General features: G+C 42.2%; 4 protein-coding genes across 4 annotated transcripts; 2 read left to right on the top strand and 2 right to left on the bottom strand.

Annotated features, from left to right (window-relative positions):
• Window positions 1-7,740: 7,740 nt before the first annotated feature.
• Window positions 7,741-19,378, bottom strand: LOC103711334 (outer envelope pore protein 24A, chloroplastic-like). Its single transcript, XM_039119617.1, has 2 exons — window positions 19,019-19,378; window positions 7,741-7,852 (listed from the first exon to the last, which is right to left on the bottom strand). The coding sequence occupies exons 1-2, from the start codon at window positions 19,355-19,357 to the stop codon at window positions 7,772-7,774; spliced, it is 420 nt and encodes a 139-aa protein (XP_038975545.1). The 5' UTR covers window positions 19,358-19,378; the 3' UTR covers window positions 7,741-7,771.
• A 7,842-nt stretch (window positions 19,379-27,220) lies between these two features.
• Window positions 27,221-34,656, top strand: LOC120106633. The gene is made up of 3 exons (XM_039119618.1): window positions 27,221-27,349; window positions 32,720-33,527; window positions 33,737-34,656. Exons 2-3 carry the CDS (start codon window positions 32,804-32,806, stop codon window positions 34,639-34,641), a joined length of 1,629 nt encoding a protein of 542 aa, XP_038975546.1. The 5' UTR covers window positions 27,221-27,349; window positions 32,720-32,803; the 3' UTR covers window positions 34,642-34,656.
• A 69-nt stretch (window positions 34,657-34,725) lies between these two features.
• Window positions 34,726-37,629, top strand: LOC120106635. The gene is made up of 5 exons (XM_039119631.1): window positions 34,726-35,264; window positions 35,338-35,465; window positions 35,596-35,921; window positions 36,804-36,902; window positions 37,001-37,629. The coding sequence occupies exons 1-5, from the start codon at window positions 34,726-34,728 to the stop codon at window positions 37,178-37,180; spliced, it is 1,272 nt and encodes a 423-aa protein (XP_038975559.1). The 3' UTR covers window positions 37,181-37,629.
• A 2,603-nt stretch (window positions 37,630-40,232) lies between these two features.
• Window positions 40,233-41,315, bottom strand: LOC120106636 (transcription repressor OFP7-like). The gene has a single exon (XM_039119632.1). The coding sequence runs from the start codon at window positions 41,313-41,315 to the stop codon at window positions 40,233-40,235; it is 1,083 nt and encodes a 360-aa protein (XP_038975560.1).
• Window positions 41,316-72,089: the final 30,774 nt, after the last annotated feature.

Consider the following 72,089-nt stretch of genomic DNA (forward strand, 5'->3'; position numbering starts at 1 on the left):
GTACAGGCGCTAACCGCGGCGGTTTAAGGCTTGTAGCAGACAGTGGCGCGACAAGAGTCGATCCGACTAGAATTCGGCCAGCCTAGCCACCCCTCTCAGTTGCTAATGCACGACATGCGCCTGGTCAGCCACCGCTCTCGAGGCCAAGACTTGGAGCTGTCCCCGTAGAGTTGGCACAACCAGCAGAGCATTCCTCGTTAGGAGAAAAAATGGCGTGCTCCAAGTCCCCTTTCCGACGAAGACTCTGCTCCAATCCTATCGCCACCTCGCCGCATGGAGCCTCTGTCCCGATGGGATGCTAACCTAGATCAAAAAATCGAAGAAATGGGCTGGCAGATTCAGGCCCTTAGGGGACTGGCTCTGAGGGTGAACAACGACCTCAACTTCTCCTTAGAACTCCCCCTTCATCAGGCAGATCATGGAGAAACCAATTCCACCTTAGTTCAAGATGCCCCAGGTAGAGTCGTATAACGGCACCTCAGATCCTTTGGACCACCTTAAAAGCTTCAAGACTCTCATGATGTTGCACGGAGCCACCGATGCTATGCTCTGCAAGGCATGCCCTGCAATCCTACTCAAAGTGGCTAGTTTTTGGTTCTCCAAGCTTCGGTTTGATTCCATTCACCTTTTCGAGCAACTCGCCCATCCCTTCGCGACCCACTTCGTCTCTAGCTGAAAACAGCGTCATGGCTCGGATGCGCTGCTTGACATCAAGCAGAAGAAGAAAGAGTCGCTCGAAGACTATGTTAGCCGCTTCAATGCGGCGACCATAGAGGTCCTCAACCTAGATCAGTCGGTTGCAATGTCAATGATAAAGAACGACCTATGGTTGTCGAGCTGTTCCTTCTTCCTCGAAAGGTGCTTCCCCACCGGCTTCATCAAAATATTGGTGCGAGCCAACAAGTATGCCAACGCAGAGGAAGCTATGGCCTTCTGTCGCGAGTTTGCTAGCGAAGACCCCCCATGAAGAAAAGAGGGGATGTGAGGAGCGAAGAGAGCAAAGGAGTGTCTCACCTTAATACAAGAGGGGCTCACGACGGCCTAAAAGCCTTCCTCAAAAGTTTGAGAAGTACACCCCTCTCACTACCCCGAGCACTCAAATTCTCATAAAAATCGAAGGACGAGTCTATCTGCACATACTGCATTCAATGAAAGGCCCGACGACCAAAAGAGGCCCGAAGAAGTATAGCCGCTTCTACCAAGATTGTGGCCACGACATCGAGGAGTTCACTCAGCTCAAGGACGAAATCAAAGCACTCATTCAATGCGGGTGGATGGACCGATATAGGTGCCCTCAGTGGGACCAAGAAGCATCCACTTTGGCCTCTAATCTGCCACCCCTAGAGATAATTGATAATTGCCCGACAACAGTCATCATCAATACCACCATAGGTGGGACTTTCGAGGCCCCAAGTGCCTCAAATAATCGAACTCTTCAAAAAGATGACTGCCGAGCAACCATGAATCTTGCACGTGGATGGCTCATCGGACCTGGGGGCAGTAGGGCCGGTCCCATACTCACTAGCACTGATGGAGTAATCACAGAAAAAGCTCTCTCATTCGAATTCCCTACCTTGAATAATGGAATTAAGTATGAGGAGCTCGTCACCGGACTCAAGTCTTCAAAGGAGCTCGGGATCCAGCGACTAGAGGTCTTCGGCGTGTGGGTTGGGGCACCTCAATGGCGACCCAGTCCCACAGGCTTGGAACTCCAAAATCCTTTGCACCTATTATCAGTAAGGTTAATTGTAGCTCGAACTTATCTCTAATAAAAAATCTTTTTTTCGTATTTCTATCTTCCAGATCAGACAACTGCGACTAACGTGTTTAGCCTGGGTCATGCAGGGGATGCCTGGGCCCCGACAAAGGAGACACCTCGGGGATGCTCGAGGCCTTCTTAAGGTTGGCCCCCAAGCTAAAGTCTTGGCATGCCACTCGACTTCTTCAGGTCATAAATGGCCCAAGCAGAAGCCCGCCCTTGTGTCGAAGGCTTGGCATGTTACTTGATTTTTTTAGGTCATAAATGACCCACACAGTGTGTCGGCCCCCGTGCTAAAGGCTTGGCATGCCACTCGACCTTTTTGGATCGTAAAGAGCCGAAGTAGAAGGACAGTCCTCGCGCCAAAGGCTTGGCATACCACTTGATCTCTTCAGGTCGCAAATGATTTAAGCAAAAGACCAACCCCCATGCTGAAGGCTTGGCATGCTACTCGATCTCTTCAGATGGTAAATAGCCAAGGTAGAAAACCGGCTCCCATGTCAAAAGCTTGGTTAGTCACTCGATCTCTTCAGATCGTAAATAGCTAAGGCAGAAGACCGGCCCCCGCACCGAAGGTTTGGCATGTCTCTCAACCTCTTTAGGTCGTAAATAGCCCAAGTAGAATATCAATCCCTGCATAAAAGGTTTGGCATGCCACTCGACTTTTTCATATTGCAAATAGCCCAAGCAAGAGACCGAGCCCCACCGAAGGCTTGGTGTACCAACTGACCTCCCTAAGTCAGAAGCAGCTCGTGTAGAAGATCGAGCCTACTCGAAATCCTTTTCGAATCTCAATCCAGGGATGCCTCTGGGATAGTAGTCCAGAGATGAAAGGAGACACTTCGGCCGACATGGGACCTCCTTCAACTGAGCTCACTCAAAATTCTATGGGAGCCAAACTCCGAGAAACGATCGAGGACCCCAAGACAAGCCGAAGCCCCCCAAAGGGAAGAGCTCGACATGATGACCTAAGCTCAAATCGAGAAGTGGACGACCACAGGTAAAGGCTGAAATTGGATACTAGTACATACATTAACCTAAGCAGAAACTAAAGTGAAAAGAGCTATAATGAAAGGTCGAAGCTTGTTGTGACGACCTAGATTTAAACAGGAAGCAAACAATAAGGACAAAATCGAAGCTAGATACTTTAAAAATTCTTCGTTTCCATTAATACTATGAATCTTTACACTGACCTTAGTACAGACTAAAAAAAAAGTACATCAAGCTCAACTAACCGAGCAAAGAAGCAAAAATGGTGTGGGAAAAGACATCATCCTTCACCCTCATCCCCATCAGCACCCTCACTGCGGCCTATGTCTCCACCTTTGCCATCAACAGGGTCGTCGCCTATGACATCCCTACCTTCACTGATGTCATCATCATCGTCATCGAGATGGGAGAAGCCCATCTCTAGAAAAAATTGCTGAGCCCGAGCTTGATATTCTTCGAAGCCCTTTCCGAAAGCATCGATCATGTTCTCCAAGGCCTTCTCTTTGAACTCCTCGGAGGCATGCTACTCCTTGATCGCCTCTGCGTCCTTTGTCTCGGCATGGAGAACTTGCTACCTGGCCTTGGTAGCCCGCCGCTCGGCCTTGTTAGCCCTCTCCTTGGCCTGGGCTAACCTTGCAAAATGCTCCATTGCCTTCCAATTGGTGGCTTTGAGGGCCTCTTTGAACACGCACAGTGGGCTTCCTTCATTTCTGCTTGGGCTTTTGTGGCCGAGGCATGAGCTTCCATCAACCTGATCTCATCTTCAGCCGACCTAGCCTTCACCTTGGTCACCTTGACCCACTCTTTGGCAGCTTTCCATTTCCCCTTGAGTGTCAAGCAATGCCTTGATAACCTCGCGGCCTATTTGTTATGTCTCACTGATCACAAGGGCATGCTAAAAAGGAGAACAAGAGTCAGTAACCAAAAGGAAATACTGCATGATAGTTTGCAAGTCAGAAACCTACTCGAATTACCATGGTGAAAGCCTCGTTGAAGAACTCAGTGATACTAATAGAGCGAATAGTCTCCAGGTCGGCTGAAAGCTACTTGGTCTCGACCAACTCCATCGCCACCATGGGGTTTGTTAGAGCCGAGTGCGACTCTCGAACAAACCAGCAAGGGTGTAAACCCTAGGATCACGACCCGAAATGGAAGGGAGCTCCTGGTGGATGGGCAAGTTCGGACTGAACCAAGCCAAGCCACGAACTTCGGGGGCCGAAGCCTCGGTGGCAACCACGGGAGCAGCCTTGGCAGCAGCGGCGGAAGAAGACTCCCCCCTCAACTTGGGGCACCCCGACCTCAGTAGCAGCTTCGGCGGCATCAACCGAAGATGACTCCCCTCTCGGCCTTTTCCTTTAGGGGACCCTTTCCTTCTGGAGAACCTCGACCTTCGCAGTAGTGGCCGACTCATCTTCATGTTCCTTCTCTAGAGAATCAATGCAAGATCGGTCTTTATAGCGGCGATAACTGCAAAACTAGGAGAAAGGTCAAAAAGGAATGCAACAAGGCAACAAGATAAAGGAAGAGTTCAGGAGAAGCTTACCCAGAGGATTGGTCGGGCTCAATCCTCGGACAACAACTCCTCTAGGGCAAAAATCTCAGATTGAGATTTTGGAAGCCTATCCAAGGACCTTTAATCATCAGTGGACAACCTCGGAGGCCTTTTCAAGTTGGTCCGAGGCCCTCCACACAGTCTCGAACCCCCATGGCCGCTTGGAGTGAATGAAGAAAACCTCTCCTTCCATCCGTGAATGGAAGAGAAAGTGCTTCGAATCAGCTGGCGATCTTTTCGAGGAGAAAAGTGCCACTAACTGTTGTTCTAAGGGTGCTTTCTCAAAGTGAAGCACTCCCGGAAGAGGAAAGTCAAGGCCTGGATGCCCTAGAGAAAATAAAGAGAGAGGAAGTCGACGAGGACCTACTAGAAATTCAGAAACAATTAGGTCGGAAAAAGGCTATAAGCCCTCATCAGCTTGACAAAAAAGGGTGGAGAGGTAGCCCCAGCTCGGCCCGTATATCTCCTCGTACAGGCCGAGCCGAGAAGGAGGGGGACGGGTAACCCGATCATTGGGATCGGTGAGCTCAAAGATGAACTTAGGAGGAACAATGTGCTAGGCTCGAACGAGATCCATCTTCTCTTTAATGACGACAACAACCTCACAATCCAGGTTCGATTGGACCCCAGACCCAGCCGAAGGTGACAACTGCCAAGTCTGGGGAGAATGGTCAACAACCAACCTCCCGCTGAGGCGTTAAGCTCACCATCGCTCATGGTGGGGAATAGAGAAGAAAATAAGGAAAAAGATGAAAAAGAGGACAAGGCAGTGAGGGAAAAGACAAGGAGAAGGGTCGAGTAGCCAAGGAGCGAAGATCCACCGAAAATGAAAGCGTCAGTTTAACTACTGGGGTAGATCATGCCATATGTCAACTCAAGACACGACACGGCGATTCGCCAGAATCGCTGCAATAATGATGCCTCAAAGAGAACCCCACAATGATGATGCCTTGAAATAACTAGGATACAATGGTGCTTTGAGATGACAAATCAGCACATTTATTGCCTGGGAAGAAAGTGTCGCCCTCGATCGAGGTGACAACTTGACTTTCGTTGCTCGAATTGAGATGCAACTCAACCTCAAAAGTGGGGGGCAAGTGTTGGAAGAAATATTGGACACCTCGACCTCGGGCCAGACCTACCCCTTTTACCTCGGACATAAATCAAGGAGAACAATCTTGGTCCTAGCTAAGCAACCAACGAACCAAAGTAAGCTGTCTCGGCCCCAACCGAGGAGCCAATCAGTCAAGGAGCCATCAGCCGAAAAAAACAATATGCATGTGTCGATAAGGACTGACAGTCCCAACAACCAACAACTCTGGCAACCTGTAATTATGGCACCGCCGCGGTCTACGACCCACCAACGCTGCTTACCGCCCACGTGGACTGATACCCATGCCTTGGCTATGCTACTGGCCATTACTTGGCCATCATTGTACGTCACGTCAGACCAAGTAACGACAAAGTAGGCTCTTCTATATAAAAGGGCAACCCGGAGGACCCAGGTACGCACGCAATATTACTCACAGGGACCACACTCAAGTAAAATTCTCTTTCTTCCACGTTGTTGTCTCATTATTTTGACTTAAGCATCGGAGGATCTCCTGTCGGAAACTCTCCGGCAAATAGACTTATTGCAAACTATCTTCAGAGAAACCTAGCACTTGATGCATCAACCGGCCTGCTCAGTCCGCCTCTAGCCGATATCAGGCTCGTCCGAGCTACACTCCCACCTCAGTACGGATTCGGCAGCAACAACATCAAGTTTTATAAATGTGGCCTTAGATTTATGTTTTTGACTTGAATCTTTAGAAGTTTAGTAGAAAATTGGAAGATGGTCCTCATTTCTAGGAGCTTAAACTGTGACAAAAATGATAGGGTCCAATTCATCTTTCGGGCATCAAATTCTTAGATGGTAGAGGCAAGGTTGGCGAATGGCAACTGCTTACAAATCTTGCTTAAATCTTTCATATTGCCTTGTCAATCTGGATTCTAGAATTGTAGCAGGATTTACTGCCAAGTGGATTTAAAGGGGGAAAGGATCCAGTTATCCATTTCATTGCTAACATTGAAAAGAAGGCACAATATCTCTGGTTTATACCTTAGATACCAAATAATTGGCAGAACAGACAAATAACATATAATTTATTTTGGTATTATAATTGAGACAAAAGCGTAATTCTTCCAATGAGTACCCCCAAAAAAAGAAATCCTCGTGCACACGTAATGCATTTTTTTGCTCAATAATCAATTGCGAAACATCTTCTTTTTTTTTTTTTGCTCATTAATCAGTTGCTCATTAAATTATATATAATTAAGAAGCATATAATAGCACTAAAGATATATTGTACTATGAAGGTGTCCTGAAACTATATCATGTTAGAGTGAATGAGAAAAATGTTACATCCCAGTCACCAAATCAGAGTTAAAAGTTTTGGAATAATGGATTCCAGCCACCTAGATGGGCTGCCATTTTATAATTGTCTGAAAAATTTATACAAAGTCCTTTCTTTTGATAATCATTTTACGTTAATCCCTGTTCTATTCAGAAGTCTGTATAAAACAGACATACTATGTATAGAAATAGTATGTCAAATGATATACTATGGTTGCGAGGCTTCTCGTTCTACACAATTACAACAATTAGGAGACTGGTGCCATGGTTAGTTAGCTACAGCCACCTTTACATAGGATTAAAATTATGCAGGTAAACCGTAAACCAGCTCGTTCGAGTTTTATTTGTCGAAATGAAATATGGTCGTCTTGTATGGTAGGATTAAGATTAATCCCGATGCCTCTTTTGTAAGGGCAGGTAAACCAGCTTAATTGAGCTTAATTTGTCCAGATGAAAAATGGTGGTGCCATCCATGCAACATCATCAGCAACAAATTCTAGTGGACTACTCGACTTAAACCCCACTCATAGAGGAGATTACTAGATTGGTCAATCAAGTTTAGCAACCAAGATCTCCTACATTCAGGGAGAAGGAAATCAAGCTACAAATCGATTACTGAAAGATGTGAGGACTGCAATGTGTGCATGTTGGAACTAAAGAAGTGCGTTTGTGCCCCACATTTCACCTGGAAATTGGCCCGGATTTCTCCTATTATGATTCTTGAAAAATAAGTACATATAGATCAAACATAAAATGGCAGCCAAACAAAGAACATGCTATCAAGTTCTCAAGTTTTTACATTTTGGGGCTGCACAAAGTTGGGTCATTAATTAACATGAAAATAATAGGTATTGTTAAATGCAGACATGAGAAATTAATCCATATTTCAAAATCTCAATCACAAAGGGATTTGCTTGAACAAGATATCAGTTTCATGCCAGAACATTAATTGTCAGTATTTGACAGAAAACAAATCGATTATTTGATAGAAATTTAAACCAATGGGAAACCAAAAATTATAAAATTACAATAATCTCTATCCTCGTATCAAAGAATTTTTTTAAAATTCTATAAATCATATCTCATAATTCCATGTACTCTCAGCTGTAAGTTTTGGAACAATATTTTTCTCCGCCACATTGATAGATGCAGAAACCTGGGAAAAGAAACACAAACCCATCATTCAATATAATAGGCATCATTATGCACTAGGAAAGATGATAACTATGATAACTATGCTTAAGACTATAAAATAAAGTAAAGAGCTAGCGTTACCAAAAAAATAAAGTAAACTAAAGAGTAGAGAGGACACCTCCAGATGATATATCTGAGTTGTAGGGTGGAGTTCATAATTAATTGAGCAATTAAGGCGTGTGTTTTACTACTAAAGACGTATGGTGGATGTGTAGCAAATGGAGTTTGCAGCAATCTGAGAGTAAGGAGCAACTACTTATATAAAGGATTAATAAATGAAAAGTTGTTAATGGTGACCTAGGGTGTCTGTTTTAAAGATTTAATTGTAATACAATCACATCACATCAAATCTAGTTTGTGCAATATAGCCACGCTTGGAAAAGCACAAAATGGAAAAATCGTTAGAGACTGGCATGCAAGAAAAGTTTGCATCCAAAAAAATATTCAGAGAAACATATTTGCCATTACTTTTGTGACTTAGCTGATGGTGGTTATTCACCACCTTTAAGCTTCGGTCTCATTTGGAGAGAAAAGTACCAAGCAGCTGAGCACAAACAGTTGTTGGTATGATCATCTTATTTTTAGAACTCATTTTTTGGTGGATAAATATTATGTAAAAATTGATTAAATTTTTTATTGACCAATTTATCCATATTATTATATTTTTCTAGGTGGATAAGTTATTTTTGTAGGGGTAATATTTACCCATAAAATGGAAGGAAAGAATTACCCATCTGGATGGGTAAGTCATTTTCCCATCACCGAATTAAATATTTTTTTAATATATTTCTAAAATACCCTTAACCCTGATATTATATTATATTATACCATATTATTATATAAAAACATATAACATAATATAATAAATATAATATATAATATTATGTAATATATTATAATATATATGATTGGAATATATTATATTATATTATATGAATAATATATTATAATATAATATATAATATCATATAATATATTATGTGATATATAATATATTATTATTATATAATCATGTAATAATATATATAAATTATTGTGTATTTATTATTATAAATATATAATATATATAGATTAAGGGCATTATGAAAAATATAGATAGATCTTAGCAACTTACCTCCGTACCTGCATTATGAATTATTTTTATATAAATGTTGTTTAGAAAATATTTACTCATAAAAATATATATTTTTAGATTAATTATTTCCCCCCAAAGAACAAGCTTTGAGGATAAGCAGATAGTGCATATGGCACTTTATTAAAGATATGCTCAAGAAAGTAAAGGAACACCTTGTCTATTTTAAAGCAAAAGCAAGCATCCTTCCATGTGCCTGATTAAGATGAGGCAGCTGATCCTATTTCGCCCCTCCACCCTACCCTCCATTCTAACAAGCTTTTCCACTTGCTTTACACTTCCATGTAGGTTTTTTTCCCACTTCATATCTTTTCATATCATTTAAGAAAAGTTTGAGGACCACTCTTGGTTCTTTCCCAGGGTTGTTTAGAACACATGGTTAAACATGATCTTACCTGGCCCTACGAAGTATTTTCAGCGCCAAGAAATTTTTTTTCTGATTGAAAACTGCCAAGAAATCTTGGAACGAGGATCATGGAAGGATGAAGAAATTATTCATTGGAAAATCATCTAGAATAAGAGAGAAATAGAAAATAAGAATTTATTTATTTATTTATCTTGAAGGTTTTTATTATTGGTCTAAATATTAGATGAACTAGGTCCATTGGACCAGTCCAATAGTCACTTGCCACATTACATCCTTATATAAACAATTCAAGATCAAATGAGGGGTGTCTGTTATCCACTGCACATACTCCGAGATTTGGATTGGTCCCTGGTCCACAGATCTACTCGAGGCCAAGGGCCTAAGAGGGTATATTTTTTAGTTGCACCAGGTTGACCACTAGTCTAACCACCAAGAAACACGTATAGAAGCACATATACCATGCTGTATTCTGACTTTTTCTATCCTTATGCATGTTGTTCTACGGTTGAACTAATCTACCAGCTCAGCGGTGGACCTCGTCCAACCAACAACCACTCCTTAAGAGGTCCAGTATGCCGCCTTTATGGCATCACCATCATTAAACCTCCTTTTTTTTTTTGGTCAAAACGGTATTTCATTCATATACCTCTAACGTGAATACAACCAGACATATCAAAGAAAAGTAAACAAAATAAGGCATGTGGAACGCCATCTAAACTAGACCAAAAGACCTCCCCAGTATGCCGGGCAACATAAGAGGCGACCCAATCTGCTGCACTGTTTGCCTCTCGGTAAACATGGGCAACCTGATAGGAGATCAGCTCCCGCACCAAACTCCGGGTGTCCCGTATCAGAGGGTGGCCATCACCATACATGTCCACACCTCGTATCCAGTCAATCACCGTAGAACAGTCACCCTCGAAAACGAGTCTCTCGGCCCCCAGTACTCGCCTTGCAAACCAAACACCCTCCCAAGCAGCCTGCAGCTCTGCTCCCACTGCCGAACCGCCGAGAGTGCTCCGTCCCCCAGCAGCATTAAAGGTGCCCCGGTGGTCCCTGATCACGAAACCCACGCCCCCAGAGGCGCCATCCTCCGCCATGCCACCATCAAAGTTCACCTTAAGATAACCAGGGGATGGGGGTACCCAAGAGAAGTAACTGAACTTGGACACTGAAGCAGCAGAGCAGGTACCCCAGATATCCCTGGTTCTCCCAAGTGGTGCCGACGTGGTCATCGTAGATATCTCCGCTGCCTGCCTCAGAGCTCTCTCCATCACAGCTCGTGGGGTCGACCGCCCACCCTCGAATAGACGGTCATTCCTGGCTAGCCATATGTGATAGGCTAGGTAAGCCACAATAGAACCTGTCTCAGCAACACTCGGCCTCCGAATAGACTCGCTCAGAAATCGGAGCATATCCTCCACCGACTCCCATGTAGGTGGGAGTAGCGCCGAGGCCAATCTCCAACACTGCACAGCTGTAGGACATCGCAGAAGTACATGGCCGACCGTCTCCTCAGCATCCAGACATACCTCGCATAGTGGACCCATCCTCATCCCCCGCCAGGCCAACACACTCCTGGTCGAAAGGCAGCCCCAGGCTACCTTCTAAAGAAAAAGCGCCACCCGGGGATGCACCCTCATCCTCCATATTCATCCACCATCAATCCGTCTCTCCGGCTCCCTCCTAGTCCACGCATGAATATCCCTGGCACGTACCCGCGATCGGCCTGTCGGTAACCAGACCAGTTTACCAGGCTCCGCCCGGGACGGAATCGGTAATGCCAGAATCCTCTCCACCAACTCCCCTCCTCCGGTACTAGCAGATCACAAACTCGACGTCCCAACAACCTGCTCGTATCCACCATGGCCGGTAGCCTGCTAATCGGTAGCTCAGTCACCCAGCTATCCTCAAGGACATCCACCGACATACCATCCCCGATAGCCCACCGGATAGCCGGAAGCACTAACAAAGCCCTAGCACTGATCTCCCTCCAGATAGGGGAGTGGAGCCGCCCCACCCTAATACCAACCATCGATGCCCCGTACTTAGCCCTCATCAGTGAGGACCATAACTGACTAGCTGCAAGCCGTAAAGCCGATGCCTCTCGTCGCGCCACCAATGACGGCACTCCCAAGCCGCCATGTCTGACCGGCTGACAAACCACCTCCCAAGCCACTAGATGTGCTCTGCCTTTGTCACCACGCCTCCCCCAGATAAAGTTCCTAATAAGCCGCTCAACTGATCTCAGTGAAGCTACGGGAAGGACAGCATGGGATACAAGATATATCGGAATAGCACTAAGGACTGACCGTGCCAATGTGACTCTGCCCATCATGGATAGTGAATGCAACTGCCACCCCTCCAGCCTGTGTCTGATGCTATGCTCAAGAGAGATGGTATCTCCACTACGCATACGTCACCCAAGTATCGGCACACCCAGATATGTCAAAGTGCCCTCCTGCTCACCCACTCCCAGAGTCTCCATGATTCCGACCTTTATCTGAACCTTAGTCTTCGGATTGAAAAGAACAGACGATTTGTTCAAGTTTATCCGTTGTCAAGAAGCCGAGCAATAGGCATAGAGGATCCTCCGAATCACATGGGCATTCTGCCTGGTCACCCTAGCCAATAGTAAGCAGTCATCAGCAAATAGTAGGTGGGAAATCGGCACAGCCCCCTGCACTGGCCTATAAACCTCCAAAGTTTGTGTACCCACTGCTGCTCGAAGAGCTCTGGATAAAGCATCTGCATATATAATGAAGAGCAAGGGAGACAACGGACACCTCTAGCGAAGTTCAACAGATGTATCAAAGAAGTGAGAAGGTGTGCCATTTACCAGAATGGAGAAAGAGGGCCCCATCACACAGCCCATGACCCACCTGATCCACAACTCATGGAAGCCAAAACTCTGTAAGGAATGTCGAAGAAACTCCCAGCACATCCTATCGTATGCCCTCTCCATATCAAGCTTGACCCCCATGAGGCAACGCCGCACAGGAGCCTTCACCAGATCAAACATGAACTCCTGGGCAATTAGGACATTATCTGATATGTTCCTCCCCCCTATGAAAGCACCCTGCTCTGGACAGATAATTCTGGGTAAGATCCCTCTCAGTCTAATTGCCAAGATCTTTGCCGTAATCTTATATAAGGTGGATGACAAAGTCCCAAGTGTTGCTTTTAAAGTCGTAAGAAGTCTCTATCACCGTATGTCGAAGCGCCTTATGCGCATGCATGTACCGCACCTTCCACTCCTTCGTCCCCAACACGTGGTTCACTGTCATCCACCGTCTCCCGATTTTGCCCCCGCATGCGCATGTATGTGAGATCTACGTGGATTTGCTGAAGGTCAAGTATTTAAAAAAAAGGTGGGAGGGCAAAATTGCTTGCTAATGTATGGGCAAAATTGCTTGCCACTATCATGATAACCTAAGATCTTGCGTGCGGCAACACTTTTATTTTTTTATCCTATATTTTTTAAAAATAAATCATAAAACTTGAGAACATGCAGGGCTGAAAATAGATCAATCATAAAATAGATACAGGCATATCCATATATGCATCTATTTTTTTAAGTAAACATTAGTATAAAAATAGATATTAAATAGATACTAGAATTAGTATTCATTTTTTTTTCTAAATAAATTTGTATATAGATTGGATACTAAGTGTTGGGGGGAAAAATGGATCACCCCACAAATACAATTAAAGCATCCAAATCCGACAGCAAGCCCGAGCTCATGCAGACCGAGCTCATGCAGGCTGCCGAGCTTAGAAGGCTGCCGAGCTAGATCTGACCACGGTTCGGTTCTAACCGAAAAACTGGACCGGAACCAAAATGGAAAGAACCGGACCGAAACCGGAACCGTGTCTCACGGTTCTTAACCGAACCGAAATCTTGAGGAATACAGTTCAGTTAAGGTTCCAGGTTTGATGGAACCGGAACCGGAACCGAAATCGGAACCGGCGGTTCGGTTTCGGTTCGAACCGAAAAAACGACTATTTTACCCCTCCTAACAACTAAAAAACGGCTAGTTTGAGGGGCATTTTGGAAAACGAAAATTATCCCCAACACTATGTTACCTCTCCAAATCAATTTTTTCACCACACCACTCAATCTTCCAATCTCTCTCTCTCAATTTTTCACTTCTCAATTATTCAATCTATTCCAATTCTCTACACATTCCATAACCTTCCCATACTTTCATTTTTTCCAATCCAATTATCAAAAATGTCTTCCTTCCGCTCAAATAAAGGCAAGGAAATATATGTTCCAAACTCAAATTCTTGGGATCCAAATTACCGACCCCCTCTCTATTGATGAGTAAATAATAAAATAAGGTACAAATTATCATTTTGTATTAATTACACAATCTATTTGCATTTAAAATTTTTTTCCAAATTAATTACATAATCTATTTGTTTTCAAAATTTTATAATCGGAACCGTCTATAACGCGAATCGGAACCATCTAGAACCGGAATCGGAACCGTCTAGAACCGGAACCGGAACCGACGGTTCTAGAACTGGAACCGAACTGACTATTTTCAGTTTCGGTTAAGGTTCTAGATTTTTGTGGAACCGGAACCGGCGGTTCCGGAACAGTGGTCAGGTCTATGCCGAGCTCAGAATGCCGAGCTCAAAAGGTCGAGACCAGAAGACCGAGCTCAGAAGGCCGAGACCAGAAGACCGAGCTTAGAAGGCCGAGATCGAGAGACCGAGCTTAGAATGCTGCCGAGCTTAGAAGGCCGGGCACAGAAGGGTGCCGAGCTCCATAAAAGGCTGCCGAGCTCAGAAGGCCGAGCACAGAAAGCTGTCGAGCTCAGAAGACTACCGAGCTCAGAAGACCGAGCACAAAAGGCCAACCTTAAAAGGCCGAGCCGACCTCAAAAGGCTGACCTCGTCGTCCACATGCTGCGGCCATGCCCTGCGGCTGCCTCACCGTACCATGCTTTGCTTGCCGGCCACGACATATCAATCAGGAACCATACACTGCTATGATTGTCAACGCCTCACCATTCCCAAGAATGGACTGCACTGCATGCCACAAGCAAGCTCTGGCTGTGCGCCATCTCCTTCCATGATGGAAACGGGCCATCCACGACAATTCATTAATTCACACGATCATGCCCAATCATGACGGTAACCCATTAATTCGTCCAGTCACATCACAGGTAACCTTGGCACTCCTCCTATAAAAAAGAGAACTTCTTCCTCTCAAAGGAGGACTTCAGATTTCTATTGACAGTCTATCTCCTTCTCCAAACTTAAGACCCCTCTGACTTAAGCATCAGAGGGCCGGCACCGAAAACCCCGGCCACCGGCTTCTTGCAGGTCCCCGAAGGACGCTGCCTGCCGATACACCACTAGCCAGAGCTCCTCCTCCTCAGCCAGTGGTCACCTCCGGGTCCAATTTCCAGCAACAGTTGGCGCTAGAGGAAGGGACCGAGTTGTGACCATAAAGCAAAGGAGTAAAGGAGCCTCTAACGCCTCCCGGCATCGCGCACCAAGTCCTGGACACTCAGTCCAGAACTCACCACCAAGGCCTCCGGCAGATCCAGTCCCCCAAGTCCAACCAGAGCAGTTCAACCTGCTTGTTCAACAAGTACAAGCACTCACTGCGGCCATTCAAGGCCTACAGCAAGTAGAAGACCAACCTCTACTCCCTTCTCATGAGCATGAGTCCTCAGGACGCCGCTCGCGACGTCATTTTTCTGTAGAGCGTCGCCACCACCGAAGCTCCCACCAAGCTTGACCTCCAAGCCGGGAGGGCTTGTCGTGCATCCATTATCCTGAGAGCTCACGCCGAAGCCTGACGCCTCAAACACAGGAGCACCCATCTGAGGCAGGATCTGCCCCATGCCGAGCTGCAACAGGAGTCCCACCCGAGCTCGGCAGAAAAGTCAAGGACTTGGAGCGGCAGATACAGATGCTTCGAGATCGAGGCCCGAAGCGAGACGCCGACCTTGATTTTACAACAAAGTCTCCATTTCCTCAATGGATCATGGATGAGTCAATCCTCCAGAGTTTCAAGATGCCATAGATTGAGCCATATGATAGCTCATCCGATCCTCTGGATCATTTGGAGAGCTACAAGGCCCTTATGACACTCCAAGGAGCCACAAACGCTCTACTCTACAAAGCCTTCCCAACGACTCTCCGCAAGACAGCTCGTTTTTGGTTCTCCGGACTAAAGCCTAGCTCGATTCTCTCCTTTGAACAGCTGGGCAGGCAGCTCGCCACCAATTTTGCTACTAGCCGGCGTCAGCGCCGGACCTCAGACTTCTTCTTCGCCATCAAGCAGAAATAGGGAGAATCCTTAAAAGACTACATCAATCGTTTTACCTCGGCCACATGGGAGGTTCGCGATCTTGACCAGTCAATCGCCATGTCGGCATTGAAGACTGGAGCTCGGTCCTACAAATTTCTCTTTCCCATCGAGAAGAGCTTCCCCACCGACTATCTTGAAATGTTGGCCCGAGCTCGCAAGTAGGCCAAGACTGAGGAAGCCATGGCCTCTCGGCGGGAGGCAGCCGAACAACCTGCCATGATGCAGAAGAAGCACTAGGAGGATCACTCTCAACCAAGCAGCAGATTCCCCTAGCATGAGAAAGAGCCTCCTTGGCCCAAGAGCCTAGCTTGCCCGGGGTCTCCTCTCCAAAAATTTCAGACATACGCTCCCCTCACATCTACCTGAGCAGAGATCCTCATGGAGATTGAGGGTCAGGGCTACCTCCGACCTCCATTGAGAATGCGACCGACAGAGTTGCGGAAACACTCAAAAAAGTACGGTCGCTTCCACCGAGATCGCGACCATGATATGGAGGATTGCTACGAGCTCCGTGATGAGATCGAGGCACTTGTCCGCCGAGGTTGGTTGAGTTGTTTTGTCCGTGATTATGCCTACAAGAGAGAGCCCAAGGAACAACACCCTGTGCCGCATGAGGAGCAGAATGACAACTGACCTCTCGCGGGCATCATCAATACCATCAGAGGGCGGGCGAGTAGAGGCACCTGAAGCTTCGAGCTCGGAAGAAGGATCTTCCTCAAAGCATCCGTGCACTGCGAAAGTCACATCTCCTTTTCCGATGAAGACCAAAAGGGTGTTGAGCCCTCTTTATGACGATGCTGTAGCTATTTCCCTCATCATTGCAAGGCTTTAAAAAGGATTTTAGTACATAATGAAAGCTCGACTGACGCCTTATTTTGGAATGCCTTCCAAAGGATGAGCGCTCCTCTGGCTAGATTCACAGGAGATTCCATCCCAAGAAAGTACTATGAAGTTAAACCTTCTCATGGCCCAGGTCAGCTCGGCCTACAACGCCACTCTTGGCCAACCAAGGCAACAACGAGATCGGGTCCAGCCTGGCAAAAGAAAATGCTCTTGGGTAGCCATGGATCCTGCATGATCATGGCTCCTCGACCTCGAGGGGCAGCAACGCGGCCCAGAGCTCAACGCGTGCCGCCTAACGGCCTCCAACGGCTCCTAGCCGGTGCTGAGCCAAGTCCTGAGGGACCTCGAAGCTTGGGAGCTGTCAATATGTCTCCAAAAAGTATCTCCATCTCCAACATCCCCCCCCCCCCCCCCCCCCCCCCCGTCTATGTTCTCGGGCTGATGTTTACCTCGGAGCTGGATTCTTCCATACTCGAGCTCATCCATGTGCTTGAGCTCTTTCGTACTCGAGCTCATCTAAGTGCTCGAGCTCTTCCATACTCGAGCTCATCTAAGTTTTCGACGACATTGCGATGCCACTTCGACGACATTTTGACGACATTCGACGCCACTTCGATGCCACTTCGATGACATTTCGACGCCACTTCGATGACATTTCGACGCCACTTCGATGCCACTTCGACGACATTTCGACGCCACTTTGACGACATTCGACACCACTTCGACGCCATTTCGATGCCACTTCGACGACATTCGACGCCACTTCGACGACATTTCGACGCTATTCGATGCCTCCTACAACGACACGCCCCGATCTGAGTGGGGGCACCCTGCTGAGTCGACCACAAGCCAAAGAAGGCCGCTGAAGTCGACCTCGGAGCAAAGTCACTTAGCTCGGGTTGGACAGCTCGGCTTAAGGCCGTTAGCTCCAACCGCACGAGAGGTACACCCTACTTAGCACATACATCTCCATAGATATTTGGCTATATTACAGGATGATCGATGACTGGACTACTTCCTTCGCTCGAGCCAAAAAGCAGCTCGAACTCGGAAGTCGGGGGTAGTGTTGGGGGGAAAAATGGATCACCCCATAAATACAATTAAAACACCCAAATCCGACAGTAAGCCCGAGCTCATGCAGACCAAGCTCAGAAGGCCGAGACCAGAAGACTGAGCTCAGGAGGCCGAGCTCAGAAGGCCGAGACCGGGAGACCGAGCTCAGAATGCTGCCGAGCTCAGAAGGCCGAGCACAGAAGGGTGCCGAGCTCCACAGAAGGCTGCCGAGCTCAGGAGGCCGAGCATAGAAGGCTGCCGAGCTCAGAAGGCTGCCGAGCTCAGAAAGCCGACCTTAAAAAGCTGAGCTGACCTCAGAAGGCCAACCTCGTCGTCCACATGCTGCTGCCATGCCCTGCGGCAGCCTCACCGCACCATGCTTTGCTTGCCGGCCACGTCACGACATATCAACCACGGACCATACCCTGCTACGATTGTCAACGCCTCACCATTCCCAAGAATGGACTGCACTGCGCGCCACAAGCAAGCTCTGGCTGTGCGCCATCTCCTCCCATGATGGGAACGGGCCATCCACGGCAACTCATTAATTCACACGATCACGTCCAATCATGACGGTAACCCATTAATTTGCCTAGTCACATCACAGATAACCCTGACACTCCTCATATAAAAAGGAAAATTTCTTCCTCTCAAAAGAGGACTTCAGATTTCTATTGACAGTTTATCTCCTTTTTCAAACTTAAGCCCCTTCTGACTAAAGCATCGGAGGGCCGGCGCCGAAACCCCGGCCACCGGCTTCTTGCAGGTCCCCGGAGGACGCTGCCCGCCGATACACCACCAGCCAGAGCTCCTCCTCCTCAGTCAGTGGTCGCCCCCGGGTCCAATTTCCAGCAACACTAAGCATATATATAATTATTTTGAATGGATATAGATATAAGTTAGATATTAGTTATATCTTTATTTTTTTTATCATAATTATTATTCAAAATAATCAAAATATTAGCAAAATTTAACGATGAAAACTTTTAGTTATATAATCACAAAAGATGGGGATGGAACTCACTATGCATAGTTATTAAACCCATATGGAGACCGACTTGGTCAAATCTCTAAGTTATTAGTACGTGCATGCTAGAATATAAAAAATAAAAAACTATTTAATTAAAAAATAAAATATAAAATTTTCAGCAAATACCATTGTTGCTCTTTATTGTAGCATAAATAATTATAATCATGAATTATCTATTTTTCAAGTGCTGGCATGAAAATTATATACAAGTATAAAAATATGTTGAAATTTTTTAATATTTTAAAAATTAATAATATATTTATGAAAATATCATAAGGAATAAGATAAATTTTATTAATTTGTCATTTTTATTAAAAAGAAAAAAATATATGCTTATATAAAATAAAATATTTTTATTTATTTATTTACCTTGAAGGTACCGGTAATTGGAGAGTTCCGGGCCCACTCGAGGCCTAGGGCTTGGGAGGAGGTCCCGTATGTCGCCTTAACGGCATCACCCCCTTCTAACCTCCTCGTCACGGCGAAGTACCAGGCGTTGCCTTTAAAGTCGTAGGAAGTCTCCGCCACCGTCCGCCGGAGTGCCCCGTGCGCGTACGTGTACCCCACCTTCCACTCCTTGGTCCCCAGCGCGTGGCTCACCGCCATCCTGTTCCTCGCGTCGAATGCCACCGCCCCGTCCACCACCGTCCGATTCTCTCCCCGGGCGTGCGTGTACGTGAGATCCACCGCCCTCCCCAGCACCTTCATCGAGTCCCTGAACTGGAACCTTGCGTCCTAGCATAAAGGGCAATGATTGACGGACGGCGTCGAAACAAGGACGGGAAAACGGTAAGGATAACGGTGAGGGGGGACTGGGTTACTTTTTGGGGTGTGTAGCCGATGGAGAAGGAGCCGGGCTTCTCGAGGGAGAAGGAGAAGGCGTAGGGCAAGTTGGGGCCACGGGCGACGGTGACGTCAGTGACGGTGGTCTGGAGCTTGACATCGCTGGCCTTGACGTCGACGGAGAGGGAGGCAGTGGCGGAGCTCTTGATGTTTTCGTACTTGCCTTTGAGAGTCGCCTTCATTGTTCCCGCTCCTGACTTTGCCGCCCCTCGCCTCTCTCTTCTCGAAAGAAATGCGACGGTGGAGAAGGCGAAGAGAGAGGAGGCCACAAGCGGCGTGTGCCAGGTTGATCATCTAGCGGGAGTTTTGCGGAAAGAGCCGGCAAAGAATTCTAAGAGAATCTGATTTTCTTTATCTTTTTTTCGTTTATTTTTTTATTTTCAACCTTTTTTTTTAGCTTTTCTTTTTTTTATTATTAAAAAACAACTTTAAGCTCCATGTGGCAAGGGATTAAAGGCATGTGGGGTCCATGTTTCGGTTTGAGTGGGTCGGCTACTAAACTTGCAAAGTAATTTATTATTCATGTCATGCCTGGTTGTCCATATTGTCTCGTGGGCACCAAGGGGCCTACTAAACCAATGTGAAACAAGCTTGGCCAAGATTTTTGGCTCAATATGTTGATCCAGGCTCAAATTTTAGACTACATTTGAAATCAAGCTAGGCTTGAGCTTCGTTTTTTTTATTATCTATTTTTTCACTCAATTTATTAGCCCGATATGGCACAGTCGGTATTGATGCAGTACCTTAGCCAAGGCCCATGTATTCCTCAGCCAATTACCATCTCTTATACATTAGATTCGTAATCTGAACGATAATATGGTAGGCAATCTCTTGTACTTTTTTTAACAATTTACATATTTTTCTGATGTTTGTTATTATTATCATCTTGTTCTTCTTTACATGAGATAGGTCTCAAGTTCGAATTTGGATAGTGAGTCATGGTTTTCTATTATATTCTAGAAAATCAATCCTCATCAAAATTGGGCTAAATGAATTTGACTAAGTTTAGGCAAATAAAAGTATTATTTAGCTTTTTTTCCTTATATTTTTGGTTTGTAGGCAAATAAAAGTATTAAAATGCATAGAATGGCGCAAAAAAAAAATAAAAGAAGATTTTGCAAGAAAATTATACTCTATTTTCATTTTACAAATTCAATATCATTATGATTTTTTGAGTATTCCATACATTTTTGATGTAGGGACAAAATTGTCCCCAGACCTTCCAAATCAGTTATGTAATTATTCCGTCAATTTGGTATATTTAAATCCTATCATTCACAAATTATATAAATCCTACTCCAAATTTGTATAAAAAGTGTTAGATATTTATACTAGTTTTTGGACATGGCAAGTTATGAAAATCTTTCTCCAAATGCATAAGAATGATATTGAAGATTTGATAAATTTAATAAATCATAAATATTTGTAATTAAGCAAGCAATACTACTTCTTATAACATTACATATAAATAAATATAGTATAAATCTATCATGTGAAGGCACTTATTCATTTGTTGAAGACTACCTGTCACCTAAAATAGACCAAACATAATTTTGTTTACATAAGTTTTAAATACATATTTCACTTTTAATTAATAATTAATTATGCAAATTTATCTACAAGATTATGAGTTTCATAAACACTTGCAAATATGCCCAGTTTATTGATAATTCTACCAATAAAAATTTGGTAAATTCTCTTAAGTTCAAAATATAGTGTGAAATCTCATATTATTTTCTCATTATTTTTGATATGTTATGAGAATTGTATTTCATAAATTTGTATATGTTCTATTAGAAATTTATGAATGAAGTAATAATAATTTGTATTTCATGTTAATTTAATCTATTATATTTATCATTTTAAAATTTGTGATCTTACTTTTCAAAAAAAAAATGCAAGTCTTACAAAAAAATCTATGCAGATTTAACATTATACCAATTGCACTCTATTGTCGCTCAAAATTCGACCTAACAGGTGAACGTGCCAATTTGCTTGGTTGAGCTAGAGGAGCATAGCATGGTGCTAGAGCTGTTCTGTAACCACAGAAAATGATCAGAGGGTCGCCGAAATGTGTTCGACGGGAGACCTACCAATGCTTAAGTCAGGCAAAGTTTTAAGAGGAAACAAAAGAGTTGGAAGAGTGATAGAAGTATTGGAGTATAGTATTCAGATTTTTCTCCAAACTTGGAGGGTCCCTGTGCCTACACTACATGAAAATTAGGCATTGTTGATGCTTTTTAATGTGTATACCGATGTGAAAAAGCATCGGTAGTTTTATTTCCAATGCTTTCTAAAGTGTCGCAAAAGCGTTGGCTATGCCACTGTCGAAAACTAACTTTATAACGTTTTTTTGAAGGTGTCGATAATTAGAAGAGTTATAAGCATCGCTAATCGTCGATGCTTTTTAAAAGCTTTGATGATGAAGCATGTTATATCAGTGACGTTTATTTGTGTCTCTAATTAACGACGCTAATAAGCATCACTAACATATATTTTAACGACGCTTTAAAGCATAGTAAGAGTTATTTTTTAAAAAAATATTTAAATTTTTTTAAAAATTCTATATACATTTATATATACTAAACACATACACAACAAAAGTCATATAATAACACATGTCATAATCAAACAGATCATTCAAAATATTCATATTGTCAAATATGATTACATTTACAATATGTTTCAAAAAAATATAATATATATATATATATAACTCCTAAATATGAAGTCTAAGAGCTATCAGGGTCGATGGCATCATTATCATCATCTTTACGAGTAGAGGAAATATTAGAAACCTACAAGAAAAGAATAGAAACTTTAGAAGTTAAGAATATGAAAATCATTAAGTTGAGCCCTCGAGGATTATATCTCTGTTTGATGTCTCTGCCTCATCTCCTCCATCTCTGTTTGATTGCTCTGTCTCATCTCCTCCATCGCTGCCTTTAGACTACAAACCTTTGTTGTGCTACTACTTTGTCTGATATCTTGAGTATATCTGCTCACTGTAGACAACTGAGTGGGGGTAACTCTAACACCATATTAGCTTCCGTTCATATTAGCATTCTCAAAATCAAATTTAATGAAATTCTGAACTCCATCCAAATATTTTTTGCTGGATCTCGACTTATTTATTCAACTTTTGTCCATTCTATTAGAATACTGATTGAATTACAACTTACCTAAAAAGATAAACAAAAAAATAATATTATATTCTATAAAAATTCATAAGAAAAAAAACTTAGCAACCGACATACACTATATAAACTTTGATTGCAGTAAGTATATAAACATATATACTTTTTTTCTGTATTGAAATACACAAGCTCACAGCAAACCTAGCCTTCCTTTACCAAATTCTACATCTAAATCCGCAATCACATTTTTTTTCAAGTCCAAGCCTTGGATCCCCCAAACTTCAGAGATCCCTCTTCCAAATATAAGACACAAAGGATACAATTAAGAAAGAATAGTGATATGTTTAACTCAAATGGCTGACAATCCACTCTTCAATAATGCCTACAATTTTAAGGACACGCAGGCTAGATTTTAAAAGAAGGCGAAAACAAAATAGAAGGAAATGAGGGTTCTTCCCCCAACCCATGTTTTTCCTCAACCCATTGATGACAAACAACTAAGGGTTCCCCATAGCATCCAAAATGAATAATAGCAGCTAATGCGATAGAACAATAGTAAATAGCCAGAAAGACAAAAAGGTGCAAGTGGACTAACCTGCTGTAGGATCGAGAATGAGGTGACGGAGGAGGGGCTGGCAGAGAGACTGGCGACAGAAGAGGAGGTCGAGCGAGAGGCGAAGGAGGAGTAGGTTGGGGGCCGAGACATGCTAGCGATGAAGGAGGAGGCTGGGTGAGAGGAAGGAGGAGGAGGCCAAGCGAGAGGCGATGGAGGAGGAGGCTGGGGGCTGGAAGAGGCTGGTGACGGTGGAGGAGGCCAGGCAAGAAAAAGGAGGAGGAGGTCGGGCAAGAGGAAGGAGGAGGAGGCCAAGAGAGGGAAAAAAGTTCCGACGATGCTTTAAAGCATCATCGATTTTACAATGTTTAAAAAAGCGTTGGAAAAAAAGTTTTAACGTGTCGACGCAAAGAAGCTTCGTCAGAAACCAATAACAAGACGACACATCTGTCTAGCAAAGTTGAGCCTGCCTAATCTTTTTCCAATGCTTCTTTCTAGCGTCGGCAATATTTCGTCTGCTTTCCTGATTATTCCTATAGTGCTAGTATCTTAGAAAAGAGGATATGAATCTATATGATTAGGATTGTATGATTTGCGGATGCGTAGTTGAGCTCTTTCCATATTCATTAATCGGGACAGTTAAAAAATTTCTTTTTAGGTACACCACGATCGGGCAGTTTTTTTATTTGCTGGTTGGTCATGATATTCCTTTTCGGGTGCATTAAGATTGCACTGAGCTCCAACCAATCATGTTGATTATTAGAAGATTTGATTGGGCATTGATTTTGCTGGATATGCAACATCATCTAGTTGGTGGGTTGAGCTGTCAAACGAGATTCTGGAGATGGTGAATCCAAGCTATATTACTTGTCCCACACTTTCGAGCCCGAGTTGTGCTTACTCGACTCAAGTAAAGAAAGTAGTCAAATTATTTGTCGGATAAGCCAACCAAGTTGAATTCAAGCTGCCTGATCAACCCTCAGCATTTTTGGAAACTGCATTTAATGATAGGTATGATTTCTATAGAGTGGGTTCCATTTTTGAAGCATCGTGCATACAGATGAGATTTTTGCCACTGCCATCATTCCTTCTCGCAGTTTTGAAAAGGATCGATCCATAGGATCCCACAACCCCAAATGTCGAGCTTACATTTTTATATAAAAAATAAATAAAATATGAAATATCATACTATTCATCAAATGATTATTTAATCACCTGAATACATAATGAATAAGGAAAATAAACTACTTATACTAAATGGTATTGCATGTTATAGCCTAGTGGTTGAGTATTTGTCTTTTAAAGAAAAGATCAATGGTTTCAATCAGTAATGCAATTTTGAGAGAATTTTTTTATAGGATACTCGTATTTGGATATGAAAATCTTTAAGATCTAAATTTGGATCTAAGTCCAGCAAGATTTATAAGAAATTTGAATTCGAATCCGTATCCAATCGAATATTAGCATTTTTATTTTTATTTGAATCCAATCCAAAATAAATACAAAAATGGATGTCGTCGAATTTTATCAGACCCGATTTGAGTGCTAAAAATGTTTGGTGCCATTATTTTTTTAATTTCTATTTTTAAACTTCATTTTTCATTATTTCTAGAAAGAAAGTAAAAAAAATTTAGTTTCATTATTTTCAAAAATATGAAACGAATGTCTTTTGTCACCACCATTGATACCACCTTCACTATCACTGCCATTACTCTCATACCACTATTGTCTTCTCCAGCATCGCTACTACTATCACCTTGACCATCTCTACTACCACCATTACGGCTATCATCGTTGCCATTATTTCTACCATCATTATTACCGCCATTGTTGTAATTATCTCTAACGTCGCTGCTACAAATGCTGTCATCAATACTGTCACAATTGCTATTGCCACTCCTCCACCTTTGCCATCATTATTGCTTGCCACACCACTGCCGCCATCATCACATTATTGGTGCCCCCACTGCCAATATTACCGCAACTATCACTATCATTATAGCCTCTATTGTCTCTGTCACTATGATCACTCCTTTAGCCACCATAATTATATTTATATTTTAAAAATAATTAACTATACTAATCATGTTTATATTCTTAAAATGTTAGATATAAGATATAAATAATTTTTTATTTCTAAAAATAATAAAAATGAAAGGCATACAAAATGACACCTAACTCTGCTTTTTTTTTTCCTCATGAAAGTATTGGATCCACTAGACTTGGCATATGTAAACCTGCACAAATTCTGAGAATACGATCTACACAAATTTGTGAAGGATAGAATTTAGAAATATATTTGACATGATGGCTAATTTGCACAATTGGTCATTAATAAACATATAGAAAAATAACTAATACTACAACTTGTTATAATATAATAACAAGTAGTGTATAAAAATAACATGCTAATAAACTATGTAATTTGTTGAAATTTTCTATTATATTAAATACAATCTAAAATCAATTATTTACAATTTTGTACAAATTTTACTCAAAACTTGTGTGCAACTCAGACTGATATGGGTTCTGCTGGTGGGCTAGTATTGAAAGGTCAAACAGGATTTTACCCCATTATAAGAATATCCTATGAAATCTTCAAAAAAAAAAGAAGATGATATTGAATCTGCAAAGTAAGGTGGTGTATTTTTTTGCAAATCTTTTTCCAACAAAAATTTTGATTAAGATTTTTCCAGCAAGGATTCTCTAATTTATGGAAGTGATTTTTGTGCTCATATTTTCAAGACTTTTTAGAAAATTCATCTTGCAGAAGGGGAAGCTATAAGTCAGGTTTTATAACTTCTCCGAAAAGCATTTCTAAACTTTTTCTTCTTTTACAAAAATAGCTCTTTTTAGGTAATGTTATCAAATACTTATTTTTCTAGAAAATAATTTTTTTACTTTAAAAATTATGAAAAAATATTCTTTAGCCTACACCAAGTACACCTTTGGTCCATTTTGGGTTTGACCCGTGTTTTCACCTGAAAATCGTAAACTGGACATGGATGTAGAATCAAACTCCAGCCACGTTGGAAAGTGAAATAAATCTCGCAAAGATGGATTTTAATTTTTACATGACAAAGCGTTAAACAAGCCCAATTCTGTCCACCAAAATGCAATTTAGAAAGACTAGCCTTAGCCCCACTTGGTTGTAAAGCAAACAAGCAATCTACGCATTCTTTGATTCAAATTAAAGCCAAATCTAGTCACATCTTTGTATCTTTGGATCATACAGGTGCAGGCTCAATCTAAAGATGCTACCTGACTCACTCATTAGTTATGTAGATTAAGATAATTTGGGCTGGACTTGGGCTCAAAAATCTGAACTTGACTTCAAGAAGGACTAAATTAAAGTTGACATCTAATCCAAGTCGAACGCCACCTGGCTTAACCCGACTAGCCTCGATCCTAACTTGACTTAATATCTCAACAAATAAATAGTTCATATTTATGTTTTATATAGATTGCTTATATGTCTATTTAATTATATTTTTAATCTTACTAAATTATGTATAAAATGCATCATTCAAGTTCATGAATAAGTTAAGGTATTAATCCAACAAAAATATTCTAAATCTTTTCTCCAAATTAAACTTCTATTCTACTAAATTAAATCCAATTAACATAAACTGACCTACCTCAATTTGACTAACTTAACTTGACTTGGCTAACACAATATAACTCAAATTTAGCTTAAAATAGGATTGGGTTGGCCTGGAGAAATGCCTAGTGGTTTCAGGCTGGGTTGAGTTAGCGCTGTGGGATTTGGAGTTGGGGTTGGGCTAGCATCCGTCTCCGACTTGACTCAACCCGTCCAAGTTGCAGCTCAATTGGATTGTGTTCTCATCTGACTCATTTGCAGGTGAAAACCCATCTTAATTGTTGCTCTTATCCACCGTCCGTTTGAACCATCACCATATCCCCTGTCCCCTCTGATTTCATTCAAAGCTCACTGATCCGACGGCTATGATGGGCCCCAGCAATAAAATAACGTCCGAAAATCCTAGGATGAGGTTGCTATTTCCCGCCAAGGCTTTCGCGCTCGTTTATTTAATTATTTGTCCCTTCCCGTCATTTACCCCCAGTTCTCTCTCTGTAGTCTTCAGCTAGGGTTTCTGCTCGCAAGCCGCCTTCGCAATCTTCTATTTGGTTGATACTTCTATTGAGGTCAGTTTCCGGCAGATCGATGGCATTTGGATCTCGTTTTCAGTTCAATCGATTCGCTTCTGCAAATTAGGGCATCTGTTTCTGATCCTTTTTGGTTGGGTTTAGGTTCGTGCGGATCATTGTCAGATGATCTACCTAGATCTACGATTCAATCCAAGCCAGGGTTTTTGTAGCTAAAGCACCTAGAGTTAATTTTTTCTTTTATTGCTCTGATTTCTTTTCTCCTCGTGAATCAATTTGTCTCGTACTATGTGAGATACGTTGCTGGATTTCTTTTGTTTAAGCTCACCTTTATTTTTTCGATTTCTTCTGATCTTGTATCAACAATGGTTGTTTTTTTTGCCTTATGCTACAAGTGATCATGTTTCATTTATGCATGTGACTATTGTTAATTTGTCATGTTGTTCATTTTGAGGGATGTCCCAAGATGAACCTGATATCATGATCATCATGCTGTAAGCTTTTGTAGATCCAGTAAGTTCTATATTTGAATCTGTTTGAGAAACAATTTCAATGATTCAAGAGCAATGTCAAAATCAGTCCAAGATTTGTGCGTCCTTGCAAGTGTCATCACAAACGTTGAATAGTATTGAAGGAAAATTTAAAGCTTCCAACTTATGCTTTTTTTTTTTTTCTTTTTCTTTCTGGTTCTAAGGTTCATTGTAATATTGGGTTTATGGTTGAGGAATTTATAGTTCCTCCCAACTCATGGCATGTTACTTGTGATCCCCTAATGTGAAGATATTATGATTTAGAATTTTCTCTCTGGTTTTTGTTACACTGTTTCTAACTTTCGTATCATAAATTCTTTGAATAAAAGATGGATGCGTGGCCTAGACTAGGTATCTCTTTCTTCAGATGTTCGACAAGATAATCATTCCTCTTTCACCTTGAAACATGAAACTAGTGTAACTGTAATGCCAGAAGCCTCTAAAAAGGTGGAAGTCTTCCTTGCCATAGCAAGTTCATGGATGTTTGGCTTTGCATCTTGGTAGTACAATGTTAGGATTTATATAGGCTTCGTGTGGTTCGAAATTATGGCACTATTTTTTTGGAACAAAGAATGTATTACAAAGAAGAGCTTGGCCAGATTGTCAAGGCAAGACCCTGCTAGACTTGTGTTGTTAGCACATGTACCTCAGGCTTGCATATTCACCTTGTGGTTTGGCATCCGTAACACATGATTCGATGTTGACTGGCATGATGGTGTGAGTGTGCCCTGCATATTTTCTTGTGAATTTGGCCAATTCCTATCCAGAAAAAAATTACCTGTTGGTGATTAATATTATGATGACATGCATTTCTTAGTATGTGATTGTCAAGTTGGTGTTTAGGCAAAAGGGTGTCTAGGAGGATCAGCTATTTAAATTGGGAAGCTGTTGTCAGGCATCAATTCTTCCTGTTTTTTAGATATTAATAAAACCTTTCTTGCATCAACATAAATTAAAGGAATTTAAATTTCTTATAGGTTTTCCTAATCTATTTTCATCTTCCTCTTGTTTACATGCTATAATTTTTCCTTGTGAGAATAGGAAGACCTGACCTTTCTTCATGCTAACAAATAAAGGCATTTAGATTTCTTATAAGTGCTTTCAAGCAACTTTCTTCTTCCTATTATCTTCATTCTTCTGAGCTTTCCTAGCGAGAAACTATTAAGGTGGTTGGCTTGCGAGCATAGCAAACTAATTTAGCTACAGCAAGACTTGGAGAGCAAATCCACTAATCTGAACCTGGAACTCACTGACATGACCGGCTCTGCTAATTGAATAGATAGAATATCATTTTTTTGTTCGACTGCTACTGTCCCAACATTCCTCTTGTATCATTACTTTTTCGGCACCACACATATAGTTGAAAATTGAAACTATATGGTAATGCAAACTTTTTTATAGTTGAAACTTGAAACTTTATAGTAGTGCAAACATTTTATATCATAATTTCAAACAAGACCTATCTGTTGTATCTAGCATGTATGAGAAGTTGACAAGAATCTTATTAGCAAGTCAGGTCCTATAAAATATGGTTATAAATTAGTAAATGAATATATGCAGTGACTAGTTCTGGGTTTAGGTTTATTAAGGGATGCAGATTACATATGGAAGGATATGCACAACTTGGATACCAAGAGTGATGATGACTTGATCAAGGAAAAGATCTCTTGCTTTTGCTTTGTACATTGATTCTTGTGTCTTGTGAACTTTCAAGACACTAGCATAAATATATGTCCATGAAACTTTTCAGTAGAATATGACAAGAGCACATTTAGTGAATATACATTACAATCATTTGAAACAACCTTGGATGCCATTACAATCTTGAAAGTGATTTTTTACTAACTAATTTATTCTGACATTTATGAAATGAAATGACTGAAGGGAGTGCAAAGATGGAATATTTATTCCAGCATAACAAAGTCGAAGGTGTTTTTATATGTGCAAATTAGAACTTCTGGCTGTGCATATATGTAACACTTAAGTAGCTTCTTAAATGAGTCCTACTGGTATCACGAGGATAACGAAATTAACAATGAAACAACTGCCAGTATATGCAGCTGACTCCAAATATACTGCTGAAATGAAGTCATGTCGTAATTGTTGAATCAAATGTCTTGCTCTTCAATAGAAAGTTCTCTATTACTTGGAAACTTGGTGCAGATTTCTCACATATTGTCAATCCTAAATTTGAAATTTCTGGATTAGTGAAGAATCATTTTGTTAACCACAGGTTGGTTACCTTATCCATATTACTTGAAGTAGGTTATACTTTGCTCAGGCTAGCATATTATAATGCAAAGCAGTATTTGGAAGGCCTAGGACCACGGTGCTCTTTTCCTTATCTATGCCTGAAAATGTAGTTCTTAGGTCCTCTGTAGTTTTCTTTATGGATAGTGATGATTTTATGTATTAGCGTTTTAACCTGTTGCTATAACTCTGGGCTTACTTCAGCCCACAACCTAGAACCTATGATCCAACCCTAGCACTGCTCCCTCTTGGGGAGAAAGACCTTTCAACCTCTTTGTATGTCCATGAACATACCAAAATTTTATATTCTGTAAATCAACTAATCTGCCTCTGACTAATTGATGCCAGTATATTAGAGGTATTATAAAATAACTGCCATTATTGAAGTGCTTAAATCTGCTGGGCCATTAATTTCTTGTGCAGAGGGTAGAATGAATAGGTAATGAGGTAGGTTTAGTAGGTATTGTTCTAGTGCTTTTAAGAGACTGATGAATGCATAAAAAAGCTGTCACAGGACTTCATGTCATAGGCTTTTCAGGTGTCACAGGGCTAACCAGTTTAACCGATGTGATGAACAATTCTTTTGGCTTTTTGAGGCACCGATTCAAATCAATATCAAAAGTGTTATAATGACCTTTCTGTCATGGAATGGGGATTTTCGGTGGTTTAAACAATTGGCTATGATGCCAAATGACTCAAGCCGGTTAATCCTTTCTTACCAGCAAGCCGGTTAATCCTTTTTTACCAGCAAGCTAGTTCTCTATTGTCAAATCATTGTCTTGATGACTAAATGGCATATATAATAAGATAAAAATAGTTATGAAGCTATATCTGTTTGGTTTCTCACAATATATTATGCCATTTATGCTACAATTTGGTGTATCTTCTGATAAAAGGATTAGAAGTAAAGAATTATGGACTCATTAAGGTGGATGGATGACACTGATTCTAATTGAGGATCCAAGATGTTAGGTTCTTTAGGTGGTAATAAATTGCTTGAATATGTGGTAGAACTGATTATGGAAATGTGTCTTCTAAGCACAATTTTATGATGAAATTGCCCCTGAACAGCAGTACCAAAGAATTTTTTGTGATGAACAAGCTCAAGGCCAATAAGTTGAGCAATCATGAAAGCTTAGGGATCACTAAATTACCTCGACAAGCCTCCCCATGATAAGCAACCACTAGCCTCATAACATGCATTTAGGTTGCTAAGTCTGACAGAGGTTCTATGTCCAGAGATGCTTGCCTGTACCAATGTAGTCCAAACTCCTAGCCTTCAATACAGCACTCTTGAACGAAATGATATATGATGATTTTGAATAATAAATTTAGAAAATCTGTATTCGTGTGGGAGATTGTTGAAACCTCTATATTCCGTCTCTATTTTGGTTGCATGTGGCTAGCCAAATCCTTTTCATTTTCAACACATTATGCAAAATATTTGAGTTTCACACAGACTGTAATTGTTTGGAAGGAATATCGTCTACACCAAAAGACTTAGTCCTGCATTCCCTATTTGTTCTTCACGATTTATATTTCTTTTGTTCCTTTTGCTTAATCCATGTCTATTTCCTTTTATTCTGTTACAGTTGCATGAGGCATTCTCAATCAGTTGAAATTTTTTTAGGCTATTGCAGAGGCTGGAACTCTTAATGATAGCTTAAACTTTTCTTTGATCAGCACACTATCTTTTGTCTTTGTAGAACGTTTTGAGTTTTTCTGTACTGTTTTTGAAAAGTTGGAGCAGCTTTCATTGCCCTCTTCTTCTCATTTTATTGGAATTTCTTGGTGGTAGTAGCTAACCACTGTCAAGTTTGAGTCTGTCTTCCTTGGACTGCACTCTTAAGAGTAGATAGGGCGGTTGTGTCATGGGAGAACGGTGTTGTCTTCTTTTTGCACCAATTACAGGGTGAATCTATCTGCAGTCTGTATTGTTAGATGCCTTAGAATTCAAAACAGATATATTTAATCCTCTCTCTCTCTCTCTCATAATTATGTTGCTGTCATAAGTTGCATGCTATATTGACAATGCTTGACACATCATCAAAATATCAATACCACTAGGAATGAAGTATCGTATTTGCATCCAATGGAGAAGTAGTGAACCACAAAGTGTATGCAGCAGCAGATGAATAGGAAAAAAATGTTATTTTTGTTTTTATTCGTACTCTATTAGGTTTGGCATGCAGGTTAGTTTTTCAATCCTTGTTTCCTGATTTTTGGCATATGCTGTCTGGAGTTCAATTCATGCTTTCCAAAATGAGAAAGGGGAGATAACCTGGGAATGGATGCACTGCTTTCTGTCATTTAGCAGATTTAGGCAGGTTTTATTGAAATTTTGTTGCATCTCAGCAATCTGAGTTTGAAAATCTACTCTTGATTATTTTAGTTATACCAAATCTTCTAACTATGATGTCTCAGCATTTCTTCTGCGAATTTATGATGCCTTTGTATTGTACTGGTTGTTATGCATAATCTGTCATGACTTTTGATGTTTTGACTGATCTTAGCAAATAGGTGAACCCAAAAACCTTATCTGATTTTGGAGTGGATGGTAAACTCATATTAAATATGCAGTTCATGAGCACCATTAATAACCTGTCGCTCTGTTTTCCATATGCTGCAGGACTGATCTTCAAAATGAGAAGCATCTCGTGAAAAGGAAGGGGAATATAAACTCAGTCTTTCTAAGCTGGTCTATTCAGGCTCCATGGGGGGCTCAAAGCTGAAAGATCATAATGTTACCCCCCCTAGGAGACAATCATTAAGGCTCAGGGGAATCAGTGCTATTTATGAAACAGGTCTCAATATTGTTAACTTAAATTCAAAACATCAGCGGCAAAATAGTGGAGACTATTCTACTGTTGCCAATCAAATAAAAGTTGAGATGCTTGAGTCTGAAGAAGATAGCCATACTTCTTCCAAATCAAATGAACGTGTTAATAATCCTGCTGACAGCAGATATCCTGGGAACCATAGTTATGAAGAAACTAATACTGGTGGTGGAGACCAAAGCCTTAATGCTTTGACTTTGAAGGACTTGCGAGCAAGCTGCAGAGCTAAGAAGCGGAAGGTCATGAAATCTGGTGCTTCTGCAGCAGTTGATCTTAAAAGCTGCTCATATTTTGATCCATCTCAAAACTGGAAGGATGATTATGTGAAACCGAAAGAAGAGGAGCTTGACCTTGAGGAACCCCTTATAACCTTGAAGTTGAAGGTCGCAAAAGGATCTACTGAAGATAGAAAGCAAAAGAAGCGTACACATCTATTTCCAGTCTCTTTGGTCCCTATGGAAGCGGTGACTGCAAAGACCTGTTCTCTATCTTCTAATGACATGCAAAGTTCAATGCCTGTCACAGAAATGAAGGCATCAATAACAAATAGGCCTTCGAAAGACAGTGCTTCAGATCTACATGACATAAAAAGTGAGGCAGGTAAGATTTAAGAAACAATTCTTGTGATTACCAGTATGATTATGGTTCTGATTGTCCTGTTCTGGACTTTATTGCTAAATTTGATGTTATATACAATCAGTGTCTTGACTGCCTGATAGGGCTGAGGAAGGTAGCTGGGACTTGAATTACTTCTGTATTTCTCTTTTGTTTTTTTGGATATTCTTATGATGTTGCTGTTTCTCTTGCAGAGACTGTTGAAGAAAAGTTTAGAGGGAGTGTCAAGAAAAATTTTGTCGAAGCAAACAATTCTCTCCTGTCATTAACAACTTATGCTGGTGGTCCAGAATTGGTTTATGATGTCAAAACTGAGATCGTGAAAACTTGTTCCTTGGATGGACAAAATGCAGTAAATATAGATACTAATTCTACTTTGGACATCATTAATACTTGTAATTTTCTAGACAATTCATCAGCTGAGCTGCTTCCGAAGGTTGGTGAGAAATTAAATAATAGTTTCCCATCATCAGCACCTGATTTAGGGAGGACTCTACATGTTGATAGACCTGAATTGGCTGATACTCTCAAAAATGAGATCTTGGAAAATGCATCTCCACAGCATGAGAACACAATTTATATTGCTGCTTCTTCTACCGTGGATTTCATTGCAAAATTCAATTATTTTGAAGAGTCATCTGCTGAAATATTTGGAGGAGTTGAAGATGTCTTGGAGAATCAAGGATCAAATCCTACCGGTAGAACATCTACATCTTGTTGCCTTAACGAGGTGTCTACTGAACATATGGAACCTGATGAGTACTTTCTTCCACAAATTGGTGCAAAACATGCTGCTGAAATCGGGAAGATAAACCTTTCAGAAATGTCCAATCAGAAACTTTGTCCTTCCTCAGTTTCTGTACACAAGGCAGTTCCCTCTGATCCCTGTAGCTCTGCCTCAGTCTCTGCGACTGTATATCCTGTCTCTGATATCTGTGTTAGCACAGAAAACCACTGCATTTTGCTGGAAGAGGTTACATGTATGAGTATATCGAACCAAATGCAATGTCCAGCTAGCAGTAATAGCTACAGAACCATGGATTTTAAACTTGCAGAAGCTTGTGCTTCTGTCTTGGGACATGAGGATGCTCAAATTTAACTCACGATTTACCTGTACAAGAAATGCCAATATGTTGTTACATAGAAGATGTGACCAATGATCCTAGTCTCCTGTCCAAGGAACATGATTTGGGTGGAGTCTTTAATACTGGTACAGAAGGTGAATGCCTTAGTAATTCAGCTCATCATACAGTCGCTGCGGAATGAACGAAAAAAAAGTAATGAGAGAACTAGAACTGATATAGAAGAGTTCTCCACTACAGAAGCATATAAGTTTTACTCCGCAGAGTCTTCCTATACATGCTGTGGTGCCGATTCACATGCTCTTGTTAAACTCTCACATAAGATGCAGGAGTTGTCTTCCCAAGTGAAAGGCCATACAGAGGAAGCAACATCTGATTCTGTTGAAATATCTGGTTTGATTGACCCCGAGAAACTCACTGGCGCACCTGATTTGGGGTCTTCTAAAAGTTCCCTGCCATGTTCCAGTAGTCTCATTGGCTTGCATTATGCTGATAGTTTATCAAAGGCTGCAGAAAAATGTTCATCTTTTGGAGTGGAAGAAAAGTTGCATGCCGCTAAAGATGAGCCAGTTGAAATCTCCCAGTTAATTGATGAAAAGGGACAGGACATGGAAAAAGAAGACAAACATGATCAGGGGATGTTAGTAGATAATCCTCCAAAAAAGCTATTATCAAAACGAAGGTTTGAATTATACTAATAATTTATTTCTTAGATGGTCCATATCTGATGCTGTGGACTTAATTTCCAGTACTACTTTGCAGGCCATTTCTCCGACTTCTCAAGAAAAGCTGTGTCAGGCTTTGAATGACATCGATTTATGTGATGCCAGCCAACTCTGTAGTAAGTAAACCATTTGTATATGTTTGTATTTATTTTTACACCTATAGGTTGTAACTAAAAAAATTTCAGAGTTAGAAGAGGCTTTGATTTGAGACATGGACTAAAATGAAGACATCGTCATTGGTATTAGGTCACAAGGAAGCTGAAACATTGCTGGCACCTGAGCGAATGAGGACGAAACCAAAGAACCACAATATTGGCTCCCTTCTTTCAGTTAACGAAGGAATTCTTAGGTCGCCGGATGCTTCTTGGAAGACACCTTGCTCTTGCATGAAGAGTTCATCATTTCTCCAACAAGCTGAGAAGGCCATTGAATTCTCACAACGACAGATGCATGATATAGAAAACATTGCAATGAAACTTCTGAAGGGGTTGAAGTCCATGAAAAACATTGTGGAAGAAACTCTTTCTTTGGAATCATGTTCTTCTCTACCTTCAAAATTTACTGTTGATGAGGTAAAAATTATGGTTCGGAACCCAATAGGCCCCAAATAGCTTTGCAAAATAACAATATTGATTTCACTTGGACATCTGCATTTATGTCTAATACCACACAAACTTATGCATGTCTAGCAGAACCCAGTTCTGATGCTTCAGTAGGAGCAAAAGTGAAACTTGAAACGTGGATAAGTTCCTGAGTTCCCATGATTCCTGCCTAAGGATAAACAATCTGAAGACCTGTTTCAATCATTCTCTTCAAATTGAACCCACCCATTAGACTTCATGGTTTTTGACCCTTTATTCTTCTTCCTGGAATACTTCTTTGTTTGGTGTTCTTTGAAAATTATAATGTTACATTTTGAAATTTGCCACTTTTTTTTTGTTATAGTTGAGTTTGAATGTAAAATTTCAGTGGTAACTACCTTGTTTTTAGTCTGCTCCTACCACCTCAATATTGCTAAGTCCGACCCATTCATAGTACATGATTGCATGGACATTGCTTGATGTGTCTTGCCATTTGAAATTGTTAGCTGATATTGCACGATTGTGTTATTCAACTATCAATTCCTTTGTTCAAATTGCTTCATTTAACCCTTAATCTTTATCCTTTTTGAGAGTCCTAGTTCTAGGCCTGTTAACTGAGTTGTTGGATCCAATGCCCAATATGTTTGCATCTATCTCTCTGCGTGTGGTGTAACTTTATATTTGCATTGCTACCAGATTTCCTTACCTCTACAAACCTCATTCTGGCATTTTCTATGCATCATTACCATGGGAGATAATCTTTTCAAGTATTTAAAATCTTTCACAACTTTCTTTCTTGCAAAACTTATTTGTTGGGTTATTCCTGTCTCTTTAGTCTTGTTCGGTTGTTTAAGAAGATTGTTTTATTCACAGATCAGAGCTGCTGCTGATAATGCATCAGAACTTGAAAGGACCACAAGGAGGTGGTTATCTATGATGACAAAGGATTGCAATCGTTTTTGTAAAATAATGGTTGGTTTTCTTTCCTATTTTGCTTGAAATGTTTACTGATCTGCCGTTTTTAAGGGCTAGCTTATGATCTGATCCCAGTCATGTTTTATTGATGACAGAGATTAGCTGAGAACAAAGAAGCGACTCCACCTAAAGGTGTTTCTAAGAAACAGAAGAAGATAACTTTTGCTGATGAAGCTGGTGGTGTGCTCTGTCAGGTGAGAGTTTTCAAACAACAGCCAGCTCCTGTTGCTGTACCTGAAAGTGATAAAGCTGATGTCAGCCATGTACCGTTATAAAATAGCAACAGGCTGCTATGGGCAACGGGTACAACCATCTGAAACACTGGCGATTTTTGTTGGCATTCTTTCGATGCTCATGGCCCTCCTGTGGCTGACAACAGTGACTGCTCGGTGCTGACAAACACTATTGCTTCCATGATGGATGCTTGTATGTTCTAATCAGTTGCCGAAGGCCATGTCGGTGGATGATTTTTCGTCCTTTATCCTTGTGAAGTCTTCCTCTTAAGTTTTGATCTTGGATTGAACTGCAATGGATGCTGGAAGCTGTTTCTTGACTGACAGTTGTTCCCTGCTGAAGTAAAAGTTATCCAAGATGAGTGGTGTTGTGGGAATTTAAGAAACTATCTCCATGGTGAGCTATATGTTTATGCAATAGAAGGCTTGCCAAAGTAAACGTGTCAGTGAAGGATTTGAGATTTTGTTTGCTTGTATCTTAACAGCGTTGGTCCGCCTTAGTTTTTGTTAACTTATGATGAAATTAATTCTATAGCTTTATATTTATTCCGTTATTTTAATATTGTTAGCAAAGTTGTAACTAGAATGCTAATACATGGTCTAGAATATCTGTTCTATATTAAATGTTACAGGTCAGGGGTGAAATCCATGGCAATCTGGCCAAACACTGAACAGTATAATCATCATTTAGGCATATTTGTCTGCTAGCAATTAGGTATGATGTTTACTTGTTAATCTGTTTGCAATAAATTGAGAATATTTTAGTAAATCTAACACTACTAAAGCCAAAAGAAAATGAAGTGGCAATTCCAAAGCTTGCACTATGTGAGTATAATGTATTTATACTAATTTATCATAAAATTAGATTTAGTTTTATATAATTGATTGGTCTAATAAAATGAGGGCCAACCATGAAGGCAAATCAGTCTTGATCTCACATGGTGAACCCACTTGCCCACAAACATCCCCCGGGGTGATCTACCGAAATTCTAAATCTCACATGGTGAACCAGCTTCTCGTGGACCATTGCGAATAACCAGATGGCATTGGAAAAAAGGGAAACCGAATCATCATGTACAATGAACAGTGGGCCATCATTGAGTCTCCCAAAGCAAAAACATCTAAACTGAGACTCCACTTGGTGGTCCGAGAATACCGCTCCAATGCAGAAAGCCTAATCTGCATGCGTACGCATGGATTTTCTATTATCATGATCTGGACATGAAGGTCCCCACTCCTTGAGAAATTCTACCTGCACCCCATGCACCTCATGGCCATGCACCTCAATTTCTTAGTATGGGCTCCATTCATTATGCACTCGCCTCAATGGCTAACCAATAGCCAAAAACTAAGATAATTGGCATGGTACACCGCTACGTGGTGCAAACAATCATATAATTTTTGTTTTGTAAGACAGAAGCAAAGCTCATAAGTGATAACAATAAATCCCAAAATGCTGCTTGGAAAGGAATTTTGGTACCTACGATGTTCAAGCGTTCGGTTTATTAGTTAAACGGTTTAAGTGCCCAGGAACTAATTAAATGATCTGTTCATTACTATGCCCTGCTGCAGCTTCATATTGCACGTAGATCAATTAACTACATTCCCATTTGACTCTGAACCTTGCACGTACCAAGGGCAGCAGAACGTTCTTTGAGCTACTGACTAATCAAACAGTGAGTAGCAAGATAATAGCAGATTTGCATTGTGTTAGGAAACGGATGTGGTGTTGAAGTGTTGAGGTGTTGAAGGCGGCGATAATGAGGAAAGGAAAGGTGGCAGAGACAAACTTAGTCAGCCTGACCAGAATGTTGGGGCAAGGCCGGCGCCTTACGTCTTCGGTGAACTACAATGCTTTTGGACTCGTAAAATTTTATGGAAAAAACAAAAAAAAAGCATAATCCGAAATCTTAGAGTTTGTACCATGTATCAAATATCATGTCCCAACTCGAATTTCGGTTGCACAATATCTGCAGAATACGTCTGCAAGAGTGATTAAGACCCCTAAAATGTTAAAGGTCACTCCCCAAAACATGGATCATTGTCTCAGGCAGTAAATAAAGTTAGGAGAAACACCACCTCAAATTTGCCATTTATCTACAGACCACAAAAGTTTAAAAATGCCAATTAGCCCAACCGTCTATTTCTATTATAAAGTATGATATTATAAAATATTATCATACTAAGATATCTCATAACTAAAATTTTATAAAATCTCAAAATTGCCCTACCCACTAACTTGGGCCAGGAAACTTGTTTTGGCAAAGGAGAGTGGTGTGTTTTGAGATATATATAGAAGGATAATGGCACAAGATGGTGCACCTTGAGATACATGTAGGAAGATGAATGATAGAAAATATAATGCTTTGAAATCTATGTAGAATAATAGATAATTGAGAATGGAGCGTTTTGGGATATTTGTAGATAGATGAATGATAGAGAATGGAGCGCTTAAAGATCTGTGGAAATAGATAAATAATAGAAATAAAGTGATTTGAGATATATGTATGTAGACGAATGATATAGAATGAAATGTTTTAAAATTTATACATATAGATGAATGATAAATGATAAAGCACTTTAAAATTTATTTAGATAGATGAATGATAATTGATAGAAAATATAATGCTTTGAGAATTGTAGAGATAGATGGGTGATAAAAGATAGAGCACTTGAAAGCCACGACTCGACTTTTCCGAATCAATAATATTTTTAGCCTTTTGCTCACTTTGTTAACAATATCAAAATCTAGATAGACAGCTAGATTATATATCAATAAAAATAAAATTTTATCATTAATTTAAATTTTTTAAGTTTTTGAGATCTCAATATAATTAGCTTGAAGTAGAAAGGATGTTCCTACAATTTTTTTTTAAATTTTTTATCTTCCATTCAAGAAGACTGTAGGTTTTTTAAAACTTTTCATCATCCATTCAGAAGGAAAATACATTCAAAGTATTCACAATTCCACCACCGCCACCCCATGAAAACACGACACGGATCCACGCAAAGAAACCTAACCCATCACCCACAAGCACTAAAATCAAAATATATAATTTATAATCTGAAACTATAGTAAGGGTTTACTGTAATACTACTTATAACTAATTTTAGGAAAAGTTGGGGCCGCGGCGGCCGGAGTGGCGGTGGCGGGGAAGAGCGCGTCCCAGATATCCGAGAAGGCCGCCACGATGGCCCCGTGGTGGCGCCGCGAGTTGAGAGATAGGAAGCAGTGCAGCAGCTGCTCCAGGTCCCCAGCCTCGTACATCTCCTTCTCCACCACCATCTCCGCCATCGACCGCCGGAAGTCCGCCCGCGGGTCCTCCGACCGCTTCACCACCGCGAAGCTCTCCCTCACCTTCCCCTCGGCCATCGCCGCCGCCCCGCACGGCACCAGCCTCCGCAGCACCGCAGCTGCCGCCCCCTCCGGCGACGGTAAGCACTTCACCACCTCCCCATTCCGCCGCCTCGTCATTCTTCTCCGCCGAAGCACGTTATCTGACGAGTTGTCCGTCGACGAGACCAAAGTCTCCGTCTCGTCGTCGTCGTCGTCCTCGTCCTCCTTGTCGAAATTATCGCCGCCCTCCCGCTCGTCGTTCTCCTCGTCCCCATCGCTGCTGAACCACCCGCTGTCCGCCGATGAGGTGCTCACCCGCGCTCGGTATCGCGACGATCTTCTCGCCTCCGCTCGCCGCCGCAGGCGGCGCCGCTCCACCTCCCTCCGCCTCGCACGCGCCATCGCCACCGGCGGGAAGATGTCCCCGCCGTCGTCGGAATCGATCTTCCGGCGGGGGGAGGAAGCAAAATCATCGCCGTTGCCGCCGCCGGCGGCATAGGCGACGACGTGCCACTTCTCGTCCTTCCGCCAGAGGTACGCCGGGGTTCCTCGGGCGAGTGCGAGGTCGTCGGCCTCGTCGCCGGCGGCAGATAAGTGGCCGCCGCGGCGGGAGGGGCGGCAGCCGCACGCGGCGGAGACGACGGGCGGGTGTCGGCGGAGGAACGCCGGGGCAGCGGGAGACGGCGGCGGAGGGAAGTCGATGTCGAGCGCCTTGTGGTTAACGGGGGAGAGACGGAAGGAGGGGGTGGTAGTATCGGTGACGCCGGCGTCATCCTTAGTGCGGCAGCTCTGGAAGGACGTGATGACGCGGGAAAGACGAAGGCGGAAGCGTTTGGCCATCGGTTTCAGGGGAGAAGGAGTGGAGTTAGGAATAATGAGAGAGCGATGCGGGAGAAAGAAAAGGCGGGTGTGGGAATTGGAGAAGAATGGGGGTTTAATTCTATAATATATAGTGGAAAGGGAGAGCTGGCGAAGGGACGAAGGGATGACGCTTGCAAGCAAAAGCCGGCAAGGGGCAGGTGGGGGGTGGCAGCGATGGGGACTGGGACGAGGTCGCTTCATGCGTTTCCTCTTCAAATGATTTCGTACAAAACACACCAAAACATTGACGGTGAGCTGTTTCTCATCTCCTTGCTTGCTTTTGTTAATGAATAATATTTTTTGCTTCAATCTAGGTTGCAGCCTTGTAGTTCTGGTCTACCCACTATTTTAACCTCTTACTAGTTTGGCTTACAAGTTATAAAAAAAGAAAAAAATAATTTCTTTTGAAAATAAAATTTTTATGTTTCATGAAAAAAAATTATATAAGATAAAAAAAGTCTAACTTTCCCAAGCCAAAAATTAAAGTATTTTTTTTCAAAAATATTTTTAAGCTTTTATATAGAATTAGATAAGGTATATAAAAAAGGTAATTTTACTTGCTGAACGTAACATTTTAGACGTGGTCATGACTTTTATTAACTATTCCCCTGCCGTTTCACATGTGCAAAGCCCTTGGACTTATCGGTTTCCCAGGCAAGGAACTGTACCTGAAACTATCGAGGTTTGAGGCCGTACCTTTGACGTCTTCTATGTGGAAAAATCCACGGCACAAAAAGTGCAAGTAGAGAGAGGAGTAATGAAATAAAAAAATATCAGCAGATCAACTGAGCTTTGGAAAACACAAGGATAAGAAACTCGTCCAATGATTCACAGCGCAGTAGATTAGTACCTTAGTTTGGAACACGCGCCAGTCGACGAGATCTTTTGTACGGTGTCCCGTGTTATACCCGGCCACAGCAAAATGCCGCTTCTCCTTTCGAGCCAAGGGCTACACAACAGGGGTCTGAAACATCACGAGGCAGGCCCTGTCGTGCGACCGGGCCCCACGCGGCGATGTGGCCACGTCATCACGCCACGTGTGAATAATCCACTCGCTAGGCGACAATTCTGCGGACTCCCCCATGTCGTCTTCTTCGCCCTCTAGTCTGCAAGTCCCTGCGGAGCACCCACCGCCCTGTACCTCGTCGGTGGCAACACGATCCTCTCCGTCTGATCTCCATCATATGGTCAGGGTCGTGCTCCTTTATTACGGAGACCGGACCCACCGCGTCGACCGATCTCGTCTTGATTGGACGGCTATGATTGAGACTGGCAACCACGAGATCCCGTACCGGAGCTAGTACAGTAGCTCTTTTAGAGCACGCATGCGAATTTCTACGCTGATCGATAAGATACCGTCCGATTTGTTTGCCGGTGAAATTTAGCGGACGGATGTGAATCCGCATAGGGGGATTTCTGTGAGGGTGATCGGAGGATGCAATTCTGGGTCTTGTTCTCTTCTTTTAAGGAGGATTTATAAAAGATTTCTTTTATCCTTGTTAAAGGGGAGCCCGTATGAAGCGGGCGTGGCTCTGTTGTCCCATATTAGGCGTCCAACTTAACGCCGTGACGGGCCGTTACAGACCTGTAAAAATTTCTTTTTGATTAAAAAGATCTAACAATCTTGCTACTTCATCAAAAAAAGATCTAACAATCTTGTTGGGTAGTTCTATATACACCCCCCCTATTGCTCAGGACACCCCCCAAAAACCAAAAAAAAAATACCCAAACTAACCTTTAGTGTAATTACCATATTACCCTTGAAATTTTCTCAGTACACCCCCCTTCCTCCTCCTCCGTTTCGTTTTGAAAAGAAAAAAAAAACCCCCCCTCAAACCCCCCTTAAACCCTTCGATCCATTTACATCGTTTAGGCGATCTTTGAAGGAGATTTAAGCCCCATTCGAAGCATGGACAAGCAACTAGTGATTTGGGACGAAGAATCGGCCGCAAAGGTACGTGTTCCACCTTGTTTCGAAATTTTTTTTTTTCCGGTTCGTGCTCCGTTTGGCACTGGATCGCCGAACAAAAGGCTTCTGTTCGGCTGAACAGTGCCCGAACAGAAGCCTTCTGTTCGGCTGAACAGTGCCGGACAGAAGCCTTCTGTTCGGCAACCCTCAACCGAACAGATCTGTTCGGCTGCACAGTGCCGAACAGAAGGCTTCTGTCCGGCACTGTTCAGCCGAACAGAAGCCTTTTGTTCGGCGATTCAGTGCCGAACGGAGCACGAACCGTGAAAAAAAAAATTTCGGGAGAAGCCGGCGAGGTGGTTCCGGAAGAAGCCGGCGAGGTGGTCGGAGATCGGGAGAATGCCGGCGACGAGAGGGAGAAGGGGAACGGGGGGGTTTTGGGCGTTGGCGAGGTGTTTTGGAGGGGAAGAGCGGGGTGGGGAGGGGGGGTTTGGGGGGTGTAGAGAGCAATTTAGGTGAGGGGGTGGGGGGTAATTTAGGAATTTTTAATTTTTTAGGGGTGTCCTTAGCAAATGGGGGGGTGTAGAGAGTATTTAATTTTTTTTTTAATTTTTGGGGGGTGTCCTGAGCAATAGGGGGGGTGTATATAGAACCACCCAATCTTGTTCGACATGTCTCGAGTTCACAAGCTTAAGAAAGATAAGAAAAAAAAAAACTGTCATACTTTTGTTCTAAAGAAAAAAAAAATCTTTCAGCAGCCATACTTATTTCGTTTACACCACATAATTAGTTAGATGCTGTGCGGAGTTGGAGCTCCCCGGTTCGAGTTTGAATCGACTTACTATATATATATATATATATATATATATATATATATATATATATATATATATATATATATATATATATATATATATATATATATATATATATTCTTTATAGTTTAAAAAAAGAGAGAGCAATTGAATATTCGAATGTGAGTGAATTAGAGGCTTTATGCAAAAATGTTATACTTTATAATATTTATTTGTTTATAGTAAAATTTTTGTATCATTTTTGCTCGTAGATGTAGGTTAATAGCTCGAACCATATAAATATTTTATGGCCTTGTTCTTTTTTTTTTTCCTTCTCTTTTTGTTATTCCTCCTACCTACCGCAACAAATATAATATAGATAAAATATATTATTGTAACAAGATAGGCATTTTTTTTTATAGGTACAACATATGTGTTCATAGTTATAAGTTAGCAAATACTAGTTAAGATTGTTATGACAGTTGTTGTTTTTTTATCCTTTTTTTTTGCTATTTGAAGTTGTTGTTGGAAATCTTTCTTCTAAAATATTATAAATATCTTATGTAGTATTTTATTATTTTATATTTAATATTTAACCAATGGCTTTCAGCAAATATTGGAAATAAAATACGTTTTAGTATTATCAGTTCGAGGCACATTATAGAAGTTTTCTTTAGAGTAGAATTCGCTCTGCCCAAATACAAAATGTTGATGGTGGTCTGCCGCCAAAATACAACAAATGTTTTGTGTTCTCTATGAAGTGCACTATAATGAAGAAGAAATAGGGTCGAACATGAACTAGCTAAATCCAAATGCGTCGAAAATCAGCAAATTTGATTGAAGAAATCTCTCTCAATTCTCTTTTATGTGGACAAAAATTCTCTTCTCAAATGCTTAGTGGGTGCACTTAAGTTCATTCATTTAGTGCTTTCAATTCTTTTCTCTAATTTGGTGTTATTTAGATGGAAGAGGATGTTGTTCTGATGGATGGGAAGCATGATCACTTTTCTATTTATAGATGTAAAAGGATGATTATGATTAGATGCATCCCTTCATATAATCCATCCATTTATAATTATGTCCTTAAGAATCATCATCACATCGAATGTAACTTTTTGTGAGAATGCATTTTTTCATTTACGAAAGTTTACCAAAGAGCTTGTTTGTGAAGAGAAAGCATTTTGTGAGAAGAGAAAGCATCTCAACACTTCTTTTTAAGATATCACATGATAAACTATTAAAGATGTATTATAGAATTTTAAGAGAAGAGAGAGAAATAAAGATAAAAACTAAATTTTATATATTTAGAAAATCAAATTATTTGGCATTCTAAGGTTATGTTTAATTAAATATCTAATAGAGGATTATTCAAAAATAATAAAATTTTGAATTAATTGTTTTATTAATAAACCAACCATTATAATAATTGTTGTGTGTAAGAAATAAAATACCATCATTTGGAGTTCCTGGGACACTTTTATTTTCGCAATAGCCTAATTTGACTTTGAAAAATGACTTGATATTTTTAAAGCGACTCGGACGATTTTCGTCTCTTCAGAGCCTTCATCTTTGAGCTTTTTCAAGGTGAACTTCAATGGTACTGTGCATTGGGATGGGAGGTGAGAAGGTGCTGGATCTGTGATTAGAGACTCTGTGGGCGGTCGGCTCTATGACACTTCTATTTTTGGAACTGAGCTTAGATTTGCTTGGGAAGGGATTACCCATGCATGGGTCAACTTGGGGGCAGAGTGTATCCACCCGGAATGAGATCGACAATTGTGATTGGGTGGATCCAGGGCCATGCTAGGATAGGCGATGAGCACTTGTTGTTGCAGGATATCCGCAATCTTTTAAGAGAATATATGGCCTCTCGGGTGACCCATGCCTCCCGGATTAGATTGCCCCGTATATTTCGCAGCACTCTGATGGTTGGATCTATGATAGCTACGTGTCCGTTCCACCGTCTTTTTGTCAATTTTTTTTTGATTTTTTTGGATGTAGTTATGTTGGAACAATATGTTGTATCTGGCTTAAAAAAGAAGAAAAAAAAAAGACTCGACACTTGCTCCCTAGGAATGGTCGGACTCATGATTAAAGACATCGAGCACATCATCACAACCTGCTTGCACACAGCTTGTGAGGCCAATATGAAAAATGTTGGGAGTAGAAAAATTTTGTTTCTTTTTATTTTTCTTGCAGTTATAAGACAATGTCAAATAAATTTTACTTTGAAATTATTTTTACCTGATCAACTCCATGACTGACTGCTAATCGGAGCTGGAAATTATCAGAAAGGAGGAGCCTACAACCAATAAGGTCATGAATTTCTGACTTAGATTAGCTGGCTTTAGCCAATATATACACTATAGGAACTTCTAGCATTGCCGACACTTTTTAATCCATTTGCTGATGCAAAAAAAATGTGGTATGAAATATCCCGATATTTTCTAAAGCATGGCAAAAGTGTTGGAAGTGCAGTTGGGGAAAAAAAATTTCCGATGCTTTTGGTTTGCATCATGAGTTACAAAGAACGACGCTTTTAAGCATTGCTAATCGACGATGCTTTTAAGCATTGCTAATCGACGACGCTTTTAGAAAGCATCGGGAATAAGTTTATTTACGTCACTAATTAATGACACAAATTAGTGTTGCTAGTATTCAACCGACGATGCTTATTTGTGTTGTTTGTTTATCTTTTAAAGACACTTTTAAGCTTTGTTATATTTAAAATATGATGATGCTTCATAGCATTGTAAGTATAAACTATTTTTTTTAAAAAATATTTATTTTTTAAAAAAATCTGTATACAATATTATACACCAAATACATACATAATAGAAGTCATATAATAATACATGTATCATATATAAAAATAGCAAATATTTATATTGTCAAATATGATTCATTATTACAACTCAATGTGCTTCGGAAATTACAAAAGTACACACATAAAACTCTTAAAAAAAATCTAAGAGCTATCAAGGGTTCACGACATCATCATCATCTCTTCAACTGGTGAAAGTATCATGAACCTATAAAAATTTTAGAAGTTGAGAATACGAAAATTATAAAGTATTATAAATTATTAAGCTCATACAAAAATATCCATGATAATTATGTAAAATATTCAAATGGATATAGTTATTTATCTGAGGAGGGACAAACCTCTACAATAAGGATGCAATCTAGTCTTGCTGAGCTCTCAAAGATTGTATTTCTGCCTAATGGCTCTACCTCATCTCCTCTATCTTTGCCTCCAGCCTATAAACCTTTGCTGTGTTACTATGCTGCCTAGCATCCAATGTATATCTGCTTATTACAGACGACTGAGTGAGGATAACTCTAATGCTACAACTTCTTACTTGACCATAACACTCAGATCCCATCAATTTGGTGAACACCTAAATTTTGACGCGACTGGTCTTTCTGGATGATAATGTGTCTCCGACACGCTCAGTGGTAAGAGATGTAACCATCTCCTATATTTAAAGAAAAAAGTCTTATATTAATGTTTGAAAAAATGACAGTATAAATCGTTGCACAAATTGATTATCAGTAGATACGGCTATCTTTCTCGACTCCTCTCGAATAAAGCTACCATTTCGGTGAGTATAAGCTATCCTGTAAAACTCCATGTCACCAAGCTCCTTACCATGCTCTTCCATCTATAACAAGAAGTATATGTTATATGATACATCATCCATGATATATGATATATGATATATGATATGATATATAATATATGATATATGATAGAAGATATACGGTTCCTGATACACATTCTGAAAATGCATCCTTTAATAATTGAAGCAACATGTAAAAGATTTGCTAGACCACCTATTCAAATATTTCAAATGGAATAAATGTACAAGAAAAAAAATCTTCGCAAAATTCTTACAAATTGGATATAGTTCTTGATCACAATCTTTTACAAAGTTATGATACTGAGCTGTCTTATCATTAAATTTTCAATACCATGTCCAAAGGTATTTTTCAGTAAGCTCATTATATTATCTTCTCCTACAAGATTTTTTTGTACGTTACTGATCCAAAACTAGCGGTGTGTTCTATATAGGAGGGTTGATTACATGGAGTAGGCAATATGGAGTCTCTATGAAATACCTACTCAGTATAATCCTTTAGAAAATCATTCCACACCAAATATTCTTCAACGATTTTTGGAGCGAGAGAAGAACAATTAACATATTTTCGACATGGACATAAAATCTTTATATTTATATTAGCTTTCTCAATAGCAAATTTAATAAAATCTGAACTCCATCTAAATATTCTTTGCTGGATTTCGACTTATTTATCCAACTTTTATTCATTCTATTAGAACACTAATTGAACTGCAACTTATCTAAAAAAGATAAACAAAATTAAATATTTAATATTACAAATTTAAACACATTATGTTAGAGTACAAAACAAGTATTTCTTTATTGAACATATTCTATTAGAGTACAAATTTGAACTCATACATTTTATTAGGTAACATGTCAATTCTTACATTGCATCAAATCTATCAAGAATCAAGGCACCTGTACCCTGTAACAAATATACTCATGGTGTTTCCCCAATAAAAAATCTTAGACATAAGAAAGTATCTTGATCAAAAATAAATTCATCGTTGCCTTATACAGAAATTTTAAGAACCAGCTGCATTTACTCTATGAAACAGGACTGTGGTGGTCTTTCCAAACCAGCGGCTAACTTTCAAGCCAAATGCTGACAAAAAGCTATGGGCAGAGCCAAATCTGCCAACTACTGAGCAACGCTCTAATTCAGCCTGAATGCTCAAAACCAGCTTTCTCTTTCAACGAAAAGCTATGGGCAGAACCAAACCTGGCCTGAAATTAATTTTGAGCTTGACATTTGAAATTAGACCTGATTCGTCTATTATTGATGGAATTTAATCAGGCTTAATATCGAGTTCATAGGCATGTTTTATTTGACTTAATCTGGAATCTAGAAAAATTAATTTGAGCTTGCTTCAAGCTTGACTTAGGCTGAATTCACACTTGCATTGGAGTTTAATCTGATTTCATCAATGTACAATATATTAATCAAACTTGATCATGAATCATAGATTTGAAAAGAATAACTGAAAATGAGCTCAAGATAGGCTCCCTCCATCCCTTTTGCCTCAAAAAAAACAAAAAGGAAGAAAAAAAAAATCTAAGACCATAGGATGGAGTGGCAGTCCGATAAGATAAACTTATGCTTTTTCATCCCAACTGCCCCAAAGATCACCATTGAATCTACTCCAAAGCATTTTTTCTTTCCAGCACAGCATCTACTCTGAAGGTTGATTACTTATATAATTTATCGACCTAATTGCAAGCCTTATGAACTCAGATTGAAAATAATTTGAGCTTACGGACTACGTTTGAGCCTAATTTTGTAGATCAATTGATAACCCTACTAGGGATTTTAGTTTTACTTTTAAAAGGACAGAGAGCTGCCATGACCCAAGATCAGTCGATAACCGGGATGTATAAAATTCTTGCAATTTCAGGTCCAGTGGATGTGATGCTAAACTGATGCTCCACCACTAAAACTCAAAACCAATGATTCAGTTCTAGAGATTGCACAGAAAGGGCGGCATAAATCTCATAGTTCATGGGGCAAGAGAAAACTCTAAAAATTAATTGAAGGGATATACCAAGAAGGTTATCGTTGAGGATCCTTCGACGGCTTCCGGCGGTAGGCACCGAGATGGAGGGGCTTCTCAGAGGCGGTGATGGGTCGGGACCAGGCGGCTGGCTGAGAGGTAGGTGAAGGCCGTGGGAGGGATTCAAGAAGGAAGTCTGAGGTATGCGGGTCGGGTGGAGTATGTGGAGTGGAGTTGGAGGAGAAAGTTGATGGAGGAGGAGGCCGGTGGAGAGGCGGAGGAGGAGAGAAAATCAGCTGAGGCAACGGAGCAGGAGGAGGAGCTCGATCGGTGGTAGGGGTGAGAGAAAAGAGCCGGGCTAGCATCGGTAAATTTGGTACAGTTTATCTTTTAACAATGCTTCTTTCTAGCATTGGTAAATTTCCATCAGATTTCACACTCATTCTTGTTGTGGCAATATAACCACAACTATCTAGCAGGGTTGCAAAACAGTAGTAGAATTGGCTACTTCTTGTAATGAGCCAAGTTGAGGAGACAAAAGAAGATGGTAGTTCAATAGCATAGAAAAGAATAATTATTTTGTAAAGATGTGTACTAGAGAAATATTCTCCGGGCTCCAACATAAGATGCTGATTATCGAATACCCGTCAGAGTTGGGCAACGGGCCGTGCCGGGCCGGCCCGGCCCAGGCCCCCCGGGCCAAAACTCTAAACGGGCCGTGCCTGGCACGGCCCGTGAGGCACGGAAGGCAAGCCCGGCCCGGCCCCCGGCCCCTCTATTGGTGGGCCGGGCCGGGCACGGCACGGCACGGGCCGTGCCAGGCACGGCCCGTAACGGGCGGTAACGGGCCGTGCCAGGCACGGCCCGCAACGTCTCTAAACGGGCCGTGCCTGGCACGGCCCGTAACGGCTCCAGACGGGCCGTGCCTGGCACGGCCCGTCTGGAGAGGGGGGAAGAAAATAGCCGTTTCCAACGGCTATTTTCGGGAAAAAGACGGTTTTGCCCCTCCCAACAGTCCTATAACGGCTGAATTGAGGGGTATTTTGGGAAAAAAATTTTTTTGGGCTTCTATAAATAGCCCATTCCTCCCTCATTCTCACCACACCAAACCTCTCATTCTCTCCTTCTCTACTGCTATTATTTCTCTCTTCTAAAGTGCTCTTCTAGCAATTTAATTTTTAGTTTGTTCAAGTGCTACACAAGAGGAGGTTCCTGTTGAGAAGAGAAGGTCGCTTCTGTTGAGAGCACAAGAGGAAGCTCGGAATCTCGGCGCTGCCTCTGCCCTCCGACCCTCTACTCAATTCCTCCTTGCGGTTAGTTTTTATTTTTTGAATTAATCATAGATATGTCATCTTTTGAGGAAAGTCAGTTTGGCATTCCTGTTTCTGAGGGGAAAGAAACTAATCCCCAACCCCCTGTTCCTAGTTCCTCTAGAACTGGTGAACCGAGTGAAGGTCAAACCTCTTCTCGTAAGAGGACTAGTACTGTATGGAATGAATTTGATAGAGTTATGGTTGAGGGAGTCTGGAAAGCTAAATGTAAAAAATGTGCCAAACTTTATAGTTGTAGTAGTAGTGGGGGAACAGGGCATTTAAAAAGACATCAAGAGAGTCATAGAATGCATGATTCTCATGCTCAAACTCAAAGTAGCCTTAATATACAAGGGGGATTACTTGTAGGTAATTTTGCATATAATCATGAAAATCAAAGAAAAGCACTTGTAAAATGGATAGTTAAGGATGAATTACCTTTTAGTTTATGTGAATCTTTTAATTTTGAAGAATATGTTCAATTAAACCTACAACCTGCTTACAAAAGAACTAGTAGGCGTACATTTAGAAGAGTAGCTATGACCAATTTTTTAGCAATGAAACAAAATTTAATTGAAACACTTTCTACTTTAAATGTAAAAATTTCATTAACTTCTGATATTTGGTCAGCATCTGTAGGTAGTAATTCTTTTATTGCCATTACTGCTCATTATATTGATAATGATTGGCAATTAAATAAACGTATTCTTGCTTTTCGTGCTTTTGATTTTCCACATTCTGGGCAACAAATTTCAAATATAATTTATCAAACTGCATGTTCATATAATATTAATGATAAAATTATGTCTATTACTTTTGATAATGCATCTAATAATAATTCTGCTGTTGTATTATTAAGAGACTCATTGCATCCCATATTAGATGGAAATTTACTGCATATTAGATGTGCATGTCATATCTTAAATCTTTCTGTTCAAGCTGGCATGGGCATGATTCAAGATGTGATTTCAAAAATTAGAAATGCAGTTTCTTTTATTCATGCTTCTAGATCAAGACTTCAAGAATTTAAGGAATTATGCATAAATCATGGTAAACGTTTTAAAAAATTTAAACTTGATGTAATTACTCGTTGGAACTCCACATATAGCATGATACATGATGCATACCCATATAAAAATTTATTAAGTGCATATATTAATGATCGTGGATTAGGATTTACATTGACTGAAACTGATTGGAATAAAGGAAAAATTTTGGAAGATTTTTTGCTTAGTTTTTATAATGCTACCAATGTTCTTTCTGGTATTTATTACCCTACTTCATGTTCATTTTTACAACAAGCATATATAATTAGTCAAAAATTTGCAGAACATAGATATGATGATGTTTTAATGCCTATTATTCACCTAATGGAATCTAAATGGAATGAGTATTGGGACAGGATATGTCCTATGCATAACTTAGCTGCTGTATTTGATCCTAGAGTTAAATTAAATGGCGTGCTAATTTTACTTGATGCATACGCTGAAAATATGAATCAAGATGCTGAATCTGCTAAAGATGAGGTAAGACAACTTCTTTATGATATTTATGCTATATATGATGAAAAAATTCGTGGATCTAGAACACAAATACAAACCTCTATTCCTCCTTCTAGTAGTTCTCGTTCGTCATCTATTTTTTCATTCATTGCACAGAGAAGACACACACATGCTTCAAGTTCCTCTTCATCTTCTTCATCTTTAAGTAGTGAACTAGAATTTTATTTACGAAATGATCTTCAGTCTGCATATGATGAAAATCAAATAGAGAATCTAGATGTATTATCTTGGTGGAAGAGTGTTAGAAATCAATATCCTGTTATGTCTGCAATTGCACGCGATATTTTAGCTGTGCCGATGTCCACGGTAGCATCGGAATCCGCTTTTAGTGCAGGTCGGCGTGTTCTTGACGAAAAGAGAAGTAGGATGACGGGCGAAACGGTGGAGATGCTTCTCTGCTTCAAGGATTGGCTGGATGCTGAGGCAAGACTTCAAGATAAAGGTGGACATAGTACAACATCTTCTGATGATGATGATACAAACACTACTGAAGAGTGAAGACTGAAGACTGAAGACTGAAGACTGAAGAGTGAAGACTGATTCACTGAATCACTGATGATTAGTAAGATTTCTTAATTTTTTATAATTGTACATTTTTATTGTATTCTGGAGGTCAGACCAAGGTCCAAACCTCGGCCCTTTCTTAGTTTCTTATTGTATTCTAGAATCTAGAGGTCAGACCAAGGTCCAAACCTCCCTTCATGTACCATTTTGATTGAAATTAATAAACTGGTAGGGGTCTATGCCAAACCCCCCACCATTAAGGTGGCTTTATATTCATAAATCAAGATTTCTTAGTGTTCATAATTTATTAATGTATTAAAAAAATTTTAATTTATTAATGTATTAAAAAAATTTTATCGGGCCGAGCCGGGCCCAGGCCCGGACCGTGCCAGGCCCGCGTGCCAGCCCGGCCCAGGCCCTTATGGGCCGTGCCGTGCTGGCACGCGGGCCGTGCCGTGCTTGGCCCGCGTGCCTAGACCGGGCCGTGCCGGCCCAGGCCCGAAGCGGGCCGTGCCTGGCACGGCCCGCTGGCCAGGATTCGCTAGCCCAGCACGGCCCTATCAAAGGGGCCGTGCCTGGCACGGCCCGTCACTGTAGCTAGCGGGCCGTGCCAGGCACGGCCCGCTTCGTGCCGTGCCGTGCCGGGCCGTGGGCGGCCCGGCCCAGTGCCCATCTCTAATACCCGTAGTGGCATTGTAAATGATACTTGTTCTCTACCCAAATCATCATAAAATGTATGTAAAGTAGATGAGATGAACATTTCTAACTTCTATTCTGATTAGCACTTATGTTTATGATGAGATTGTTGGATATAGGTTGGCAACTCTCTTCTAATGCCTTCTAAGTATTTGAGAAAGAATGGAGAATCCATCTGATCAATAATTAGAGGAGTTAAAATGGGGGGGGGGGGGGGGGGGGGGGGGGGGGGGGGCGGAGATTTAGATGATATTTAAATTTAAAATGCTTTTGTTATTTTTCTATGTTTGTTAGAAAATGTCGACCATTATATTTTAGTCTATTTTTCAAATATTTAGTCTCGCATTTGAAGATTAGATTCAGGTTGCATGCAGTATTTTCTCAACTAGTAGGCTCTTGTTGGACTAGTGGATCTTTGGTCTGGCCTTTTTGTTATTATGATGTTCCTCTCTTTGTTTCTCCCCCGTAAATAAAGAAACCTTTTGAAAAGGAAAAAAAAGATTTATCTTTTGGTTGAAAGGACTAAGTGATTAAATGTGAAGAACAAATGTACATAAACTCTGAAATTGAAGGGGAGGATTCATTCATAACAATATCAGAGATCCACTAGGTGCCCTTTCATATAGAAGACACTAGTATTTCTAGTCTAGAAGCAGATTATATGTATAGTACATATACATTCATGCTTAGTGATGGGTTGACGATAAGAAGATGCATTGGATCTAAATATTTCATGATTCTAAAAGCTATTAATTTCGAAAGACTAGGGTCTAGAAAACTTTCCAAGATCCTACCAAAAATTATAACAATATCGGAACAAGTTTAAAATAAGCCTAGAGCACGGGCACAAAGCTAGGAGAAAGATTGAAATTTTCCTGCCAAAATTTTGTAAGGGTTGAGAGTTGTTTTTCTGAAAGAAAAGGAGGGAAAATTACCTGCATCATAATTATCCAGGTCCAAATACTTGAAATGCACCACTCAATTACCTGCATCATAATTATCCTGGTCCAAATACTTGAAATGCACCACTCAGAGCTTGAACTCAGAATCCTTAGTTGCTATGTACTATGTAGGGGCTTATGAACACTGAGATAAACCCATTTGACAATTATATTAAAAGTTCTTAGGCATTATATCCTTTTACATTAATGCTGGACTTTGCGTGCATGTTACCTTGCTTTTTCATTTTTGCATGCTACCATCACAAAGGAGGGAAAAGGCATTTACCTAGTTTTCTCAAAATACAAAGAAAAGAAACATGAGAGGCATTTTCCTATGCCTCATACACAAATATGAGTTTATTTACTCTAACATTTTGTCGTGGGCTTGTTTATGATGTGCCTCACCTATATCATTGTGTTGATTGGGTAAGAATTTAGGTACTAGAATACTTGGTTCATTTTATTTCCTTACTTCTATCTTATTTTTTCTAACCTAATCGATATACTTAAAATAATAGATCTTTGATACAGCAGACAAGTATAATAGTTAGTTGGACCATGCCAAACTTTGCAGGAGATGGAAGATTTGTTGGCAAAGTCCTATATATACTTCTAGAGTATTGTATGAAAAGGTGCTTAAGTTTTATATATTAATACAAATATTAGAGATAATTTTTTTCACAGTGGGAAGGGTTCTTCAATCTAGTTTCTTTTCAATTTGTATATTGAACTCCAAAAACTAATTTCAGTGGTCAGATCATATTTAACTCTTGGCACTGTATCAATCTTTCACTTTGGGACTATTAAGTAAGAATCATGCGGACTAGCTAGGATTGTACGCCAATTAAACACTATCTGCACAAACCGCACATTTAATTACAACATTCTACATGCCGTTGGTCAAATCATCCTATGGTCATTTTTTAATAACGTAGCTATTTCACGTTTGTCTTGGCAATAGCCTTGGGGGCATTCTTTGTAAAAATTTTGTATGCTTACTTTAAACTGGGCCTTGCATTTTAATTTCATATTATTAGTTCCGTTATATAAATATGATAATGTAATATGATAACAAATATCATAATTATTATGCAATATATTGTATACATATTATTAACATATCTGCAATATATTGTGCAATATTAATTCAGTGATAAAAATATTTTTGTAATATCTCCATTTACAATATGCTTTTTATGTAATAAAAATATGATATATATTGAAAGTTAAACTATAGGAGAAAAATATGTGCTTAGTATATTATTATGATAATCCGCTATATTATATAATACCTTTATTTTACATATTAGTTTTAATTCTATACATAAAAATTACTCTATACAAATATTAAAATATTATTATAATCAATATTATAATTATAATATAATATATTACAAAAAACATGAATGATATATTATTCCAATTTTCGTATTCCTTGGGGCCCTTATGTTTGAATCAGCTTCCATTTTTGGATAAAGTTATGGGCTACTGTTAAATGCAAAAGAACAAGCCATTATATTCAAACTAGCAATGCATTATATTTAAGACAGTAAGTGAGTTAGCCCTCCAAATGATTGTGCTTAAGCCTTTTAGATTCAAACTAGCAATGCATCCTGCCTCTTGCTGCTCAAAACCTGACCTGATAGATGGACTAGCTAATAGGGGAGCTGCTCTACTAAGTTTGGCTAGAGGAGCGTCGCATGGAGATGGAATTGAGCTGTAACCATAGAGAACAATCGGGGGAGCGCAGGAGCATGTCCGGCTAGGGACAGTCTGTTGTTTAAGTCAGGAAAAGTTTTGAAAGAAAATAGGTGAGATAAAAGAAAAATAGAAGTATGAGAGCATGGTATTCAGATTTTTTATCATACCTGGGGGGTCTCCAAGCTTAGTATTTATAGAGGAGAAGGTGCAAATCTATACGGTTAGGATTGTGTGATCGGAAAAGTTAAGATATTCTTTTTTGGATACGCTGTGATCGTGCACTTTTCTTATCTGTTGGTTAATCAGTTACGATATTTACTCTTAGGCACGTTGAGATTGCACCGAGCTGTAATCGATCACGCTAATTGTTTAGAGATTTGATTGGCCGTTAATTTTGCCAGACACATGGCATAGTCTAGATGGCAATCTGAATTGTTAGGAAAAACTCCTTTCAACCTTGCAATGCAACGGACCAAGGGCCTTTGGGTAGATGAGCTACCTAGTGCTTCATGGGCCTATTGCACAACTCATCGGATCATGATCAGAGAAATCTCTTTCAATCTCTCTTTCAGCATTGAAGCTATCGTTCCTATGGAGATTGGCCTTTCATCCTATTGGGTGGAGTCATACGATGAGAAAGCTAATGTCAAGATTCTTCGGGCTAACTTGGATTTGCTGGATGCATTCAAGAAACGAGCTCGGATCAAGATGGCTGCCTATCAACAACTAGTGATCCGATACTACAACTTCAGGGTCAAGGCAAAGCTCTTCTGACTAAGGATTTTTATTCTTAAAAAAGCTGAGGTAATCCAGCAAGGCGACCGTAGAAAATTTGCACCCAAGTGGGAACGATTGTATGATATTGCGGAATTCATCCAACCTGGCGCTTATGACTCCAGCATCTTGATGGAACTCCATTACCTTAGGCATGGAACTCTAATAACCTCCGAGTGTACCATCAGTAAGAGTTGTAATTGTGTACTCTTACTCTTTAATTGCTAATAATAAATGAAGTTTGTTTTTGTGTTCCAAAATAACTGAGTACTATAGGTCGCATATGTCAATCATTGAATAAGAAATCTTCAGAAGCGATAGATCAGGTGAATTTCTCAAAGACTACCAATCATAATTTCTGTGGGTCTAGCAAAAATGCCAAAGTGCTGATCATGGACAAAATGTCGGACAAGTCTCCCAAGAGACTGCCGGTGGTTACACACTTGAATGCCGTAGGTTGGATGAGCCTCCCTAGAGGCCATCGATCTGATATCCCCGTGGGCCTGGCAAGAATGCCAAATCACCAATTACAAATAAAATGTCAGACGACTCCCCCAAGAGACCACCAATGACGTTACACTCGAGCGCTAGAAGTCAGGATGAGTCTTCCAAGTGGCCACTAGCCTGCCAATGAAGAGCTAATGAAAGACCTAGTTAAATTTATGCTTGGATGGGAGGAATCATACTTGGCTTGATCAACCAAATGCTAGCTATCTAAAAAACCCAACATTTTGAAGATTTAGAGGACCAAACAACCTGCCTATTTAATTAAGGACAAGCACCAGGATGAAGAGCCAAATGATCGAAGATCTGAAGGGCCAAACAACCTGCCTATTTAGGAAAGGTGAATTGGGCATCGAGATGAAGAGTCGATCTCCGAATAAATGAACAAAGACTAGGCGGACCAAACAATCCATCTTTTTAGGAAGGGAGAGCCAGGCACCGAGATGAAGAGTCGATCTACAAATAAACACCCGAAGATCTAGAGGGCCAAACCATCCATCTTTTTAAGAAAGGAAACAAGGCACCAAATTGACAAACCAAGCTTTGACCAAACAAATAATTAGATTTGGAGGGTTGAATGACCTGACTCTTCATGCAAGGAAACCAGGCATCAAGATTGGAAGCCGATTCATGTTGCTTAGGCTTGGCATCAGCTCCTGCTTAGTCCTCAGGCTTGGCTTCCTCTTGCACAAGTACATTTGACAATGAAGTTGGCTAGTGCTTGTACCTTAATGGCATATCTAGGTTGAGTATCAAACTCTTCGAGCTCAATGTCCACTTGACCAAGTAGCCAGAAGTTATTAGCTTTTGCAGTACCTACTTCAATAGTTGATCGGTCATCACTGTGATGGTATGACCTTGAAAGTTTGGTCGTAGTCTTCGAGATGATATAATTAGGGCATAGGCCATTTTTTTTTTCATTCTTGGGTATCTTGTTTCGGCATCCTAAAGTAGCTTGCTCACATAGTAGATAGGCCTTTGACTTTTTTGCTCTTCACTGACGAGAACCGAGCAAATTGTTTAGGGTGAGACATCCATGTAAAGATAAAAATTCTTTCCGACCTTAGGTTTAGTAAGAAGTGGAGGAGACCCGAGGTGCTACTTCAATTAATCGAATGCTGATTGGCATTCCTCGTTCCATTCAAATTTTCTAGCATTTCTAAGGATCTTGAAGAAGAGGAGACTCCTTTTTGCCGACCTAGATATAAATCGGCTAAGAGCGGTCACCTGACTAGCAAATCACTAGACCTCTTTCACCATCTTCAAAACAGTCATCACCAACACTGTTCGGATCTTCTCTATGTTGCCTTCCTTTTATTGCTGGGTCACTATGAAACTTAGGACTTCTTCAAGGTGACTCTAAATGCATGCTTGCTCGGATTGAGCTTAATATAGTATTGCCTTAGGGTCTGGAAGGCTTCATGTAGATTGGCAATGTGATGTTTAATCTTCTGGCTCTTCCCGAACATATCATTATATACCTCCATATTTCGGCCGATCTGATTCTTGAAGACATGATTGACTGGCCGTTGTTATGTAGCTCGAGTGTTCTTTGATCTGAATGGCATCATGCTATAGCAATATTATCCCTTGTTGGTGATAAATGTTGTTTTCTTCTTATCCTCGAGGTACATCTTGATCTGATTATATCTGAGAATGCAACCATAAAACTAAAAAGTTAATGGCATGAGGTGGCATCAACAAGTTGGTCAATCCTTGAGAGTGAAAAGCTATCCTTTAGGCATGCCTTGATAAGATCGGTGAAATCTATGCAGACTCTTCAACACCTATTGGCCTTTTTGATGAGCACCATATTGGCTATCCATCCTAGGTAGTCGACTTCATGGATGTGCCTTCAGGAGCTTACCAACCTCTTTGTCAATGGCTTGTTATTGCTCAAGGGCGAAGCTCCTCTTTTTTTGTTTAGTCGATTTATGCTTGAGGTCTATATTTAACTTATGCATCACAACAGAAGGATTTATACCTGGCATATCGATGGCCAACCAGGAAAACACGTTGGTGTTGGAGTGAAGAAACAAGATGAGTTGGTTCTTCGTGTCCTCATCAAGCAATGAGCTCATCTGGTGCTCAACCATCTTCTTTGTTAAAAAGTAGGATGGAGATGAGCTTCTCGATGGGTTCCCCATGTTATTCCTTTTGTTCATGATGGACATCTAGACCTTTGATGGGTAGCATTTTGAAGTCTTGGTATTCCTTCTAAGGGTATCCACTAGTACTACCGAGCCACTGCCTGGTCACCTCTGACGTCGCCAATGCTATTGTTCTGATTGGGTTATCATCAAATGATAGGTGGATATCATGTCTTGCATCGTTTTTAGTCTAGGCCGACCAAGATGGCATTATACACCTAGGGGACCTTGATGATTGGGAAGTCTAGCATGACAGTCGCTTGTCGAGGTTCCTAGTCAGTTGTAATCGGAAGGGTGATTACTCCTTCCATGAGTATAGGATCTTCAAAAAAATTGATCAGAGTCAATCCTTCTTAGCCGATATGTTGATAAATTCATTTTTTGGAATGCTACGTAGAACAAGATATCTGCAATATTTCTATTATCCATTAAAACTTTTCTTACATCATAATTTGCTGCCATATTACAATTGCATCATCATGGGGGGTCTGCACCCCCTCCATATCAGGGTCTGAGAAAGATATGATTTTTTGGAACTTGGTCTCTTCGGGGCTGAATGTCTTTTGGGATGCTCGAGCATAGTCTTCCAGGCAACAAACTCGACCCTCTTGCTACAAATCTACTTGAAATAGTATTAATAACCCTACCATGGGTCAGTGGTGTTCAAGCTTCTCGGGGGAATGCCTGCCCTACCATACTCTATCTTCTCGGCGCCTATTTTCTACGTACAAACCAAGATGTCCCCAATAGATGAGAGCCTCATTCTCGTCCTTCAACTAGATTCTTTAGTATCATGGTCATGATCCTTATGGAACCAGTAATAGTTTTTGGGATTCCAACTAGCTGAAGGGATCTTCATCTTTTTTGGCTACTACAAATAATCTCAACATTCTATCTCCATCAGGATTTGAGCCCGAGATATGTTGAGAAAAGTATACCTCTCAAACCTTGGTGGTGGGCTCCTCAAATGTTGGCTGCTATCCTTTTCATATTTGGGCCTCTTTTTCAATCCTTCTCTTTCTTCTTGGCCCCTTATTCAGCCATTTCCGCCTTTATTTGCATCCCTTCGAATTGCCATGGTCTCCTCAACCTTAATGTATTTTTTGGCTCAAAACATCAACTTAGCTAAATCCTTGGGAATCCTCTTCTATAAAAAGAAGTAGAAACAAGAAGATTTCAACCCGCTCTTTGTTACCGATGCTGTGGTCTTCTAGTCTAGGTCATGAATTTTTAGTATCTCCATATTAGAGCGATTGATATAGCTTCTGAGGGACTCATCTTTTCTCTACTTTATTGCTAGTAGACTAGTGGTGTCCTTTTTTGCCTCTGGTTGCTTACAAAAGGAGACACAAACTGGCGACTGAGCTGCTTTCCTCTGAGTGGTCAGAAAAGCTTGGCACAAAACTACACCTGTTGCTCCTTGTAACATCATGAGAGCCTTAAAGCTCTCAAGGTGTCTATCTAGTCTGAGGTCCCATCATACACCTCAAACTAAGCATCTTGAATCTCCTCAACAACAATTCCTCCATGGCCGCCTTGGAGAACAGTAGGTCGGTTGCAATATCTAGATCTTTTTTCTAGTCGACTTGCCTTTATCTTAGAGTTTCAATTTTATTGTTCACCTCCTCGATCCTTTGATCGAGGTTGGCTTTTCTCTTGGAGAGCCTTTTCGGTGAGGGTAGTTCCAAATCTCTCGAGCTGGAGCCCGCTTTGGAATAAGCCCCATCGAGGTCATCTTCTTAGTGTTGGCTTCAGTTCTCGGGACGATGACTAGTGTGTTGGACCGAGTCATCCTGGCGATCTGGTGGTATGGTGGTAGTTTGTTGGTTTGGGCATTGCATACCTTGAACTACCTCTATCAGAGTCTGCACTTGCTGAACAAGTAGATTAAATTGTTTGGCTATTACCACCTAGGGTGCCGGTTGTCGAGTTGAAAATTATTGAGGGATAGGTCGTTAGACTCTTGATGGGGTGGGTTGTTAGAATGGTGATTGTTTCATTTGGATTTTATCTCTCTTAAATCTCTAAAGAAACCACAAAAGACGAGGACTCTTCCTCTAGCTCCAATTTATTGCAGCTCAAAATTCGACCCGATAGGTGGATGAGTTGATAGGCAAGCTGCTCTGCTTGGTTGAGCCAGAGAAGTGTCACATGGTGCTAGAGCTGATTTGCAACTACAGAGAACGATTAAATGGTCACTATAACGTGTTTGGCTAGGGACTCTTTGATGCTTAAACCAGGCCAAGTTTCGAGAGAAAATAGGTGAGATGAAAGAAATATAGAATTATGAGAGTATGGTATTCAGATTTCTCATTGTACCTAGGGGACTCAGTACTGGGTATTTATAGAGAAAAAAGTGCGAATTTGTGCAGTTAGGATCGCATGTTTTGCAGACGTGTAGTTGAGCTCTTTTCTTATTCGCTGATTGGGGTAGCTAAGATATTTCTTTTCACATATGCCGTGATAGGGCATTTTTCTTATCTCTTAATTTGGTCGATTACGATATTCTTTCTTAGGCACATTGGGATTACGCCAAGTTGTAATCGATCATGCTAATTGTTTTGAGATTTATTAGCTGTTGATTTTGATGGATACATGTCATCTGGTTGGGTAGAAGAACTATCAAACGAGATTTTAGATATGGTGAATCCGAGTAGCATCACTGCTAGTCATGCACGGCCACATTAGCATATAAGGCTGCATATATGAAAGGTTGTTGGTAAGCATAAGAACATGATATCCATCAAATGATGCACAACAGTCAGTTTTCGTGAAATGCATGATGTTTTTCCGTCTATGATGGCTCTCATTTCATCCCTCTGTGATGTTTCATTCTTTTTTGTTTTTGCTATAGTGCTCCTAAAGAACTTGTTCTATATTCTTTATCTAATACTAGCCTTTCATCTATTCATGTGTGGGAAAGATCACTGTTTTAGTGACAGGTGGCATCCAGTTCAAGTGGAAGTGCCCAACAGCATGTACCATAATTAACAAAAAGAGAGAGAGCATTTCAGTTTCTACTCACCAAGTGTTAGTCTGCTATGTATCCATTCTCGTGGGTGCAAGCAGGACATCTTTTTCACCATGGTGAATAGATTTACTATGGTACACATACAATCGATATCTATTCTAATATTAAACAAAAACATCACTGAGCTCTACTATATATGTTTAAATGTTGTCTACACGTCTCCAAACTAGTATAACTGCTCTTATTTTGAAAAAAAAAAAATATTCTTTTCAATTGAGTTTTTATTATACAAGAAAAAGAAATAATTAACATATTTATTAACTAATAGAATTGATCAAAAAAATATTTGATCAAATTGGGGGATCAGCCATTAATTTGTCCTATTTGTCTCTTACGTGCAACAAACGTGCTACATTTTAGCTTGATAACATTGAAAAATAATTAATGAGTTCATTCTCAGGTAACTAAACTTATTAATTATAAATATAATTCAAGCTCTAGCTTATATTTTTTTTCCCCTAATCCTTTTCAGTAATACTTGTGATATCCCCACGAAGAGGAGACCATGGTGCAATAATAATCTGGTCGTTATTCAACATTAGAAGGTAGTATAGTTATTGCAAACTTAACGATTATGTTTCCTTATCTTCAAATACTAGCGACTAGCAACAATGCAATACAACATGTTAACTTATATATCTTGTTAACCTATTCATCCACTACATTTGAGTCTAATTCAAGCTATAATTCGGTGTTGAGCCGGGATCCTCTGCAGTGAGTATTTTGCACTGCAGAACCATGTCATCTGAATGTGGAGATAGACGGTTATCTAACATCTAAAATTAATGCCTATGTATGGCGTGCAAGAAGATGTGACTCATTGTATCTTATTTGATGACCATCCATTTTTATGATCAGAAGATGCGGCATCAGAGAATGATGCCTGTTTGATAGCAGTATAAGCGTTGACAGCATGGAGGCATTTTCATGAAACAGGGGAGATTCGCTGGTAACAGTTCTTCCCACTTATAAAGCGGGCTGAGGATGGACTTGCCCACTCTCCTAACTTTATGCCTAGCCTCACTTCTTCCTGGAAGGTGACAACTGAGGATGGTCATGTCATGAAGCCATTAAAAAGTAAAAGGTATATAAATTTGGTGAACAGAGTAGAGTGGGACACAGATGACAGCCATAGTGCCTGGATTGTGGCACTTTTGTGTGGGAGAAAAGACAATGCTGAAAGCGTGGACACTTAAATATAAAGGAGTTGGTATCTCAACTCTTACAGGAAACAAGGTTCTCACTAATTAGAAATAGTCTTTCTTCATTGTGAAGGCCACTCAACTCTTACAGGAAACAACGTTCTCACTACTTAGAAATAGTCTGTGATCATTGTGAAGGCCACCACTGAATCAAGTTTCGGGCACCATGGTGCAGGTTAAGCACATAGCTCTTGAGAACTTCACAATGTACAAGGGAGAGAGAGAATAAGAAAAAAAAAACTATGGTTGGTAAAACGGCACACTTAGTTTTGGCACTAAAGCCTAATTATAAACATCTTTGGAAAGAAATTATATCCTGCAGCACCACAGGAACCAACCAAGATGAGGTGTGCTGGGGAAAATACAAGTCCCCCCAAGCGCATAGGCGCATCGCCAGTACGTGATCGGAAGCGCCCTTACCCGGACGTCCGACCTCGGACGACCGACCTAGTGCCCGAGCTCGGACGACCGACCTGGCGCCCGACCAGGTGTCCCACCCGGAAACTCTCAACCTTGGAGCGCCCGATCTCGGAGGGCATCCGATCCCAGAAGTCGGACCTCACCGACTGCCCGCTGCGGTCACATCCTCTTACGGCCCGATTTGGGACCACACCTTGAGCGGCTTACTCAACAATTAATGCGCATGGTCTTTGCAAACCTCCGGCTTCTCAATAATTAATGCGCATGGTCTTTGCAGACCTCCGGCTTACTCAACAATTAATGCGCATGGTCTCCGCAGACCTCCGCCTTACTCAACAATTAATGCGCATGGCTTCTGCTGTCTGCGGATCTCCAGTCCTCCATGGCAAGTCAGTTCGGCCGCGTTCAATCAACCGTGACAACTCCCTGATTCCGACCTCATCTTCTACGACAAGGCATTAATTCACATGATCATGCACCAATTCATGCGACGTGCCCAGTCATACGGCAGCCTGGTCCCGTCGCATCACAGGTAACCCAGCACCCCTCTATAAAAGGAGAACCTCTCTACCTCAAAGGGGGCTGGACGCTGAAACTCAGGACAGATTGCTCCTACTTATATCTTCCCTCTCTGACTTAAGCATCGGAGGGCCGGCACCGGAAACCTCGGCCACTGGCTTGCTGCAGGTTCCTTGGGAGGCGCCGCCCGCCGATGACCGCTGTTCGCCAACCCTCGCCGGAGCTCCTCCTCCTCAGCCGACGGTCACCCCCGGGTCTAATTTCCACTAGAGGAAGGGCCCGAGTCGTGGCCATGAAGCTGAGAAGTAAAGGAGCCTCCAACGCTTCCCAGCGTTTTCCACCAAGTCCTGGACACTCCGTCCGAAACTCGCCATCCCCGGCTGATCCGGTTCCTCAAGTCCAGTCGAAACAGTTCAACATCCTAGTGCAGCAAGTCCAGGCTTTGGCCGCCGCCGTCCAAGGCCTGCGGCGTGACGAAGCCCCACCTACGCTACCTCCACAGGCCCAGGTCCAGCCAGTGCTCCCTCCGAACGGACCAGTACCCCAGAGCCAAAATCTCCGTGGCTCCTCGAGGGCCAACAACGAAGAGCGGTGCTATCGCTAAGACTCGACCTGAGCATTTCCCCAGAGGGAGTTGCCGGGGAGGAGTATAGACCGAACGCCGCAGCTTTCGGAGGCCAAGTCAGCCTCGGACTGCCACGGGCTGGAGCAGACTACCGTGGCAATCCCCCAGGCTGGGGAGCTCGACAGGAAAGTTGAGAATCTCGAGCGCCAGATTGAGGAGCTCCACAGCAGGAAGGCGAGGCGCGAGGGTGATTTTGAATTTACCACCAAGTCCCCCTTTTCCTACCAGATCGAGGACGAGCCGGTCCCACTGAGGTTCAAAATGCCTCAAGTCGAGCCCTACAACGGAACTACCGACCCCCTCGATCATTTGGAGAGTTACCGAGCTCTCATGGCATTGCAAGGGTCCTCGGAGGCTGTGCTCTGCAAAGCCTTCCCAACGACTCTCCGGGGGACAGCTCGGCTTTGATTTTTTGGACTAAAGCCGAGCATGGTATCCTCCTTCGAGCAGCTCGGCAGGCAGTTCGCCACTAATTTCGCTGCCAGCCGACACCAGCGGCGAACATCAGACTCCCTCCTGGACGTCAAGCAGAAGGAGGGAGAATCTCTCAGGAAGTACCTCGACCGTTTTACCGCCGCGACTTGGGAGGTCCGCGAGCTCGATCAGTCGATAGCCATGTCGGCACTAAAGACTGGGGCTTGCTCCTACAGATTTCTCTTCTCCATCGAGAAGAGCTTCCTCGCCGACTTCACCAAAATGCTGGTCCGAGCTCGGAAATATACAAAGGCCGAGGAGGCTATCACCTCCAGGCGGGGTGCGACCAAGTAGGCTTCAAAAAAGCAGAAGAAGCGCCGCGAGGAGCGCGGCCGCCAGAGAAGCCAATCTCCCTGCCGAGAGTAGAATCTTCCTCAGCTGAGGAGTCCGCCCCGACAGCGGGAACAGCTTCGACCAAGGTCCCCACCTCGACCGAGGTCCCCGCTGCGGCCTCGAATGCACTCGGGGAGGTACGAGAACTACACACCCATCAACGCACCCCGGGCCGCGATTCTAATGGAGATCGAAGGTCGGAACTTTTTCCGACCTCCGCCTCTGATGCGGGATGTAGGAGTCCCGCGCAACCCTAGGAAGTATTGCCGCTTCCACCGGGATCACGGCCATGACACGGAGGATTGTTTTTAGCTCCGAGACGAGATCGAGGCGCTTATCCGCCGTGGGGTACTAAATCGGTTTGTGAGGAACCGACGTGAGGAAAGGAGGCCAGTGGAAAACGCCGTGCCGCCCGAAAATCCAAATGACAATAGGCCCATCGCCGGCACCATCAACGCTATTGGACGAGGAAGCTCGGCTGAAGAGTCAACCGAGGAAAAGATCCCTCCGAAGCGCCCGCGCACCTCCGAAGCCATCTCGTTCTCGGAGGAGGACTTAGGAGGAGTTGAGACTCCTCACGATGACGCTGTGGTCATCTCCATGATTGTAAATAAGTTTGATGTAAAGCAGGTCTTAGTTGATAATGGAAGCTCGGTAAATATTTTGTACTACCATGCCTACCAAAAAATGGGGTTAACAGAAAACCAGCTTCGAAAAATGAATGCCCCGTTAGTCGAATTCACCGGGGACTCGGTCCCGGTTGAGGGTGAGGTCAGCCTTCTAGTCACGGTTGGTCTCGCCTCCCGAGAAAGTACTGTGAGGACGGACTTTCTCGTGGTCCGCCTGCCTTCAGCCTACAACGCTATCCTCGGACGACCAGGGCTAAATGCCCTTCAAGCTATAGTCTCGACCTACCACCTGCTCCTGCGGTTCCCTACCGACCAAGGAGTAGGCGAAGTCCGTGGAGATCAGATGGTGGCCAAGCGGTGCTACATGGCGACCTACAAAGCGAGGCGATCGACTGAAGCATTAAGCCAGCAGGAGCTACCGTCCGAGGCGCCGACCCCAGCAATGGACCACACGCTGTCCGTCGAAACCTTGGACGCGCGGAACGACCCCTGAAAGAAACGGATAGAGCTCGGTGAACTTCTTACCCAAATCCCTTTACTAGAAAATCGTCCAGAGCTAACCGTGCAGGTCGGCTCCAGCTTGAGTTCCTGCAAATGTGAGCGTCTGATCGAATTCCTTCGGGCCAACATGGATGTCTTTGCCTGGTCACCCGCCGACATGCCGGGAATCGACCCCGAGGTTACGGTTCACCGACTCCAGGTGAAACCGACTTGCAGACCCGTGAGGCAAAAAAAGTGAGGCTCCGCCCCGGAACGACAGCGAGCGGCGGCCGAGGAAGTGGACAGACTCCTCGAGGCCGGCTTCATCCGGGAGGTCCCCTATCCAGATTGGCTCACCAACGTGGTCCTCGTGAAGAAAGCCAACGGAAAATGGCGTATGTGCATGCACTACACCGACTTGAACAAAGCCTGCCTGAAGGACAGTTTTTCTCACCCCAGCATCGACCAGCTCGTCGTCTCTACTTCGGGACATCAGCTGCTAACCTTCATGGACGCCTTCTCGGGATATAATCAGATCCGAATGGCGCCTGAAGATGAGGAGAAGACGGCTTTCATCACCGACAAGGACACCTATTATTACAAGGTGATGCCATTCGGATTGAAGAATGCAGGAGCTACATACCAAAAGCTGGTCAGCCGAATCTTCAAAGACCAGATAGGCCGAAATATGGAGGTCTATGTGGATGACATGCTGGTGAAAAGCTGGACAGCAGAGCACCATGTGGCTGACCTCAACGAACCATTCTCCAAGCTTAGAAAGTACCAAATGAAGCTCAATCCTGTAAAGTGCACGTTTGGAGTCACCTTGGGCAAGTTTCTGGGCTTTGTGGTAACCCAGCGCGGAGTTGAAGCCAATCCCGAGAAGATCCGAGCACTGCAAGACATGGTACCTCCAAAAACGGTCAAAGAGGTGCAGCGGCTCACTGGGTGGGTCGCGGCCTTGGGAAGGTTTGTCTCCAGGTCAGCCGAGCGCTGCCTTCTATTCTTCAAAATCCTCAAACGACCGAATGACTTCCTATGGTCGGAGGAATGCCAGCGAGCTTTTGAGGAGTTTAGGCGCCTTCTTGCCTCCCCTCCGCTACTTACCAAACCTCAGCAAGGCGAGGTTCTTTACTTATACTTGGCCGTCTCCCCAGTTGCAGTAAGCTCAGTCCTGGTCCGGGAAGAGGATAGGCTCCAAAAGCCTATCTACTATATCAGTCGGGTCCTCAGGGATGTTGAGACCCGATATTCTAAATTGGAGAAAACAATCTTCGCCCTGATCACTTCAGCTCGGAGACTTCGGCCCTACTTTCAGGCCCACACTATGGCCGTACTGACTGACCAGCCTATCAAGCAAATCTTGCAGAGGTTGGACCGCACCGGAAGGATTGCCAAATGGGCAGTTGAACTCGGGGAGTTCAACCTCGAATACCGTCCAAGACTGGCAATCAAAGCTCAGACACTCGCCGATTTCATCATGGAGTGCACTTTGCCGGACGACCCCGAGCACCCACTCATGCCAACAAAGGAGACCTCGGAGCAGCCATGGGTCCTATATGTGGACGGCTCCTCGACCTCGGGGGGTAGCGGAGCCGGTCTCATCCTTACAAGCCCAGATGGGGTGGTGGCAGAGTAGGCCCTACGCCTTGAGTTCCCGGCTTCAAACAATGAGGCGGAGTATGAGGCGCTCATTGCTGGGCTCAAACTGGCAAAGAAGCTAAAAGTCGGGAACCTGAAGGTCTTCAGTGACTCCCAACTGGTCGTGAGCCAGGTTTTGGAAGATTTTGAAGCAAAGGAGCCGTCGATGCAGAAGTATCTCCAAAAGGTGCGAGACCTCACATCCGCCCTAGGCTCCTTCAACATTCACCATATCCCCAGGACGGAAAATCTCAGAGCTGATTAACTGTCGAAGCTGGCGACCTCCCGCATGAGCGAGCTCCCTAAGGCGACGGCGCTTGAATATCTCCAAACACCCAGCATAGAAGAGGCTGAACCGGCCATGTGCATAGACACCGAGCCGAGCTGGATGGACGAGCTCGTCGACTACCTATAAAGTGAAGCCCTCCCCAATGATGGTCTTGAGGCTCGCCGAATCAGACGTCTAGCCTCCCAATTCATATTGTACGAAGGCAAGCTCTACCGAATATCCTTCACCTCTCCTCTCCTCAGATGCTTCCGCCCGTCGGAAGCGGACTGTGCTATGCGAGAGGTCCAAGAAGGGATATGCGGGAACCATCTGGAAGGCCGAGCACTGGCTCATAAAATCTTGCGCCAAGGATACTTTTGGCCCACTCTCCAAAAGGACGCAACGGACTTTGTCCGAAGGTGCGACCGATGCCAACGGAATGCCAATATCCAGCGTTGACCCTCGGCCCCGCTGACCTCGATCATCGCCCCCTAGCCATTCGCCTAATGGGGGATTGATATCCTAGGACCCTTTCTCCTAGCTACCGGGCAAAGGAAGTTTCTGGTCGTCTCCATCGACTATTTCACGAAATGGGTCGAAGCTGAGCCTGTAGCCCGGATTACCGAGCAGAAGATGCGGGACTTCATTTGAAAGTCAATAATCTGCAGATTCGGACTCCCCCGCGTCCTTATATCTGACAACGGCCGTCAGTTCGACAACATCCATTTCAGAGAGTTCTGCTCCGAGCTCGGCATCGACCACCGTTTCACCTCGGTAACCCATCCCCAGACAAATGGGGAGACCGAGGTAACAAATCGCACCATTCTCCAGAGGCTCAAGGCTAGGCTCGACCGATCCAGAGGGCAATAGGTCGAAGACCTCTACAATGTCCTTTGGGCCTACCGGACTACGTTCCGATTACCCACATGTGAAACCCCCTTCAACCTGGCGTACGGGACAGAGGCTGTTATCCCCTTGGAAATTGGTCTCCCCTCCCCGAGGATGGAGCATTATGATGTTGACTCCAATTCTTCTCAGCTCAGGAACAATCTGGACCTCATTGAAGAAACAAGAGAGGTCGTCCGAGTCCGCATGGCAAGATACCAGCAGAAAACGGCCCGGTACTACAACTCCAAAGTCAAGCCCAAGCTTTTTAAAGTGAGGGACCTCATCCTCAGAAGAGCTGAAGCCTCTCAGCCAACCGAGCAGGGGAAGCCAGCCCCGAACTAGGAGGGACCCTACCGGATCGCAGGAGTCCAGCGGCCCGGAGCATGCAAGTTGGAGTCTCTCGAAGGGACCCTCATTCCACGAAGCTGGAACTCCGAGAACCTTCGGATGTATTACCAATAGAACCCCTAGGGGTCTTCAACACCCGGAAACACGACTTTCGCCCCCCTCCTCTCTGTGCTAATCTATTCATAGTTCCCTTTTGATTATTCTACGCCTTTCCTGACGATAAAACATTTGTGAAATTCAGGAAACCCGACTAAGTCTGGATGCCCGACCAAGCTCGGATGCCCGACCAAGCTCGGATGCCCCAGTTAAGGGATTAACGCCATGCTACATCAACGTCGAGCTCGGTCTCGATCTTCCTCAAAAACCTCGACTAAGATCGGGATGCCCCGTGTGTCGACCGTAGAGTTTCAAACTCCCTCGACCTCGGAAAGCATCATCAGGTCGACAGCGAGCCCAAGCTCCCTCGACCTCGTGCTCGATACCTCGGCTATGGTCGGGATGCACCGTGTGTCAACCGTAGAGTCCCAAACTCCCTCGACCTCGGAAAGCGTCACCAGGTCGACAGCGAGCCCAAGCTCCCTCGACCTCGTGCTCGATACCTCGACCAAGGTCGGGATGCCCCGTGTGTTGACCGTAGAGTCCTAAACTCTCTCGACGTCGGAAAGCGTCACTAGGTCGACAGCGAGCCCAAGCTCCCTCGACCTCGTGCACGATACCTCGACCAAGGTCGGGATGCCCCGTGTGTCGACCGTAGAGTCCCAAACTCCCTCGATCTCGAGAAGTGTCACCAGGTTGGCAGCGAGCTCAGGCTCCCTCGACCTCGAAAAGTCGGGGGCAGTGCCTTTACGGCCCTACGGGACACTCGACAACGACAACGAAACGACACCTACGCAAATCTCCAACGACGGCAACATCTCCCAGTTTGCCAGTGTTCCTGAAGCGGACCCCAGGCCGAAGAACGCTTTCGAAAGCTGGCCAAGAAACAAAGCGGCCTGCTTCAACATGGAGTGCCCGGTCTCGAAGGTGCAAGAGGTACACCCCACTTGGCACCTGCTCCATTACATTTGTTTACTTACGTATCGCCGACAAGATCCTGATCAAGCTCGGGATTCCCCCCGACCAAGGTCAGGATGCTCTTCTGAGTAAGCCCAAGGCCGAGGTCCCGCCGACCCCGTGCACGCTTTCTCCGTTGATGATCTCCATGTTAACCTATACAGACCCCTCCGAGTGAGGGCTCGGCCAAGCCCAAACATCGAAAGGTCGGCGCTAGTCCGCAGCGACGACCTCGACATTTAATACTTTGGTCGAGCTTGGGAGTGCCAAGGCACCCATCATAAATCTTTGCCCCACTTGTTGGTACCTCGACTAAGCTCGAGGCCAACTATCGCGAAGGCCCCAACGACAACTCGGTTTTGATCTACGATCTCCTCAGA

The sequence above is a fragment of the Phoenix dactylifera genome, unplaced genomic scaffold (genome assembly GCF_009389715.1).
Source record: "Phoenix dactylifera cultivar Barhee BC4 unplaced genomic scaffold, palm_55x_up_171113_PBpolish2nd_filt_p 000586F, whole genome shotgun sequence".
NCBI lineage: Eukaryota > Viridiplantae > Streptophyta > Magnoliopsida > Arecales > Arecaceae > Phoenix > Phoenix dactylifera.

Coding starts and splice junctions, on each gene's coding strand:
- LOC103711334 (XM_039119617.1), bottom strand. CDS start 19,357: ATGAAGGTGCTGGGGAGGGCGGTGGATCTCACGTACACGCACGCCCGG. Junction 7,853..19,018: donor CAATTACCGGTACCTTCAAG/GTAAATAAATAA, acceptor TTCTTTTCCCAG/GTTTCTGCATCTATCAATGT.
- LOC120106633 (XM_039119618.1), top strand. CDS start 32,804: ATGGGGGGCTCAAAGCTGAAAGATCATAATGTTACCCCCCCTAGGAGA. Junction 33,528..33,736: donor TGACATAAAAAGTGAGGCAG/GTAAGATTTAAG, acceptor TTTCTCTTGCAG/AGACTGTTGAAGAAAAGTTT.
- LOC120106635 (XM_039119631.1), top strand. CDS start 34,726: ATGATTTGGGTGGAGTCTTTAATACTGGTACAGAAGGTGAATGCCTTA. Junction 35,922..36,803: donor CAAAATTTACTGTTGATGAG/GTAAAAATTATG, acceptor TTTTATTCACAG/ATCAGAGCTGCTGCTGATAA. Junction 36,903..37,000: donor ATCGTTTTTGTAAAATAATG/GTTGGTTTTCTT, acceptor TATTGATGACAG/AGATTAGCTGAGAACAAAGA.
- LOC120106636 (XM_039119632.1), bottom strand. CDS start 41,315: ATGGCCAAACGCTTCCGCCTTCGTCTTTCCCGCGTCATCACGTCCTTC.